Raw genomic sequence first — 71017 nt, 5'->3', positions numbered from 1 at the left:
ATTCCTGGCAGGCAAACACAGATCTCACAAATGGGCAGGAAGTAGGTTCTGTGGTTGTTAATCTGCCACTGCCCTGTGAGAATGTGAACTGGCCACCCCAAAGGTCATGATGGCCAGGCTCTCTCCTGTCTACTGTTCAGAGCAGCTCATGTTACTCCTTTGATTGCACTGAGCCCATGATGGACCATCCCCAGCCCTGGATCCACATATGTCAGAGCCTAGAGGAGCAGTTCCTCAGTATCACTCTTAAAATGCCATTCTAAAATAAGGTCATGAGCTGGGAATGTGGCTTAATGGTAGAGTACTTGCCTAGCATGCGTGAAGCCCTGGGTTCGATTCCTCAGTACTACATACATACACACACACACACACAGAGAAAGCATAAAAAGTCCCTGTTATCACACATCCCAAGGGAGGGGGTCTTCCAGGCTTGGATCTTTGGCTAGAGGTAATGATGTACCCCAGGTAGCTCTTGCCATTGTTCTCCATTGAAAGCACAGGTTGCAGTCATTACCAGCTTTATCCAAGGACACCTCACTTTCCTGTGCCTCTGCCACGCCTTATTCCCATCAGAGAAATGAGGGACTAAGGTCATCCTAGAGATTATGATTCTCTGCCAAAATGGGAAATTTCAGCTGGGTACAGGTGGCTTGCACTTATATTCCTAGCTACCCAGAAGGCTGAGATCTGAGGATCATGGTTCAAAGTCAGCCTGGGCAGGAAAGTCTATGATACTCATTTCCAATGAACTACCAAGTAGTAGAGTACCAGTCTTGAAGAAAAAAAAGAAAGAAAAAAAAAAAAAAAGAAAGGAAAGAAAAACCAAGAGCTAGTTCAAAAAATAAAAGAAAATCCTCAAGCTCCCCAGACAGTAAGTGGCAGAGTCTGGTCTTAAACATGTGTTTTCCTAAAAGACCATCTTCTCACCATACCTCTCTGTCTCTCCAGACTATCTCCTGGAAATCTGTGTGCCATATTAGTTCTATATTTTTCCAAAAAGCCATAAATCACCCTCTCAGCCTTCATTTTCTCCTCTCTTTCCAGAGAGCTGGCCTACTCTGTGGCCTTTTGAGTATTCTCTTAGCCTGTGGGCACCAAGGCAGGGTCTGGAACTCCTCTGCTAGGAATAAAATTTGAAGACTAGATCCCTAAAAGAATGCTCACTGCTGTGGCTGGGCAGGAAATACCACTGGCCCCTAGTCAGCACCCAGAAACATCTATTTCAGCTGGAGTGTGCCTGTGTGTGAAAACTACCTCATTTCCTTTCCTTTGAGAATGTTTACAGGAGTTAGAGCACCAGGGGAAGGAGGAACCTGCTAGTTCAGTTACCTCCATTTCACTTTTCATCTGATGTATTCTCTTTCCCGTCTGTCGCCCTAACTGAAATGAGAATGTTAAGGCCTATACATCAAGCCCAGTCACTTGCCCCAACACACAAAATGAAGAAGTGGATATGGCAGGGGGTAAGAGATATGTGTAGTTAAAACAGTTTCAGTAAGCCAGGTATCAGTAGCTCCTGCCTGTAATCCTAGCTACTCCAGTGGCTTAGATCTGACAGATCTGACGATTGTGGTTCAAAACTAACTAGGAAAAGTCCAAGAGACTTTTCTCTCTAATTAACCACCAGAAATTTGAAAGAGTAGCTGCAGAAGCTTTGCCTACTAAAGTGCTAGTTTGGAGGAGGAGGAGGAGGAGGAGGAGGAGGAGGAGGAGGAGGAGGAGGAGGAGGAGGAGGAGGAGGAGGAGGAGGAGGAAGAAGAAGAAGAAGAAGAAGAAGAAGAAGAAGAAGAAGAAGAAGAAGAAGAAGAAGAAGAGGAAGAGGAAGAAGAGGAAGAAGAAGAAGAAGAAGAAGAAGAAGAAGAAGAAGAAGAAGAAGAAGAAGAAGAAGAAGAAGAAGAAGCAGCAGCAGCAGCAGCAGCAGCAGCAGCAGCAGCAGCAGCAGCAGCAGCAGCTCAGGCTGGAAACGCAGCTTATTGGTAGAATGCTTGCTTAGCATGCATGAAGCCCTGGGTTCAATTCCTCAGTACCACATAAACAGAAAAGGCCAGAAGTGCGTTGTGGAACAAGTGGTAGAGCACTACCTTCAAGCACAGAGTCTCAGGGACAGTGCCCATGTCCTGAGTTCAAGCTCCAGGTCTGGCAAAGTAAAGAAAAAAAGGGGGGAGGGAGGGAAAGAGAAAGGGGGGGGGCAGACAGAGAGAGACAGACAGAGAGACAGAGAAAGAGAGACAGAGAGATTGAGAGACTTTCCCTTGGTGGCTGGGTCCCTACTATGTGGCACTCAGTGTGAGCTTTTCCTGTGATCACTCAGTGGACAGTGGTGGACAGTCTTGATGTTCTCCCATTTTTTAAAAAAAAATTTTTTTTATATCAGTTAGCTCAGCAAGAGTTGAAACCAGAGAGGCAATTAATCACCCTGGTCTCATTTAAAATAGATAGTGAGGTTGAGTTTGGTGTTAGCCATAGTGTCAGCCTTTTGCTCAGACCAGCACAGCTGCATGAAGTGATAGCCCTTGTAAATAAATCACTTGCTGGCAGCCTTGCATGGGGATATTTATAAGGAACCAGATTGGGAGAAAAAGGTGATTGTAAGAGCAACCTGCTCTGTTAAGTGTCCAGAGTCTGATTCTTGCTCTTTAGCAGGAAGACAGGAAGAAAGGACATAAAATCTTATTGGGAAGGAAAATGTATGTAAAAAAGTCATATTTAGCTGGGTATGGTGGCTCACGCCTATAGTCCTAGCTACTCAGGAGACTGAGATCTGAGGATCGAGGTTCAAAGCCAGCCCAGGCACTAAAGTCCATGAGACTCTTATCTCCAACTAACCACCAGAAAACCAAAAGTGGTGCTGTGGCTCAAGGGGTAGGGCGGTAGCCTTGAGCTGAAGAGCTCAGGGACAACACCTAGGCCCAAAGTTCAAGCCCCACGACTGACAAAAAAAAATTACATTTTTCCCAAGCTATTTCAGCTGTTGAGACCTGAGGATCATGGTTCAAAGCCACACTAGGAAAAAAATACACCTTTGCAACTCTTCTCCTGCTAGCCAACAACAAAAATAGGCATGATTCAAATGGTAGAGTATCTTGAGCAAAACAAAAACAAAACAAAAAACAAGCTAGCCACTGGTGGTTTATTTCTATTAGCTACTCAGGAAGATGAGATCTGAGGATCACAGTTCAAAGCCAGCCCAGGCAGGAAAGTCTGTGGGATTCTTATCTCCAATTAACCAACTAGAAAACTGGAAGTAGGACTGTAGCTCAAAGTGGTAAAGTGCTAGCACTAAGCAAAAAAAGCTCAGGGACAGCTCCCAAGCCCCATGACTGATATATTTTTTTTAAAAAGCAAGAGCACTAAGCCCTGAGTTCAAGCCCTAGTACTTGCACCAAAAAAGAAAATCCTATTTCATTTTGAACAGAGGTCTGTCCTGTCTATTCAGGAGGTCTAGTCTGCATAGAACTAAGAGGAGTAACTGACTCTCTTCCTTCCTAACCTCCAAGCTTTGACAGCACAGGCCAATCAATGCCTTTGGCTGTATGGGGCTGGGGAATCACTGAGTGTGTTCCTAAATTCTGCAGAAGCTCTGACTGCTCCCTAGGCTGAAGAGATGCCCCTCCCCCCCTCTCCTTTGGTTACCAGGCTGAGGAGTACTTTCCCTGAAAGGAGATCTGCTGCCTAGAAGGGACCCAGCTGGGCCTGGGGAAGTATCAATGTACCTTTATCTCTCTGCTGAGACAGCCAGGCTCTGCAAATGGAGCCCAAGTTCAATGAGTCCCTGTGACCTTAAGGCAAGGTGCTTCCTCCCTGAGCAGCCCCTTCCCCCCACCCCATGGCTCCCACCACCCATATCTCACCTATTAAATTCTTCTAGGGATCATGGGGGCCCACACAAGGAGAGTCTGAGGAACTGCAGGGATACCAAGCTGCACGGCCCCAGATCTTGATCTAGACCCTAAGTCTTTGTGGACCACAAGCCATTCAGTTAGCACTTGTATCTTTTTGTCCTGTGTGTATTGATGCTGTCAGGAAAATGGGTGCCAAAGGTAAGGTTTGCTCCATCCCAGAAATCAGGGCTGCCGTATAGCAGTCTACTGATAAGAGTCAGGATGTAACATCTGTACTGAGTGCCGAAGGCCAGGGAGAGGTGAAAGCAGACCAAAGATACACCCAGGCCTTTCCACGTAGGAAACAGAGGTAGGGAATCACAGTATATCAATAGAGGGAGGACATTTTGGAGTGAATGATGACTCCAGAAATGAGTCTGAATCTCAGGGACAGGGCGACCTCAAAACACAGAGGATCCAGGATCTCACTGTCACGATTGGAGCTACAGATGTTTGTCCACGATGTTACCCAGAGACTGTGATTCTACTATTCACAGTGGCTCCTGGTTCCCTGGGCTAAAAGTCCTGTTTCCAATGAACAACCCATCCCATCCAACATGGCCTGGATTCTAGACCTTTCTTCTCACCCCTTTAATGTCTACTAAATGTTTCCCTTGCATACTTTTCTTCAAACAATCCAAGTATCTGCCAGACACTGATGGCTCACCCCTGTAATCCTAGCTACTAGGCATGAGCCACCTAGTGTTTGACTAAAAATAGATTTTATAATCCACCAATAGATCAAAGCTTTCAGTTCAAAAACAAACAAAAACCCCTTTGGTAAACAGTTGTGGAATTCGAATATTATAAAACTACTGCATCATTATAGACTTTAACATTATTAAAATGGTAAGTCCATTTATCTGAATTTTATCTCAATGAGAAAACTTTTAATGACCTGCAGGGGTGGGGAACCCTTTTTCTGCCAAGAGCCATTGGGTGTGGGTGACCTTAGCTGGCACTGATGTTTACATTGCTGTGGAAAAGCTCCTATATTTATTGAATTTCAAGTTTTGCCCATGGTTAACCTTTGCAGGGCCAAACCACATGATTTGTGGGCCTTAGATGGTCCTCAGGCCGAACATTCCTCATCCGCTCTTGGAATGATTAATTTGAAAGGGCCGATGTGGAAATCAGAACACCAATTTAAATGATTATAGTAATCTAGGAGAGAGTAGTCAAACAAGAGGACAATTCCAGAACTAACCAGAGGCTGACATTGGATGGTGTGTCATTCAGGAAGAGTCAGGGTAGTTCTAGACTTTGGCCTTGGTACTAGGGGGTGGCATGGAGGGGAAGGAAATGGTGGTGCCTCTTTGGAGCAATAAACACTGCCAAGGCATAAAGTAGGGTACAGTCTTTATCTGAAGAGATTGTGTGTGTGCGCACTAAACACTGGGCAGTGCTCCAAAGAGTTCAGTGGTCACATAGAGGCATTGGCCAGCCAGAAAAGCATGGGAGAGGATGCTGGAAAGAGAGAGAGGCAGAGGATGGAAGAAGGTACCACCAGTGCCACAGGGGTGAAAGATGGAAGATGGAGAGGAGGAAAGATGCAAAGAAAAGAGGAATTTCTGGTGCCAGGAATGCAGAGACTGTGTGTGTGTGTGTGTGTGTGTGTGTATTGGTCCTGTGTATGTACTCAGGGTCTGGGCATTGACCTTTAGCATTTTTACTCAAGGCTAGTGCTCTACCATTGGAGCCAGAGCTCTACTTCTGCCTCTTTGGAAGTTAATTGGAGATAAGAGTATTACAGACTTCATGCCCTAGCTGGCTTTGAATTTTGGTCTTCAGATCTCAGCCTCCTGAGTAGCGAGGATGTGAAGCATCTAGTAAAAACAAGGACTTTGTTTTTTGTAATTTGTGTATTGTTGTTTTAAAGATGATATATATGGGCTGGGAGTTTGGCCTAGTGGTAGCGTGCTTGCCTAGTATGCACAAAGACTCAGGTTCGAATCCTCAATACCACATACATAGAAAAAGCTGGAAGTGGTGCTGCAGCTCAAGTAGTAGGATTCTGGCTTTGAGAAAACCCAAGGACAGTGCTCAGGCCCTGAGCTCAAGCCCAGGACTGGCAAAAAAGAAAAAAAAAAAAAAAGATGATGTACAAAGGAGTTACAATTATGTAAGTCAGGTAATGAGTACATGTTTTTGGACATTGTTACCCCTTCTCTCATGTTCTCCCAGTTTTCCCCTCATCACCTGTAAGTTATATAGTTTGTTTTCCACATAGTGTCTAGTGAGTTCTATTGCTGCATTTGTTCACTGTCCATTTCTGTGTCCCTCCCCCACCCTCCCAAAGATAGTTAAGACAAAAAAGAAAAGAAAATCAGCATCAAACAAAACATTCCTCTTGAAAACAGGGACTTTTAAGATATAACATGGGGGTCAGGATTGTGGCCTAGTGGTAGCATGCTTGCCTAGCATACACAAAGCCCTGGGTTCGATTCCTCAATACCACCTACACAGAAAAAGCCAGAAGTTGTGCTGTGGCTTAAGTGGTAGACCTCTAACCTTGAGAAAGCCCAAGGACAGTGCTCAGGCCCTGAGTTCAAGCACCAGGACTGGCAAAAAAAAAAAAAAAAAAAAAAAAAGATGTAACATGAATCTGGACACGTGAATTTGGTGGATGGCTCCTGTAATCCTAGCCACACAGGCGGCTGAAATCTAAGGATCGCAGTTCCATTTGAAGCCAGCCCAGGTAAATGGTCTCCAATTAGTCAATGAAAAGCCAGAAATGGAGGTGTGGGTCAAGTAAATCTCCTGTTATGATCCAAAAAAACGGCTGTCACTGAGCACGAAGCCCTGAGTTCAAGTCCTAGTGCCAGCGTACCACCCCCCCCCCCACATACACACACACCACATCTCTCTGCATGAGGGAAGAGTGTTAGCTTCTTTAATCCAATCTCTGAAGAATGCCACCCGCAGGTCAACATCCTTGGGCCACCATTCAGCTGCAGTCTGACTTCCTGCTGTCTCTGAAGCTGTGGTTTGGTCACATGAGTTAGCAGTCAGCTGCACAAAGAGGTGATCAAATGTCACCTCATGCATAAAGTATGCTCAGAAGAGGTCTGTGGGAGCTTCGTTACCCACCTGTGCCCCCTCCCCATCCCCTCCCTTCATCTTAGATCTCCTAGAGTGACATCTTAATTGACAACAGAGTGGTCCACTATGGGAGGGGCATCCTCAGGCAGGAGGGAAGGGCTTGTGGTGTATCTGACTTGCCAGTTTCTGCTGGGGCATGGTGGTTATAACCCACAAAACCCTCATTTTTAGATCCCTTAAACCCATTCCAAACCCTCCAGAAGGGGCTTTGGCAAAAGAGTCTGAACTCAGCAGTTTTGATCTCCCCGCCCTGCCCCCCAGCCCCACTCCTGAAGATTCCCCTCTCCTGGGCTCTTCCCAAGGCTGTCATTAAACAGCCACAGAATGAAGCAGTTCTGGAACTGATCCAGCTGGGAAAGGAAAAGAAGCCACATATATTAAAGCCTCCTCTTCCAAATGTCAGCAGACAGCCAAGGTGACAAGCTACAACATCAAGGCCTTTACAGGGCAAAGGAAGCTGTTTGCAATTTTTCATTTTGATCCATTCCAGTACACAGAGCAGTAGCTGCATGTGGCAGTGGTAGCTGTTCTGATGATAGCTGGGTGCCAGTGGCTCACGCCTGTCATCCTAGCTACTCAGGAGGCTGAGATCTGAGGATCACAGTTCAAACTCAGCCCAGGCAGCAAAGTCCATGAAATTCTTACTTCAAATTAACCACCAGAATTTTAGCCTCAAATACAAAAGCTCCAGCACAACACCCAGGCTCCGAGTTCAAGCCCCACAATTAGAAAAAAAAAAAAAAAGACACATGTTGATGTCACTCTAGGAGATGTTGGCATCTCTTGAGTCCTCTAACCCTGCCTGTATTTCAGGAGCCTCTCTGTGCCTATCATGAAGACAGACATCTAAGCTGCTCAACATACAGGCTTAAGGATGGCTAAATGTGAGCTCAGGATTCCTGAGCTTGTGCATTAAGAGATCACAAGGAGGTTCCTTGTGGCACAAAAACTCTAAAGCAACCTAAATGTCCATGAACAAGAAAATAAATAACAAATCATGATCCATTCGTGCAACTATTACTATCTACTATTACACAGAAGATAAAATGAACTAGAGCTGGGCTCTGATGGCTCACACCTATACTATAATCCTAACTACTTGGGAGGCTGAGATTTGAGGATCATGATTCGAAGCCAGCCTCATCCAGGAAATCCATGAGACTCTTATCTCCAGTTAACAATCAAAAATTCAGAATTAGAGCTGTGTCTTAAATGGTCAAGCACTACTAACTTTGAGCAAAAAAGCTCAGGGGCAGTACCCAGGCTCTGGGTTCAAATCCCAGGACCAGCATACACACAAAAACTAACTGTGCCACATAACATTCAATATATGCTCCCTTCCCACTCTCAGGGTAGAAAGGATCCAGGAATGTCACTGGCAGACTTCACCACAGATGCCTAAAATTCATTGGAGGCTAACCACCTCATTTCATAGCAGAGATGTTTATCTTTGAAAGCTTTGTGAAGGTTTTTTTTTTTTTAATTTTGTTTTGTTTGCAAACTGGCAATGTAAGCACAGGCCTGTTCTTATCTCTGATCGTAGGTGAACTTCCTTGTAGGTTTTTTTTATTTACTCTGAGCTCATTACAATCGCATGTGTAGATATTGACTCCAGCTTAGAATGTCAGAGGCTCACGCCTGAAATCCTATAGACAAACTAGGCTGAGATCTGAGGATCATAGTTGGAAGCCAGCCTAAGCAGAAAAGTTCATGAGACTCCTTATCTCCAGTTAACCAGTAGAAAAGCTAAGGGTCAGTACTCAGGTTCTGAATTCAAGCCCTGGTTCTGGTGAATGAGTGCTCTGATTTATCGAACAATTATTTATTACATGCCTGTTATTACCATTTACACTGAGATGAATTACTGTTCCTCATTTATTACCTAATGTCAGGGCATTAGTATGAAAGGCAATTTGTAGCCAAGAGAAATTAAAGACTGGTATATTTTGTAAGTTTAAATCTATTTTTTAAAATTCTTTGATAATTACTCATACACACAGCAAATGCCCAGCAACTGGAGCAGGCTCTCTAACACACACTGGTTTAGTGACCTGAATCCAAATTCAGATCCTGGTCGCTGTTAGTTCACAAAGACCACCCAGCTGGCCTGTCTGTGCCCCATGAGCTGTGTTCATTTCCATGGCTTCTTTCTTGCTTCTTACTGACTAATTAAGCAATTGAGCTAATTGGGATTAATAACTTGCCCAAAATCCCTGGGGTTTGGATTATCAGTCAGAGCAGTTAAAATGCCCTTGTGAAAACTGGTGGTGAGGTGGTCAGGACAAGCCTCACTCCCCTTCCAGGCTTTTCTTCTGGTCTCAGGGGTGACTTTGGTCTGTAGGAAGATGGGGCTGAGAAGGGGAGATAAGTTTCCAGGTTAGCTTGGTGTGTACAGCAGTTCTGTGGGTTCAAAAGCAAGACACAAACTAGGCATGGGTGGTTGAAATCTGAAGATCATATAGTTCAAAGCCAGCCCAGGCAGGACAATCTCATCTCCAGTTAATCACCAGAAAACTTGAAGTGGTACTGTGGCTTAAAGTGGTAGAATCCTAGCCTTGAGTGAAAAAGCTCAGCGCTTAGGCCCTGAGTTCAAGCCTCATGACCAACAAATAAAAATAAAATAAAGTAAAAATGAAAAGTGTGTGTGTGTGTGTGTGTGTGTGTGTGTGTGTGTGTGTGTGTGTGTAAAATTCAGTGATTCAGTGCTAGGCTTCCCTGCAAGTTCACTTGGCTGCTAGCTGTAACCTCTCGTGACCTCTGCCACAGGCCTTAATGGACCCTGTGTAAGGGCAACTCTGTTGGCTTGGCTCAGCACTGGAGAAAGGAAGTAATGCCTATAATTTGGCCTGGAGAAGAGAGTGGAGGCCCAGATGTGGGCAATTTTTGACTTTGATGTGAGCAGAATTATAAAGAATTGTAAGAAGAGCCTATGATTTGGGCTGAACCCCCACCAAAGCAGTTCAGGCTCAGCCTTGGGTCTCTCTAAAAATGAAAAACTTGAGACATCAAATCCTTGCCACTTGTTGGCCACAGGGCTGTGAGTCTGACTCCTGCTGACAACTAGGCCTCATCTACCAGGCACTTAATCAATCCACGGCCCACCCCATTCCCCAGCCTACCTGACCCAACCCCATAGAGATTTTCCCATAGTTCTCACTCTGCCAGCGACTCACCACTTCCTGTGATCAGGATCTGACAGGCCAGCATTCACAAAGCCACCCTCCTTAACACATAGAGCACACTTATTAAAGGAATGGAAAAGAAAAGAAAGACCTGCTAAGTGTGTGTGTGTGTGTGTGTGTGTGTGTGTGTGTGTGTGTGTGTGTGTGTGTGTGTGCCCTGAGGCTTGAATTCAGGGCCTGAGTGTGGTCTCTTGTTCTGTTTAGTTTTGTTTTTTTCCACTCAAGGCTACTAATCTACCACTTGAACCACACCTCCACTTCTGGGTTTTTGCTGGTTAATTAGAGATAAGTTTCCTGGGACTATAGATGTGTGCCACCAATGCCTGGTCTCAAATGCTTTTTAATGTTTTAAACATCTATACCTCAGAATGACAAGAAACATGTGAGGAAATGCTCAACATCCCTGGCCATAAGGGAAATCCAGATCAAAACAAGCCTGAGATTCCATCTCACTCTAGTTAGATTAGCCAACATTGTCAACTCAAGCAACAACAAATGTTGGCAGGAATATGGGGGGAAAAGGAACCCAACTGCACTGTTGGTAGAAATGTAAAAGAGTACAACCATTCTGGAAAGCAGTCTAGAGGTTCCTCAAAACATTAAACATAGAGCCAGGAGTGTAACTTAGTGGTAGAGTGCTTACCTAGCGTGCATGAAGCCCTGGGTTTGATTGCTTGGTACCATATACATAGAAAAGCTGGAAGTGGCACTATGGCTCAAGTGACAGAGCACTAGCATTGAGCAAAAGGTGTCCAAGGGCCGGGAGTTTGGCCTAGTGGTAGAGTGCTTGCCTAGCATGCACGAAGACCGGGGTTCGATTCCTCGGTACCACATACATAGAAAAAAAAAAATCTGGAAATGGTGCTGAGGCTCAAGTGGTAGAGCTCTAGCCTTGAGAAAGTCCAAGGATAGTGCTCAGGCCCTGAGCTCAAGCCCAGGACTGGCAAAAAAAAAAAGTGTCCAAGGACAGTGCTCAGGCTCTGGGTTCAACCCCAGGGCTGGAAAAACAAAACTGAACTAAATATAGACCTTCCCTATGACCCAGCCATACCACTACTGGACATCTGCCTTAAGCATCATGAGCCAGGATATGAAAAGGACACCTGCTCAGCCATGTTCATCACTAAACTATTCACAATAGCCAAGCCATGGAAACAACCAGATGCCCCACAATAGTTGAGTAGATCCAGCACAAGTGGTTTCTAAACACAATGGAATTTTATACAACCATTAAAAAGGATAAAAAAAAAAAACCTCATTTGCAGGGCAATGGTTGGAACTAGAATAAATCATCTTAAATGAGGTAAGCCAAGATCAGAGAGACAAACAGTGCATGTTCTCTCTGGTATGCGGAAGTTAGATCTGAAATGCACTGGGATATGACAAATTATACAGGACTCTAGATATTCATGGCCAACTATTAGACGACTACATGTAGTCGGCCTAGTGGTAGAGTTTGGCCTAGTGGTAGGGTGCTTGCCGTGCATGCACCAAACCCGGGTTCAATTCCTTAGAACCACATACATAGAAAAAAGCCATAAGTGGTGCTGAGGCTCAAGTGGTAGAGCTCTAGCCTTAAGAAAGTCCAAGGTCAGTGCTCAGGCCCTGAGCTCAAGCTCAGCACTGGCCAAAAAAAAAAAAAAAAAAAAAAAACCTTATTAGAAACCAGATATGACACTTTCCACTACTTACTACAGCCTTCCATCTCAGCAAATAGCACCTTATCTACTTAGTTTCCCCAGCTAGGAACAGGTACATACCTCATCCTTGACCCCCACGGGTCCCCCACCATTCATACCTATCAGCCACCTGGAATCTGTGGATTCTGTCTCCACTGTAAGTCCATCTAGAGTCTATCCATATGTGTTTTCCACTGTTTCCTTCTGTTGGTTATTCAACACTATTGCAGTCACCTACCTATACCAGCTTCCTTCCACAATTCAATTAGCCACCCTTCTATCCCAGCATGTTTACATTTATGTGAACAAGTTTTCTGCAACAGACACTAGTGATTCACACCTGTAATCACAGCTACTCAGCAGGCTATGTGATCTAAAGATGGTGATTCAGAGCCATTCCAGGCTGGAAAGTCCAGGAAACACTTTTGTTTCCAAAAGTAATCAAAAGATGGAAGTAGTGATATGGCTGAAGTGGTAGAGCAATCATTTTTAACTCTAAGAGACAGTGCCGAGGCCCCAAGTTCAAGCCCAGAACCAATACACACACACACACACACACACACACACACACACACAGTTTATTATGTACATTTTTGTTAATTCAGCCAATGTGATTACCTATATGCTGGCAGCCACTCCAGAGTCTCAAAAATACCCCCAAATTACTACATAACTATTGAGTAATTATTTGTCGAATGAATGAATGAATAACAAAAGATTCAGAGAAGGAAAGAATATATTCTCACTCCACAAGAGTAGCCATGTGTGAGAAATCAAGTGCCTTTCTTTGCCTTGTGTGGGAGAACCTTCCACAGGAAGAGAGATTGTGGGAGTTGTTTTTGCTTGGTTCCAAAATCCTGAAATGCGAATTAATTGAACATGATTTTGAGTGTCACTGTTCCAGGCCCCTGAGTTTTGTGATGTTTGACTGAGTTTGAGCTCTGTCAAGAGACCCAGAATCGAAGAGAAGGCCCATGTTACTTATAAAGGAAAAGAGATTTTTGTAAATCAAATTTCCCCTAGTGTAGGCCCAGCTCCAGGCTTTGCAAAAAATGAGAATCTGTTCATCTCAGAACCAAACCTAAAAAAGATTTATTCTTACACTGTCACCAATGCTTGTCGAGAGATCTTTATCACTAGTCACATTCTATTTTTACAGTTAGTTACAGTTGTTTTGTGCCAGTTCTGGAACTTGAACTCAGTACCTCATACTCTTGCTTAGCTTTTCCCCTCCCTCCTAAAAGTTAGTGCTTTACCACTTGAGACACTCCTCCTCTCCTGGCTTTTTGCTAGTTAATTAAAGATAAGAGTTTCCCAGACGTGTTTATCTGGCCTGGCTTTGATCTGTGATCCTCTTATTTCAGCCTCCTGGTTATATAGGATTACAGGTATGAGCTTATTTTGAAAACATAATAGTAATTTTTTGTTCTGCTAGTTAGTGGAGAGGGACCAAGACAATTTGCAAGGGTTGATCATTTGGTTTTCTCGTTACATCCATTGAGTTCATGGCATTAACTTTGAGTTTGTGAGGGGACAGCTTCTGTCACCAGGAATAATTAATCCTCTTCTTTACCACAGGAACTAACAGAGAGGAACAAGAATTCTCCAGTGTTCCTCTGACCCGTTTCTTCCTTCTCACCTCCCCATTCCTCACTCCTAATACTCACACTTCCTTTCTTCACTAATATAGAATGTTCAAGAGAAGAGAGATAATGGTTAGGGAGCTCATTCTTCTTTTTTTTTTTTGTAATTAGTAAAAGGGTTACATGATATTTGCCAGATAGAAGGTGCATTAATTCACATACATTGATACCCTTTCACATGTCTTGGTACCCATTTCCCTCCCCCCCACACACCCCCAGGGAGCTCATTCTTAAAAAAAAAAAAAAATGTTGGGTGCTGGTGGCTCGTGCCTGTAATCCTAAGTACTCAGGAAACTGAGATCTGAGGATCAACGTTCAAAGACAGCCCTAGCAGGAAAGTCTATGAGACTCTTATCTCCAATGAACCCCAGAAAACCAGAAATGGAGCTGTGTCTCAAGTGGTAAAGCACTAGCCTTGAGCAAAAAAAAACTCAGGGACAGCACCCAGCCCTGAGTTCAAGACCTATGACTGATAAAAATAAATAAATAAAATTTGATTATATATAGATATATATTCTAAGTAGTTATACAAAGGAGTTAACATTCAAGTAGTCAGTCCATAAGCATAATGCATTTTGTGTGTGTATGTGTGTGTGTATGTGTGGGTCATGGGGCTTGAACTCCGCCTGGATGCTGTCCCTGAGCTTTTCAGCTCAAGGCCCTACCCTTGAGCCAAACCCCACTTCCCATTTTCCAGGGGTTAACTGGAGATAAGAGTCTCAGGTCCTTTTGTGCCCTGGCTGGCTTTGAACCTTGAGCCTCAGATCTCAGCCTCCTGAGTAGCTAGGATTACAGGTGTGAGCCACTGCGCCTGATTCACAATGCATTTTGATTAGTGCATCAGCAATGTGGAGAAATTGACTTTTTGTGTATGCCAGTACTGAGGCTTGAACTCTGGGCTTGGATATTATCTCTGAACTTTTGCCATTTGAGTCACAAGTCCACTTCTGAATTTTTCTGGTTAATTGGAGATAGAGTATCATGGACTTTCCTGTCAGACTGGCTTTAAACTGGGATGCTCAGATCTCATCCTCCCGAGTTAGCCAGGAGGCATGAGTAGTTTACAGGCATGAACCACCAGTGCCAGGACAGCGAAATTGATTCACGTATCCACAAAATGACAAATGTGGAAGGGGCTTTAGGGGTCACTTGGTTCAAGAATTTCCCATCTGGGTCTATGGAGCTCTGAAATATGGTGATAGAACTCAAGAATTCAAATAGAAAAAGAGCACATGTTTATTTTCACTAACTGCTAACTAAAATTTAGCCTTTCTTTCCTCTGTGAATTCAAGCAACAGATTCCAGGAGTGCTGGCAGAATTTGTGACTTTTTTTTAACAAAATAAAAATTATAGCTCTTTTTATATCTCATTAAAGCTATTATAAATCCACAAAGGATCATTTATTTTCAACACTACTTACAGTAAAATTATTTTTTTAATTACCTGCTGCCAGGTCTTAGTATTTGAAGCATTAATTTTTGTTCCAGTCCTAGGTCTTGAACTCAGGGCCTGGGCACTGTCCTTGGGCTTTCTCAAGGCTAGAGCTCTAACACTTGAGCCACAGCACCATTTCTGCCTTTTTTCTATGTATATGGTACTGAGGAATCAAACCCAGGTCTTTGTGAATACTAGGCAAGCACTCCTCCCACAAGGCTAAACACTCAGCTCCTGAAGCATTAATTTTAAAAAGCATGTCTATCCAAACAATGGTGATGCATGCTTGTAATCCTAGCCACTTAGGAGTCTGAGATCTGGAGGACTGGGATTGAAAACCAACCTGGGCAGAAAAATTTAAGTCTCCATTTTCAATTATCCAGTGAAAAGGCAGAAGTAGAGCTGTGGTTCAAAGCAGAGTGCCATCCTTGAGCAAAAAAAGCTAAGAGTTACTAGTCCCTGAGTTCAAGCTCCAATACCAAGCACATACATATGAGAGATAGACATACAGGCAGACAAAACAGACTGACAGACAAAGAGACAGACAGAGACAGAGAGGGAGGATGGGGAGGATGAAGAGGAAGGGAAGAAAGGAATAAGGAGAAGGAGGAGGTGGGAGAGGAGGACAAGGTGGGAGAGGAGGAGGAAGAAATGTGCATAGAGGTTCTGAGTGAAATGCACAGATTGATTCTCAGCAGTCTGTAAACAGTTAAGAGCAAGACACTTCTAGAAATGACTCAGTGCCCCAAGCAGGGTCCCTATTTTGACTCAGTGACAGGACACCACCTGCAGTATGCAGCCCACTCAGATTGCCTGAAGGGTTTCTGAGGAAGAAGAATTTGTGATGAGAGGACCTGGCTGAGGAAGAGACTGTTTGTGATGAGGTCATGGGAAGAGAATGCCTCCCTCAGCAGAAGTGGGAGCCTGGGATGGCTGCCAGAAATGGGGTGGGGGTGGGGCTAGCACAGCCTTGCACAAACCTGTATACTCACCTGGGATTTGAAATCTTTAGGGGTCTCAGCAAGTGGCTTTGAAGTTCCACTCTCTCCCAGGCTCAGGCTCTGAAAGTGGAATGGCAGACAGTGAAACAATGGGCTCTTTGCTTGCCCAGGAGAGGACCCAACCTAGCATTAACTTTTGACAGTCTGACCACAGCCAGGCTTGCCACAACTCAAAACATTCATATACAGCAACCCTGCCTAACACATTGATGATAAAGGCTTCTACAGTTTCAGCAGTATTTTAAACAATTTTCTTGTAGACATCTTACTACAAACAAGTAGCCCCTGCTACACACAAGTTAGATACTTGGGGAATCCAGGGAAATGTTTTTGGTTTTGTGTTTTGATTGAACCCTGTGCTTCACACATGCTAGGTAAAGCCTAGTACTGCAACACTGAGCTACATCTGTAGCCCAATTTAGGGTTTATTTAATTAACTAATTTAGTTAGTTAGTTCATTAGTTTTGGTGCCAGTACTGGGGCTTAAAGTCAGGACACCATCACTTAGCACTCTACCACTTGAGCCACAGAACCACTTCCTATTTTCTGGTGGTTAATTGGAGATAGGAGTCTCATGGAGGACTTTTTTCTGCTCACCTAGCTTTGAATTGTGATCCTCAGATCTCACCTTCCTGAGTAGATAGGATTATAGGCATGTGTCACCAGTGCCCCACTTTCTACTCAAGGCTGGCACTCTACCACTAAAAACAACTCCACTTTTGGCTTTTTTTTTTTTTTTTTGCCAGTCTTGGGGCTTAATCTCAGGGCCTGAGCACTGTCCTTGGGCTTTCTCAAGGCTAGAGCTCTACCACTTGAGCCACAGCTCCACTTCCAGCTTTTTCTATGTATGTAGTACCAAGGAATTGAATGTAAGTCTTCGTGCATGCTAGGCAAGCACTGTACCACTAGGCCAAACTCCCAGCCCAGCATGGGCTTTGTTTTAAGGTTTTCTCCGCTGTCCAGTTTCACCCTCTTTTTTCTTTTTTCTTTTTTTGCCAGTCCTGGACCTAAGCTCAGGGTCTGAGCACTGTCCTTGGATTTTCTCAAGGCTAGAGCTCTACCACTTGAGCCTCAGCACCACTTCTGGCTTTTTTCTATGTATGTGGTACCAAGGAATCGAACCCGGGTCTTCATGCATGCTAGGCAAGCACTCTACCACTAGGCCAAACTCCCGGCCCGTCAGTTTCACCCTCTTAGGATGTCCCTGGGCCATGGCTTTTTGTTTGTTTGTTCTTGTGGGCCAGTAGTCATCTCTATGTCTTCACTTTTTTTTTATATAATACTTTGTCCTCCAGATATAGTTTATAATTCCCATAATTAAGCTGGGTGCCAGTGGCTCATGGTTGAGATCTGAGGATCACAATTTGAAGTCAGCCTGGGTAGGAAAGTCCGTGAGACTCGTAACACCAATTATCCACCAAAAAGTTGGAAGTAGAGGTGTGGCTCAGGTGGTAGCGCATTCGCTTTGAACAAAAAAAGCTCAGCTCAGGAACAGCGTCTCGGTCCTCAGTTCAAGCCCTAAGACTGGCACATGCACACATACACACACACACACACACACTTCTATTTTACTATATCAGAGACAGCCAGAAAGCCACAGGATTCCCCCCGGCCTTGAAACCACAACTAAAATTCAAGATCACTTCCTAAGATACCATTTTAAACACAGCACATTCAGGACTTCCTGGGCTGTGTTTGAAAGACTGGAAAATGGATTTCATTTTTAATCTGCTCCCTCTGAAAGTCTGGAAATGTGTACATTTTGGCCTTATTCCCACCTGGAAATTGAGGCCTACTCTCTTTTACAAAATGGCGTAAGATTTCACTCAAGGCGAGGAAAAAAGTCTCATTGGAGGCAATCTTTTTTCTTCCTGGGAAACCCTTGGCCTATGTTGACTGAATCATAAGTGTAAATTGTTTTGTGGGGATAAGAATGGCAACTGATGTTGCCCCCTCTTTTAGAACCATTGGAAAACAATTGCATTATCATCACCATCACCATTTCTGCCTGGCAATTAGGCAAATACCATGAATGTAGCATCTTCAGTGGATTGTGCTTGTGTGAAGGAATGTGTGTATCTTTATTAGCATCATCATTTCTATCCTGTTGCAAGGGTTAATAACAACCACAAGTATGTGCTCCTGGCTAATGAAGAAGAAAAGCCAAGAAGAAAGCCTAGTCATACTTTTTCTTTTTTCTATATATCAAAGTAATCAACATGACTGTTTAATAAGATATGGCCTGCTGGGTGCCAGTGGCTCATGCCTGTAATCACCCTAGCTACTCAGGAAGCTAAGATGTAAGGATCACAATTTGAAGTGAGCCTGAGCAGGAGAGTCTGTGAGTCTTTTTACTCCCAATTAGCCAGCAAAAAGTCAGAAGTAGAGCTGTGACTCAAGTGGCAGAGAACTAGCTTTGAGTGAAAAAGCTAAGGAACCTGGCTGGGAGTTTAGCCTAGTGGTAGAGTGCTTGCTTAGCATGCATGAAGACCTGAGTTCAATTCCTCAGTACCACATACATAGAAAAAGCCAGAAGTGGCACTGTGGCTCAAATGGTAGAGTGCTAACCTTGAGAAAGCCTAAGGACAGTGCTCAGGCCCTGAGCTCAAGCCCCAAGACTGGCAAACAAAAAGCTAAGGGACAATGGATGAGCCATGAGTTCAAGCTCTCTAGTACACACACACACACATTGGCCTGTAGCTTGGTCCATTTATGGCTCAGAGCTCATGATTCTGGCTCTTTCCAGGGTTGAGCATTGGTGCCAATCCAAAGAGGGTAAGATGAATTTGACTTAAGCAACACTTGTGATTTGTATCTTCTGGGAAATCATGGCTAGATTAATTACTGATGACCCATTGTTTGAACAGAATGATAGATAATGTTGGTCCATGGAAAGCCAGAGAGAATTTTCCAGTGAGTGGGTATTGGAATCAGCTACCAGTGTGACTACCAGCTGTGTGGCCTTGCTCAAGTGAGACAACCTCTCTGAATCTGCTTCTTCATTCACAAACCAGAGGCTAGAAGCCCTTCCTCTAAGGTGACTGAGTAATACAAGGGGTGAAAGTCATGCAACAAATCATTGTATGCACATGCACTGTTGACTGTCAGAAAGAAGTAGTTCCATTGCTCTTAGGATGATTCTGTCATGTCACCTCAAGGCTCCTGCAGCTCAATGCCCTCCTGGGGATGAGCTTTCCAGAGCTTCCAGGGCCTCTATGAGCAAAGCACTGGTCCTAAACACATCCAGGGGGAGGCACCCCATCCCTAGAATCTATTCCCTCTGCCCCTGGCTCTAAACAGTAACTTGAGATGTCAGGCTGGGCATCTCAGAGGACTGTGTGTCTTTCAGCCCTTTCCAGGCAGCTGCTAGTCGGCTGGGCTGAAATCTGCAGAGACTGTGTTGGGTCTCTTTCCTGTCAATCTCTGTGCTTCTTAACAGCAACTCACTCCTTACAGGCCCAAACACAACATCTCTAGAGATGTGGGTTCTGGCTAAGTAAACTGGAGACACCATTGTCATTGTCATGTCCCAGCCAGGAAAGTGGGCACAGAGACCTGTAATAACCTTGTCCATCATTCCACTCTTACCTTTAAGATTACTCTGTGTGTGTGTGTGTGTGTGTGTGTGTGTGTGTGTGTGTGTGTGTGTGTGTGTGTGTGTGTGCCAGTCCTGGGGTTTGAACTCAGGGTGTAGGCACTATTCCAGAGCATTTTTGCTCAAGGCTTAGCACTCTATCACTTAAGCCACAGCTCCACTTCTGGGTATTTGGTGGTTCATTGGAGATAAGAGTCTCATGGATTTTCCTGCCTGGGCTGGCTTTGAGCCAACATTCAGCCCCCTGGCTAACTAGGATTACAGGCATAAGACACTGGTACCCAATAAGGTTACTTTTTAAAACTTGGAAAGAATAAAAAGAACCAAGCATTATATCTCAGACCTGTAATAGCCAACTCGAGGCAGAGCAGGCAAGATCCCAAATGCTATCCTGAAAAAAATGACAGGCCAGGCCGGGAGTTTGGCCTAGTGGTTAAAGTGCTTGCCTAGCATGCATGAAGACCCGGGTTCGATTCCTCGGTACCACATACATAGAAAAAAGCCAGAAGTGGTGCTGAGGCTCAGGTGGTAGACCTCTAGTCTTGAGAAAGTCCAAGGACAGTGTTCAGGCCCTGAGCTCAAGCCCAGGACTGGCAAAAAAAAAAAAAAAAAAAAATGACAGGCCAGAGAGAAGACCAGGGCAGTGAGAACAGAGCTGGGACAGTCCAGGGAAAGATTTATCAGCCTGAGATAAAGAAAGGCAGCTCTGAATTGCAGTGTTTGCCAATTTGCATGGTGCAAACACCCAATATAATGTCCCCCTCTGCACACAGAGCTGATTCACAATGCACAGCAACACACATATAGCATTCAACCATTCCTGTGCATTATTAGTGCATTGTTCCATGTTACAATTTCCAATTTCCATTGCATTTAATTACAAGTGAACTTGCAATGTATAATGTGATAACATGTGATTTCACCACAGCAATGATTTATAATTGGTGTACCAAATTCCTGAACATTTTTTATCAGTTACCTCTGATAAGTAAGCATGGGCCCATCTCCAGAACAGCACTGCATACTGGCTTTCTCTCATTTGGACTAAACATTAATTATTGTTTGGGGGAGAAGAGCATATTTTTATGTGCATCATTTTTTAAAAGATTTTATTAACAATTACTTTATTACATCATATTTCAAATGTCAAGTTTAACAGATAGGTTATTCAAGAATGGGATCTCTATATTTATTATATGCATCTTTGTGTGTGTGTGTGTGTGTGTGTGTGTGTGTGTGTGTGTGTGTGTGTGATGGGGATTGAGCTAGGCCTGGGCGCTGTCCCTGAGCTCTTCAGCTCAATGCTACCACTCTACTCTTGAGCCAAGTCCTACTTCCCATTTTCTAGAGGTTAACTGGGGATAAGAGTCTCAGGTCCTTTTGTGCCCTGGCTGGGTTTGAACCTTGATCCTCAGATCTCAGCCTCCTGAGTAGCTGGGATTACAGGCATGAGCCACTGCACCTGGCTCATATGTACATCATTTTTTTTTTTTTTGCCAGTCCTTTGACTTGAACTCAGGGCCTGGGCACTGTCCTTGGATACTTTTTGCTCAAGGCTTGAGCCACAGCACCATTTCCAGCTTTTTCTGTGTATGTGGTGCCAGGGAATCGAACCCAGGGCTTCTTGCATGCTAGGCAAGCACCCTACCACTAGGCCACACTCCCGGCCATGTACATCATTTTTAAGAACACTGTTAGATCATGGAGCCCTGCATGCCTGTAGCTGAAATGAATTGAGAATAATCCATGTCTACCATTGACAACGGACTATATAGACTTGAATTTCTCCCTCTGTTGTCCCTGACAGTTGCTAGAATTTTAGCAGCTCTGAGAAGGTTGTAAAGAAGATGACTGAGCAAATGCAGAAGGGTGATAAAAGCTCCACAATGAACACCCCATATTTGGGCATTAAAAGGAGGAGGTTCAAGGGGTTGATCCAGAAAAGAAGCTTCTGGTGGGGAGAGAATGTCTCCCCAAAGGAGGTAGGAAGAAATGTGAAGAACTAGACCCAGCCAGATGCCAATGGTTCATACCTATAATCCTAGCTACTCAGGAGGATGAGATTGGAGGATCGCAGGCCAAAGAGACCCCAGACAGGAAAGTCCTTGAGACTGTTATCTCCAGGTAACCACCAAAAATCTAGAAGTGGACCTGTGACACAAGTGGCATAGCATTAGCCTTGAGTGATAAAGCTCAGGGATAGCAGCTAGCTCCTAGGTTCAAGTCTGAGGACTGATGTATGCACACATGCATGCATGTGCACACGCACACACAAGTGGATATGTTTCTAACTTAGATTCCTCATATATGTTAGGGGAGCCCATTTATTTGTGTCACCATTTTATTCATGTCTATCTCCTGCTTCATGCTTAAGTTCCAATAGGGCAGAAAATTTGTTGAAGGCCAGGACCGGGTTCCTTCTTCTCTGTCTTCCCATTATTACAACCTAGTTCATGAAAAGACAAAATAACATTTATATATCAAGTGCATTTTGTTGGATGACACATTAGACCCCCAGATCTCTCACTCACTTAAGCCCTGCTTGACTCATTTGGGGACAATGCCAGGCCTAGAACAGACATGTGGTAGTTTTAAATCTTACAGCACTGCCTCCCTCAGTCTCCCATAAGCAGTGTAGATCTCGTATCTCATTTAAAATCCAAGTACCTTCACTAAGAAATAAAATAACAACAACAATATAAAATAAAACAGGGCTTTGGAAATCCCTGGAGCTGAGGCCTTTTCTGTTCTTTACTCTGGCCTTGGCCTGCTCTCTAGCCAAAGGCCTGTGTGTGAATAGGTCCAGCCATTGTTGGTTATACCACTTTGGGGGACATCAGTCTGCAAGTTCAGGCCCTGATCACCAAATGAAGCCTTTGCTACTGCCTGGAGCTGGAAATAAGCATTGGGCAGATTCCAGGCTCAGCCTGGTTCATCCTGACCAGCCCAGGAGTCTTCACCTCCCTACCCTAGACTGACAGATAATGCTTCCACTCTGCTACAGTGCATTACACCCCAATACTGCCTGCTCCCTTCAGCTATTTGGATTTTTCCAGACTTAGATTTAGAGCAGCCAAGTCAGTTGAAAAGAAATATCTAAACTCCTTCCACACACAGGGTCCTCACACTGGGGCTGGAAAAATGCCAACAAAAATAGTGTGATGTTATCCCCGGCTGATCCTGCTAATTCCTTTCCTGCCCAATAAGGAGTCTTGGTTTTGATTTAAAGGCTATTTTTTATCATCCAAGACTGGTTAAAAAGTCTCTGAGAGTGGTGCTGGGAAACCTGGTGATGCCTTTGATGTGTGGAGTGATGTGGGAGCCCCCAGCCCCCCGATCCCCTAAGAAGGGAAGAAAATGAGATTTGCAGAAGGCTGGGAAGCTGGAGAAATTCTGTGTCAGACAGTGTGCATTACACACATCATCTCATGTCCTGGTCAGAGAGCTTCGTGTGTGTGTGTGTGTGTGTGTGTGTGTGTGTGTGTGTGTGTGTGTGTGTGTGTGTGCGCACGTGCATGCTGCTCCTGAGGCTTGAACTCAGGGCCCAGGCCCTGTCCCTGAGCTTTTGTGATCAATGTCAGCATTCTAGGTAGTTTACTGGAGACAAGAGTCTCACAGGTCACATGCCAGTGGCTCACACATGTAATCCTAGCTATGCAGGAGGCTTGAGATCTGAGGGTCGCAGTTCAAAGCCAACCTGGGCTGAAAAGTGTCTGAGATTCTTCTCTCCAATTAACAACTCAAAAAACCAGAAGACAGGCCCGGCATGGTGGCTCACGCTTGTAAGGGAGGCTGAGATCTGAGGATCACTGTTCAAAGCCAGCCCTGGCACTGAAAAGTCCTTGAGACTATTATCTCCAATTAATCACCAGAAAACCAGAAGTAGCACTGTGGCTCAAGGGGTAGAGTGGTAGCCTGGAGCTGAAGAGCTCAGGGACAATGCCCAGGCCCAAAGTTTAAGTCCCACAACCAACAAAAAAGTAAATAAATAAAACAAAAAGTCAACCAGTGGCTCATGCCTGTCCTAGCTACTTCAGGAGACTAAAATCTGAGAGTCATGGGTTCAAGGTTTGTTAAGAACCTGGGCCTGTGTCAGGGATATTACTGGGAAAATATCCACCCCTTGAAGGTCCTTTTCAACAAGGACATGACTGTGAGCAGGAAAAGAAGGCTCAGTCCTCTCATCCCTCCACCTTTCTCCCACTGGCCTGACCCTTAGCACATCAGCTGTTGGCCCTGCCTGAGAGAAAGCTACTTGTAAATAAAGGGCCTTCATACACTTTTCCTGTTACTTGTCCCTTCCAGGCCAAAGACCTAGAAATGAATTAGAGTTTATAAATTGCTTATTGAGTGGCAGCAGTCCCTGTTTACCAGCACCCAAAATGGCAAATATGGGTTCAGTGGCAGGAAGCTGGCATGCCTCTTGGTACCACAGTGGGTGATAAAGTTGATAGTGAACCAGCCACCTGTGGTTCATTCCTGTCATCCTAGCAATTCTGGAGGCTCAGATCTGAGGAGCTAGGTTCGAAGGTAACCTGAATAGGAAAGTACACGAGATGCTTAGCCCCAATTAACAACCAAAAAGCCAGAAGTGTAGCTGTGGCTCAAGTGGTAGAGTACCAGCCTTGAGTGGAAAAAACTAAGGAGCAATATTCAGGCCTTGAATTCAAGCCCCCAGTATCAGTGTGCACACACACACACATATACATGCGTGCGGGTGCACACACACACCCCAAGTTAAAAACTGGGAGCAAGTAGACTGAGGACAAAGGCACCCAGACACAGAAAACAGAGCCCTCCTCTTGTCTGCAGCTCTGAAAGCTAGAGCATCCTGGCTGCGATTTCAAGGCCTGCTGAAGCCAGGTCTCAGGTTACACCCAGCTGTGCTCCTCAGCTTTTGCTAGGAGCTGCTTCGGGACAGGGCAGTCATCAGCACTCCATTAGTACAGGAAATATTTGCCAGACAGCGTCATTCTCCAGGAGAAGGACAACTGAAGAGCTGCATTTCAGTTGTTCCAGACTTCTAAGCTTAGCTGTCTTCCTTAACCTTCCCCTCCTTTGCAGGCAGCTGAAACACCAACGAACCTGCCCCACAACCACCCCACATGTCCCCTTTAAGTTTAGCAATTGACCTAACAATAGTAACTCCTTGCAATGTCCTTGCAAGTGAGCTGTACCCAGGCCTGGGTTATCTGTCTGTCAACACTGGGAAGTGGGATAGGAGAAGGCTCCCCCTTTGATATCTACTAAAGAGTAGTACTAGTTTACATTGTGCTTAACATTTTACACAGGAGCCATAGGAGGGGTCGGGTGACGGGGAGAGATATGGCTAGATTTTCAAATGAGTAAACTGAGGCTGCAAAGTGTTAGAAAACTTCCAAAGTCATGCAACTCGAAATCAATAAGACCAGGATTTGGTGTTTTATTTTGCTTTGTTTTATTTTGGCACTACTAGTTCAGGCCTTTGAATTGCTAGGCAAGCACTATCACTTGAGCCATATCTCCATATCTCCTGAACTTTTTGTTTTAGGGTTTTTTCCCCCCATGTTTTTCAAGTTTTTTCAAGTTTCAATATTTGTTTTGTTTTCTGACCTGGCATCTCAGTGGCTCAGGTTCAGAGATCTCAAAAAGCTGAGATTTGAGGACTGAGGTTGGAAGCCAGCTCTGATAGGAAAGTCTATGAGACTCTTAGCTCTAATTAACTCTCCCAAAGCTGGAAGAGGCTCAGTTGAAGCACCAATCTTGAACAAAAAAGCTAGGGGACAGTGCCTGGGCCCTGAATTCAAGCACTTCTACCAGCACTATGTACATACATACATACACACACATATACATAGAAAAAAATATTTTCTAGCTAGACTGAAATATCTAGAGCCTAGGGGGAGTGTCTTAGTCATTCTTATTTCCCAGCATGCCAAGTGGTTGATATGTCATAGATATTTAGGAAGAAGTAGATGATACCATTAAGAGTCTATACTTTGGAGTCATATTCCTAGGTTTAAATTCTGGTGTTGATTGAGAACAGTGACTCATATCTGTCATCCCAGCTGAGCAAGACAGGTACAAGGGTTGAGTCCTCACTTGATCTGAGAAAAAAATCATGAGACCTTTAACTGGAGATACAGTCTCTGCCCTAGCTGGCTTTGAACATAAATCCTCAGATCTCAGCATCCTAAGTAGCTAGAAATTACAGGCATAAACCACCAGAGCCCATCTCAAACAATAACACATTTCTCAATGTGTAATATTTGTATAATAAAAATATATAGGAGCAGACAAAGAAGGATGACTAATTCGATCAACAGGGGAGGAAGGAAGATGAAGCCATCACAGAAGAATGCTTAAAAATGGAACTTTATCAGTGATTCAACTTCTTTTCTGTTTTGAGTATGTCACCTACAGCATCTACTAAATGAGTCACCCATCCATCACCTAGAAGGACACAGAGCACCAGGGACCTTTACTCTCACTCCTGGTTTCCATAGGTGTAACATTCCACAAATACAAACCCAATTCTATTCAAGAACAGGCGGGCTCTTCTGTCACTCTGGATCCAGGCTCAGCATTGGCACAGAAGAATGTTGTGAACCCTAACATCGAGTCAGATCCCCAGAAAACACTTCTACACATCTCTGTGTGGGAAGGAAAGGATAATGATGTCCAAATGCCACAAAGATTGGTGTTGCTGCCAATAGTAGAGAGGGGTCTTCCTTCAGAAGCTACCAGGGTTTGAACAGAGAGCGGGAGGGAGAGAACCTTATCATGAATGGCCCAGATTCCAGCAAAGTGGGACATCATTCCTAATACTGTCTCTCTCAGATATCCAATGGCCCAAAACAGTACAGTCCACTAATAAGAATGTCTCTGAAAATCATGCCTGAGTCTGGTGCTGGTGGCTCATGCCCATAATCCTAGCTACCCAGGAGGCTGAGATCTGAGGATCGCTGCTCAAAGTCAGCTTGGGCAGGAAATTCTGTGAGATTCTTTTCTCCAATTAGACACTGAAAAAACAGCTGTGGGGTTGTGGCTCTAGTGGTAGAGTGCTAGCCTTGGGCAAAAATGACCAGAGACAGTGCCCAGATCCTGAGTTCAAGCCTCAGTACTGGCATACACACACACACACACACACACACACACACACACACACACACACACACACACACACACATACACACCACACACACACACATAAGATGGGGGCTGGGAATGTGAAAGCGGTAGAATGCTTGCCTAGCATGCATGAAGCCCTGGATTTGTCAGTACTATATCAACAGAGAAAGGCAGAAGTGGCGCTGTGGCTCAAGTGGTAGAGTGATAACCTTAAGTAAAAGAAGCTCAGGGACAGTGCCCAGGCCCTGAGTTCAAGCCCCAGGACTGGAGAGAGACAGACAGACAGACAGACAGACAGAGAGAAAGAGAGAAAGAGAGAGAGAGAGAGAAGGGAAAGAGGGCATGAGAAAGGAAGGGAAGAGAGGTGTCATTCAATGGTAAAGTATATGCACAATACACAGAGATTAGTTTCTTCCTCATTCTTTCTGTAAACTACTATCTACCTCAATCCTAGCCTTGTATGTGTCATTAAACCTAGAAAGGGGATGATTCTTTTTGTTTGTTTTGGTACTGGGTTTGAACCCAGGGCCTAGGCACCATCCTTTAGCTTTTTTTTTTTTTTTTTTTTGCCAGTCCTGGGCTTGAGCTCAGGGCCTGAGCACTGTCCTTGGACTTTCTCAAGGCTAGGGCTCTACCACTTGAGCCTCAGCACCACTTCCGGCTTTTTTCTACATGTGGTACCGAGGAATTGAACCGGGGTCTTTGTGCATGCTAGGCAAGCACTTTAACCACTAGGCCAAACTCCCGGCCCCTTTTAGCTTTTTTGTTGTTGTTGTTATTTAAAACTAGTGCTTTGCTACTTAAACCATACCTCCACTTCCAGCTTTTTAGTCTCATAGACTTCATGTCTCAGTCTCCTGAGTGGCTAGAATTACAGAGACAAGCCACCCATGCCCCGATGACCAGAGAAACTGAGGCCCAAAGAGAAGAAACGATCAGACGAGCAAGAAAACAGAGCCAATCTCCAGTTCCAATCCCAGTCTCCGTTGACTGCTTCCACTCCACTTATTGGCATTAACGGTGTGACATGTCAGCAGCACCCCACTCAACACATCTTTCAAAGGACAGCTCTTCAGGGTTGTGGAGTAGCTGGAGGATGCTGTGTGTGCAAAGGAAAAGCATCAGAACCTATTTCCTAAGTAACTCAGTCCGAAGTTTGCATTTCAGCATTTCTATGGCCTGGAGAATCTGCATGCCTTTCTGAAGACTAAACATTTTCACACTTCCTTTGGCCCATGGGTTATTTTCTTGTTAGGAAAAAAACAAATGGAAAAATTCCCTCATCCAGATGGTAAGAAAAGAAAATAACTTCAGTTAGACTAATCCAGAAACAAAAGAAGTTACAAACATTTACTTTAATTAAACAAAGAGAACTCCTTCTGGGTTCTATTTTATTTGCTCATGCCTGAGAACCCCTATCTAGCTTCCTTCAAGAGAATGGGGAGCATGTGGGGTGCAGCAAGCACTAGGCTGTCAGCCTGCAGGGGCAACTATGGTTCATTGGGTCCCCCTTACCCTGGACCTCCCAGGCTGCTGGCTGAGGGAGGGGGGCGCATATTATCTTTAGATAAAAGCTTTTCTCACCCAAAACTTTTCCCTAGAGAAATCAGCATTCCAAGACACTATTACTTAACTTCAAAATGTACCTTTTTCTTAATGAATGACTGCTTTTGGTAGTGATTTATTCTTATTAGGATTCCTTCTCTTCCTTCTCCTTCCTCTTCTTCCTCTCCTCCTCCTTCTCCTTTGCTTCTTCTTTGTGCCATGGCCTGGGTGCTGTCCTTATAGCTTTTTATTTCTTCTAAAGGCTGGCCCTCTACCTTTTGAGTCTCAGTGCCACTTCTGCATCTTTGTTAGTTCATTGGAGGTAAGGTTTTCCTGCCCAAGTGGGCTTCAAACTGAGATTCTCATGTCTCAGCTCCCAAGTAGCTAAGTTTAACAGTATGAACCACCAGCACCCAACTTGTAATTGTTGCTTGAGGTCAAAATGGTTTACATTGATTTTGTCAAAATTGAATATTTATTTATTTACTGATATTGGAATTTGAACTTGGGGCCTCACACTTGCTAGGTAAGTACTCTACCACTTTGACTCACACCCTTGTTCTAACCTACTAATTTTTTTTTGCCAGTCCTGGGCTTGAACTCAGAGCCTGAGCACTGTCCTTGGACTTTCTCAAGGTTAGAGCTCTACCACTTGAGCCTCAGTACCACTTCCAACTTTTTTTCTATATATGTGGTACTAAGGAATCGAACCCAGATCCTCGTGCATGCTAGGCAAGCACTCTTCCACTAGGCCAAACTTCTGGCCCCTTACTAATTTTTTAATCCAAATTGTTTTATCAGTTGCTGAGCTTACCTTAAGATAATTCAAAGGCCAGGAAAGAGCAGGAAGGGATGACATTGTCCAAAAAGAAATACTCTTAGCCACACACTGATAGCTTACACCTATAATCCAAGCTATTCAGGAGGCTGAGATCTGAAGATCACAGTTCAAAGCCAGCCCAGGCAGGAATGTCAGGGAGTTTCTTATCTCCAATTAATCACCAGAAGACTAGAAGTAGAGCTGTAGCTCAAAGTGGTAGAATACTTAGCCTTGCATAAAAAGAGCTCAGGGACAACACCCAGGCCCTGAGTTCAAGTCCTACAAATGAGAGAGAGAGAGAGAGAGAGAGAGAGAGAGAGAGAGAGAGAGAGAGAGAGAGAGAGTATACAGTCATATTGGCATGAATGACTATGAATGCTACTAATCCCTGGGTAACTATCTTCTAGAACTTGATTCAGTCTGTTGAATGAAGTCACATAGAATGGTTTTTACCTAGAAGAAGAGAGTTTGGCATTGGGTGGTGTATGGTAGCAGGTGCCTGTAATCCAGGCATCCTGATTACTCCTGTAATCAGGAGTTTGAGACAGGCAAATCTGAGTTTTGATGCCCAACATAATCCTATATATCTCACACAGGTATGAATCAAATTGCATAAAATCACGATACTTCATTAACAATAAAGCACTTCTTGAAAGTGATGGATGTTATTCATCCCACTTATCTATCCACTAAATATCTGTTAGGCTTCTGTGTAGGAGGCTCTATTCCACTATTGAACTAAGGACTTAACACTGGCGCTCTGGGGCTAATCAGGTAGGCATCAAATTCAGAGTAACTAAGATAAGACCCTCAATTCTTATAAATACTTTTGCTTTCTCCAAAAGCCAGACAGTGGATCAGAAAGTACTCTGCCATATGAAAAGACACCATGAGAAATCCACACTCCCTAATAACAGGAAAGAACCTAATTGTGGGTTTGTATCTCCTCCTACTTTAAAAAAATGCATCAAAGAAGCTAGGAATGTGGCTTAGTGAAGCCATGGGTTCAATTCCTCAGTACCACAGAAACAGAAAAAGCTGGAAGGGACACTGTTGCTCAAGTAGTAGAGTGTTAGCTTTGAGCAAAAGAAGCTCAGGGACAGTGTCCAGACCCTGAGTTCAAACCCCAGGACTGGCAAAAAAAAAAAAAAAATGCAGCAAAGAGTTGAATGCCAATGCCTGATACTTGTAATCTCTACTCTCAGGAGGCTGAGATCTGAGAATCAAAGTTTGAGTCCATGAGACTCTTACCTGCAATGAACCAGTAAAAAGCTAGAAGTAGAGTTGTGACTTAAGTGACAGAGCACTAGCCTTAAGTGAAAAAGTTAAAGGATAGTGCCTAGAACCTGAGTTCAAGACCCAGAACTAGCACTTATGTTCATACACACACACACACACACACACACTTTCACTTATTTTCTACATGAGAATGTATGCACTTAAGAGTTTTAACAATTGTATAAAATAAACATGGAAGGAATGCCACAGGAGTCATTGGCACAACTCCTTGGATTCTTGCAGCCATCCTGTCTGGTAGGTATTTATAGCTTCTTGTTATGTAGATGAGGAAACTGAGACATTTTAAAAAAAATTAAAAAGATGCTATTGTCCTATATGTTTTCCTCTAGAAGTGGAAAACACACCTGCAGTCCCAGGAGTCCATGGCCCCTGGCAGGCTTGTGCTCTCCCCTGCCTGCTCTGTAATCACATGCCTGTGTTTGAAAGCATGTGGGCCACCCCTCCCAGAGGCAAGCTGACTCTGCCTTAAAGGAGCATCTGACTCTAATGATCCATAAACATTTTATTGCTCCTTCTTTTAGAAGGTTGCTCCATCTCCCTAGCCCTTATAAACAAAGTGGCTCTTCAATCCTCCATCCACCACTCTGTCCCAACCAAATGTGCTCAATAAGGCTGGGGAACCCGGGGGATTGTTCTGAGGTTGCCAATGTCCTCCAGTGGCCATCTATCCCATCTGTCATTGTCAAAGGCCATGGAGATATCCACTGGTTTTCCAGTCCCCTGTCCAGTCTGCCCATCAAATTCATGCAATATATCAAATGACTCCGAGTACTTTCCCAAACCCCTGCTCCCAGTCAGGTCAACTTTCCTCCATGGACTATGCTTTCCTCAAAGTATGCATGTCCAGTGACCACCCAGATGATAACCAAAGCTGCCTGGCGCCGGCGGCTCCCACCTGTAATCCTAACTACTCAAGAGGCTGAAATCTGAGAGTCAAGGTTCAAAGCCAGTCTGCGCAGAAATGTCTAGGAGACTCTTTCTAATTAACCACCAAAAAAGCCAACTCAAGTGCAACTCAAGTGGTAGAGTGCCAGCCTTGAGTGAAAAAGACAAATGAGAACCTGGAACCCTGAGTTCAGCCTCTGTACTGGAGAGGAGCCGGGGGGGGGGGGGGGGAGAGAAAGAGAGAGACGGGGAGGGGGGGATTGATTTTTACTTATGCTAAACTGAGTCTCTTTCTGCTTTGGATTGCTCATCCATAAAACAAAAATGCCGGGTACCAATGGCTCATACCTATAATCCTAGCTACACAGGGCTGAAATCTAAAGATCATAATTCAAAGCCACCTCAGGCAGGAAAGCCTGTGAGATTCTTTTCTGCCATTGCTCACCAAAAAGCCAGAAGTTGAACTGTGGCTTAAATGGTAACAGTGCCTAACTTTAGTAGAAAAAGCTAAAGGAAAATTTACTCAGGCCCTGAGTTCAAGCCTCATTACTAGTACCAGTACCAGTATACATACAGAGAGAGAGAGAGAGAGAGAGAGAGAGAGAGAGAGAGAGAGAGAGAGAGAGAGAGAGAGAAAACTATGAGTCTCTTGCATTTGCAGCCAGGATTGACCAAGATCACACCTACAAGGCGAGCTGAGCATAATTCCATTACTAGGCTCCCCTGTGCCACAGCAGACCCCACGCTGTGTTCTCCTCTCTGACCCATGACATTGCACAGAACTCAGGACCAGGACACCACTGCAAACCCTCCTTACAGGGGTGCCTTTTGGATTTCTAGCAGGAATTCTAGTAATCTGCAATAATAATCATTGCCATAAACAGTTGGTGGTCTCTGCATTCAGGAAATTAGTTCTCAGGGGCAAAGTCTGTCTTGTGAGGAAACATGCCTGTCCCTTCAGGGACAGACTGAGAGCATGTGTGTCTATAAAACCACAGCTAGGCCAGACACTGGTGGCTCATGCCTGGAATCCTAGCCAGCCCAGGTGAGAAAGTCCATAAGATTCTTACTCCAATTAATCACCAGAAATCCAGAAGTGGAGCAGTGGCCCAAGTGGTAGAGCACTAGCCTTGATCAAAAAAAGCTCAGGAACTGTCTCTGAGTTTAAGCCCCAAGATTGGTATGGAAGGAAGGAAGGGAGGGAGGGATGGAGAGAGGAAGGGAGGAAGGAAGGAAAGAAACATCGCACTGAAAAGAAAACCCACATTGTGCTTCCTAATAGGACCTGAAATAGGAGATGGGCCCCTGCCACTCCTGGCTTGGAGAGACTGGGCTGATGACTGAGAAGTTGCAAGGCACATTCACCACCCTGGAATGAAGACATGAGCAATGGCTGCCCGCCTGACCGCACACCTGGAGCAAAGACATTATTCCCAGATCCAGAGCATCATCTTCATGCAAGTTCAAGAGAGAGAGAGCAGAGGTAGTTGAAATCAGGCTGAGTTGACCTTTGTTTTGCCCGCCCTCCCTCCCTCCCTCCCTTCCTTCCTTCATTCCTTCCTTCCTTCCTTCTTTTTGTGCTGGTCCTAAGGTTTAAACTCAGGGCCTGGGTACTGTCTCTGAACTTTTTTTTTAGTGGGTCATGGGGCTTGAACTCGGCCTGGACACTGTCCCTGAGCTCTTCAGCTCAAGGTACCACCCTACCCCTGAGGCAGGGTGGTGTCCCTGAGCTCTTCAACTCAAGGCTACCACCCTACCCTTGAGCCAAGTTCCATTTTCTTGGAGATAAGAGTCTCAGGTCCTTTTGTGCCCTGGCTGGCTATGAACCTTGATCCTCAGATCTCAGCCTGCTGAGAGCTAGGATTACAAGTGTAAGCCATGGCACTGCATGGCTCTCTGAACTTTTTCTGCCCAAGACTGACCCTCTACCACTTGAGCTACAGCTCCACTTCCAGCTTTTTTGTTTTGTTTTGTGTTTTGGTCGTTAACTGGAGATAAGAATCATACAAACTTTCCTATCTGGACTGGCTGTGAACTGTGATCCTCGGATCTCAACCTCTTAAGTAGATAGGATTACATGCATGAGCCAGCCACTGGTGCCAGCTTCTTGTCAGCTATACATAACCACATTGATAATTTTGCCTGTGTATTGATATTTTTGTCTGAACTGATCATTTTATAGGACCTGAGAAAGATGTTTATAAACATCCAAATGGCTCCTTGCAAGAAAAAAAAAATTCCCCAATCTTGTATCTTCATCCCTCACCTGGTGAGACAAATCTTTATCCTTTGAAGCTAGGCCTTAAAAAAAAAAAAAAAAAAAAGCAAGACCCTGAGGCCCTATGTGCTTTGAACATCACACAAACAAAATAAGAGATAAAAATAAAATAAGCTCTTCATACCAGGAGCATGTAACAGTACAGCATTTGGGGAAATTGTTTAGCCACCAGAGAAATCAGTAGATATCCATATAGTACTACCACACAGAGTTAAGCCTGGAATGTGCCAGCCCAGCGTTGTGGTAACAGGGACACTGAAGAATACTATGGGTGGTATGTGCTGATGTCAAAGTCCAGTATTAGAGAATCCTAAGACATCACCATTATCCTTCATGACCCATGATGCATCTGTCCTGTAGGAACATCTCAGCCCTTTTGAGAACACATTTCTATTTCTGGCATGGACTATCTGCAGGAATTAATAAGCTCCATGAACTGTGTTTGTCATGAGAACAAGGTTTCCATGCCCCTATACCATTACCTGCTCTAAATTATTACCTGGGCTTCATTGTTCATTTTAATGAATTTCTGGGATGTCAAGAAAGGATTTGGAGCTAGGACCAGGGGCCCATGTCTATAATTCTTGCTACTCAGGAGGCTGAGATCTGGGGATCATGGTTCAAAGCCAGGGAGATCAGGAAAGTTCTAGAGACTCTATATTCAATTAACTACCAACAGGTGGGAAATAGTGCTGTGGCTTAAGTGGTAAAGCTCTAGCCTTGAGTGAAAAAGCTAAGGGACAGTATCCTGGACTCTGTGTTCAATTCCCAATATCAGTACAAAATTTTAAAAATACCTAAATAAAAGTTGGCTTTGTGGAAGTATGTATAGGCCATCTCATATTGTCCCTACCTGGATTGTATTAAAAAAGATGAGCCAGAAGCGGGAACTTCACAGCTCTATCTGGAGCACTTTATCACAGAGCTCAGTGAGGACTGGTGAGGAAGAAGAAAAGAGAAAGACATGAACATGACATGGATCCCATGAGCAAAGCCTCCCCTGGGTGGTATTTTGGGACATTAGCTCAGGCTGTCTTGTCCTCAGTCATCTCACTGGCATTTAAGTAGCCCCTTGGGTTACAGATCATGGCAGGTGCTGGGAAGTGAAGAAGGCCATGCTAAAAATACTGGCCTCTTCTGGAACTCGGCCAGCAGCCCCAAAGAAACTCCCTCCTCCAGGGTCAGGATCCAAGAAAAGCAACGATATCCTCTGCTTGGAGCCCTCGGGAAGATCCACTTCCCTAGTCCACTGAAGTGACTGAAGGGGGAAAATGGATCGTGGGAGAAAACCTTAGAAGAAGCATTCCTGAGAAATAGCAACCTTGACTAAAGTAAGGAAACGGGCTTTCACTGGGCATGAGTGGCACACGCCTGTAATCCTAGCTACTCAGGAGGTGGAGATCTGAGGCAAGAATGTTTGTGAAACTCTTATCTTCAGTTAACCACCAGAAAACTGGAAGTGAAGCTGGGGCTAAAAGTAGTAGAGCACTAGCCTTGAGCAAAAAGAACTCAGGAAGGGGCCAGAAATTTGGCCTAGTGGCAGAGTGCTTGCCTGGCATGCAAGAAGACCCAGGTTCAATTCCTCGGTCTCACCAAATAGAAAAAAGCCGGAAGTGATGAGTGGTGCTGAGGCTCAAGTGGTAGAGCTCTAGCCTTGAGAAAGTCCAAGGACAGTGCTCAGACCGTGAGCTCAAGCTCAGGACTGGAAAAAAAAAAAAAAAAAAAAACCTCAGGGATAGTGCCCAGATCTCATGATTGACAAAAACAAAACAACAAACACAAAGAAAAGAAAAAGGTGCCAGTGGCTTGCTCACACCTATAATCCTAGCTACTCAGGAGGCTGAGATCTGAGGCTTATGATTCAAAGCCAGCCCAGGCAGGAAAATCCCCCCAATTAACCACTCCAAAAGCAGAAGTGACGCTGTGGTTTAAAGTGGTAAGAGCACTAGCCTTGAGCAAAAGTGTTTAGGGACAGTCGATAGGCCTGGAGTTCAAGCCCCACAACTGACAAACAAAACAAAACAGGCTTTCTTAAGATTCCAAAGACATAGAAAGATTTTACAGATCAGTGGAGATAAGATCTTAGAAACAAAAACCAAACTTACTGTGAACTTTTTTTTTTAAGATGCTGGTACCAGGACATGAACTCCGGTCCTCATGCTATCCCTCAACTTCAGTACTCTACTATTTGAGTCACAGCTCCATTCTTGGCTGTGTACCCGGGCTGGCTTTGAACCATGATTCTCAGATCTCAACCTCTTGAGTAGCTAGGGTTACAGGCCTGAGACACCAGTGCCAGGCTCTTACTATGTACTTTCCTTAACTTTATCCCACACTCAGGCTTTCCAACCAAACCACCCCACTGAAAATTAAGTGTCAGAAGTTTGGGTACAATATGTTAGCAATCTAATTTTTAATCTGTCTAACATGGTAGCCTTCAGAAAGTCTGAAGATTATACTGCAAGGGGACACATGCAGTCCTTCTCTGTAGCCTTTGGGTTTGGTGGGGTACACTGTAGGAGCTGGGCTTTGCTTTGCTGGGCACATGGGATACTTCATGTGTCACCTCCACATGTGTTCCTGGAGAAACATCAGAAACAAGTGTAAAGCCATGAAAATGAACAGGTGGCTTTCTATAGGAAAAGAATGTGGGGTTTTCTGGGAAGTAAGGATTAAAACCATTGCAAAGTCCAGATGTGGCCGGAAGCTCGCTCAAGTCTCCAGATCTGCAAGGCCTGGAGACATTTTTATTTCAAATATGAAGTTTAAAACAGACTTAGGAATGAATAAATACGTTTTTAAAAAATGCCAGGCGCTGGTGGCTCACACCTGTAATCCTAGCTACTCAGGAGGCCGAGATCTGAGGATCAAGGTTCAAAGCCAGCCTGGGCACAAAAGGACCTGAAACTCTTATCTCCAATTAACCTCTAGAAAATGGGACTTGGCTCAAGGGTAGGGTTGTAGCCTTGAGCTGAACAGCTCAGGGACAATGCCCAGGCCGAGTTCAAGCCCCATGACCCACATAATAAATAGATAGATAGATAGATAGATAGATAGATAGATAGATAGATAGATAGATAGATAGATAGATAGTATTATTGCCAGGCTCAGTGGCTCAGGCCTGTAATCCTAGCTACTCTGGAGACTGAGTTTAGGAGGATCAAGGTTCAAGGTCAACTAACCAGAAATAGTTCATGAGACCCTAACCAGAAACAAACAAATGAGCAGGGCTGAGGATATGGGTCATATAGTAGAATGCTCAGCCTAGCAAGCATGAGGCCTAAAATTCAAAGTTCAATGTGAGTGGAGGAAGAGGAGGAGGAGGATGAAGAGGGGGAGAAGGAGGAGGAAGAGGGGGAGGGGGAGGAGGAAAGAAGGGAATAGAAATTAATTTATAGAAAAGAAAGTACAGCAGTACTCATCATAAAGTTATAAGAGATTATACCAAAAAAAACTAATGAACTTGAGAGTGTGTTTTCAACTTTACATACACAAATGAAAATATTGCTCTTGAGAAAACAAAATTTTATCCTGCTGGGAGCCAGAAGCTTATGCCTATAATCCTGCTGAGGAGGCTGATATCTAAGAATTGTGATTCAAAACCAGCCTGCTTAGGAAAGTCCACGAAACTCTTGTCTTCCATTAACCACCAATACAACCAGAAATGGAGCTGTAGCTCAAGTGGTAGAACACTAGCCTTGAGCAAAAATGCTAAGGGACAACATCCAGGCTCTGAGTTCAAGCCTAAGGACTGGTACACACACACACACACACACACACACACACGCGCACACACACACACACACACACACACACACAAATTCCATCCTAAATTAAGCTTACTTAAACCTATCATAGATGCTGCTGTTGAGAAAATATAAAACATAAGACAGGAAAGCTATGAGGAATGTTGTTGTTTGGGTTTGGGGTTTTTTGTTTTTGTTTTTGTTTTTTGTCCAGGTAAACTCTCTAGGTAGCAAGCATATTCCACAGATCTCCATCAGGCCAGCTGTGGGCCATTGAACAATGAAGGCACACATCTGCCAGGGTCTGAAGACCTTTTGTCAGATTAACAAAACATCCCAGGAGGCAGAGGCTATTTTCATGGGTCCATACCAAATCCTTGGGAAACAAAACTCCCTAGTGTATGAGACAAGCCTGTTCTATCTTGTTCTGTACCACAATGAGCCGGGAGCATAACTCACTGCATTCCAGAGCCTAGTGAGAAAGAAGTGCTTGGGTCCCCATTTAATTATAGATTCTTCACTTTCCCTTAATTGCTTGAGTCAGCAAGGGTGACTCTGGAGGAGTCACTATGCCCAGGTAAGAGCTTTTGCTGTTAAACAAGGTGTAACTGTCAGCTAATGAAGATTTTGTTTTGCTTTGTTTTAAACAAACAGCTCTTGATATAAATATTCAAACAAGCATTCCTGTGTTGGATTAGGATACTCTATCCTTTGGATAGAGTTTGAAATTAAATATTGGAAAATATCATAGGTCAAGGACAGAAACTTTTTAGGGCAGGAAAGGAACAGGATGGTTAATAGGAGGCTCTCCTAGAAAAACTGAGGAAGTCCTGCATTGCAGCACACATCTTAAATCCTAATGTTCAGGAGTCTGAGACAGGAGGGTGAGGCGTTCAAAAGCAGCCTGGGGGACATAGTGAGTTCAAGTTTGACCTGGGTAATATTGCAAGATACTGATGAAGGAAGGAAGGAAAGAAGACAGGGAGGGGGAGAAGAGAGAGGAGAGGAAAGAAGAGGAGAGGAGAGGAAGAAAAGATAAGCTGAGCTATGTGATCTTTACAATTTAGAGGTCCAGGAAGCCTGCTGGGACAATGATAATATGATTAGTTAGAAATGCATACACCCCTGAAGAGAGTGGATCCCAACCTTAGACATAGCTCTTTTTTCCTAAAAGAAAAAAATTATATGTCCTCCATTTTTTGGATCATAAATATCTTGAAGGCTTTCTGTTTAGCTTGTAGTGCTTTCAGGGCTGTGGCCTAGTGAAAGGAAGTTAGATCATTGGGGATGTGCTCTGAAAGGGAATTTCAGGACTTAGGTCCCTTCCTGTCACTGCCTTTATTTCCTGGCTGCCATGAGGTGAATTGTCCTCCTCTATCTCACATTCCCACCATGATATGCTACCTCATCACAGGTCCAGAAGTAGCTATCCAAACAAACACAGACTGAAACTTCCACAATTGTGAGCCAAAAATAAACCTCTATTAATGGTCAGGGTCACAGGAAACTGGAGTTCAAGGGACAGTTCTGACAGGTCCAATAAACTATCATCCAAGTCCCTGACCATGCCTCTAAAGATTCAGGCACACCCATCACCTGGGAGATGGGACTTCACCTTCCTCCATCATGAAGATGGCACCAGTTAAACCCAATTCCCTCTCCACCACATGGCCAAAATGGTACCAGCTAGACCTAGCATCCCCATTTCATTGTGAGAGGAGAAAAGTCAAGCACACACAATCCCTCAAGGAGCTTCTTTGTGTCTAGGCTTTTTGTTTTGCTTTGCAAGTACCAGCGCCTCAAATTAGCTCTACTTACTTGTTCATGGCTAGTGCTCTTCCACTTAAAGGCATACCTCCAGCCTGACATTTTGCTGGAAATGGACTCTCTTAAGCTGCCCTTTGAAGTAGGACCCTGCAGATCCCAGCCTCCTGAGTAGCGTGAGCCCCTGGTCCCTGGCTTCAGTTGCCTCATCTTACAGATGAGAAAACTGAGACTTAGAGAGGTTTGATCTAGCCACAGTGCCATTGCAAGGAAGAGGCCAAACCAGATTTAGGTGTTGGCGTCCTAACTAAACCCTGAGCTGAGAGTTAGCTCACTCTGTGGTTCACAGTTCTGTATGTTCCCCCAGGGGCCTGGAAATGCATGGTTATTCCTACGGGTGAGTTGACATGTGCCATTCACAGGGAACTAAATAGTCTGACCACGAGATCAGTGTATTTTTTTCCCCTCTTGGGCAGCCAGGTTAGTGGAAGAAACTTGATAAAATCCTACTAGGGGAACTTGATCATTCTCTGAAGAACTTACAAGTTGTTTGGCTGGCCTAATCTGCTCAGATACCATCCTGGGAATATTGGGTATCGGTGTACTACAGGCTGTGAATTATCCTTTTGGGACTTTTAACAAGACCCTCTCTCCTCCCTATCTTGTCTTAGCTGATCTCTGGCAAGACCTTGGGGACAGCTCCCTCTCCTCCTACTCTCACTGGTGCTCTAAAAAGAGCAAGCTTTTCCCCCTGAGGTGCTGGAGGGGAAGAGGATTTAAGAGACACAGGGAAGGAGATAGGAACTCCTTCCTTCATTGCCAGCCCTGCTCACAAGGCAGGGCTAGCTCTCTTATCCCCGAGTTCTGGCTGTGGTTACTATGCCTTAGTTGCAATGCTTCTCCAATGATTTGGGGTGCCTGAGCACCTAACACAAGAGAATCTGACTTCCTAAAACTCAGTGCAAGGGAAATGATGAAAGATTAGATCTCAGTGGACTTCCAGCATCATCTGCCTGTTGGACTTTATAACAAGAAGGAGGCTGCTACTAGGCAAGGTGACACAGCTGGTGGTCACAGAGACCAAACCTCAAGTTGTCTGAATCTAAACCCAACATTCTTTCCCCTTGGAGCTGGTTGACTCACACCTGTAATCCTAACTACTCAGGAGGTTGAGATCTGAGGATCTCAGTCTGAAGGGGCAGTAAAGTCCCTGAAACTCCAATTAACCAGCAAGAAGCCGGAAGTCGAGGTGTGACTCAAATGGTAGAGCACCAGTCTTAAGCAGAAAAAGCCAAGGCAGAGTACTAAGACCCTAAGTTCAATCTCTAATACTGGCATTTATCCTCCCTCCCCCAATTCTAGTCCTACACATCTGTACAAGACATACACACCCAGAAATGCTGGGAGAGCAACACACACACACACACACACACACACACACACACACACACACACACTACACTAGCTAGATCCTATGTCCTTAGGGCATTGGGTAGGGGAAGGGAGGGCTCAAAACACATTTCCACTTGCTGTCGTTGCAGACAGTACAAAGTCTCAAGAACGACCCCAGTCCTCTCCCCCCGTTCCCTGGACCCCCATCTTCCTTCCTCGGCTCTTAGTTTCCAGACCAAGCGCCCTGAGTGACAGACAATTGGAGGGCTAAAAGCTGCCAGTGCTGGTGCGGCTAGAGGAGGGGCTCTGTTGAGGTGGAAGTATGTTCGCATTTGACTGTTCAGTGGGTCCCAGCACCCCATCATCTTCCCTGCTCCCTACGATCTGAGTGGGGGGAGGAGTACAGACCGGAGGTGGCTCAAGGGGAGGAACAGGCTCCACTAGGGACCCTCAGGGCTCAGCTTTGCGCCCCTGGAAGAAGTAGGGGGTGGGGGGAGCACAAAGGGCAGAGTCTACCATCCAGCCCCGGGCTGGGTTCCAAAGCGAGGCCAGGCCTGGGGTTGGCTTACAGGTTTGGAAACAGGACGGGGCCTCACCCAGGGCCGCCGCCTGGGCGGTTCGGGTCCCCATATATAGTCACATCCACCGGCCAGCGGCAGCGAATGGGCGCGAGGCCCCCCGCGGGAGGAGCGGGGTGGGGGCACGGGGCGGAGGCAAGAGAGGGGAGGGGTGGGGAGCAGGAGGGGAAGGGAAAAAAAAAAGCTTTTCCAAAAAAGTATTGGCTGTCTTGAGGAATGCGCTCTCGCCCCCTCGGGAAAGTACATATCTGGTAGCAGCGGCGGGGCGCTCGCACTCCGGCTCGGCTGCCCCAGCGCGCACCTCGTCGCCCGTCTCCGCTCCCGCCGCAGCCCTCCGGGCCCCCTCGCCACCGCCACCATGGACGCCATCAAGAAGAAAATGCAGATGCTGAAGCTCGACAAGGAGAACGCCTTGGATCGAGCTGAGCAGGCTGAGGCCGACAAGAAGGCGGCGGAAGACCGCAGCAAACAGGTCTGCGCCTCTCCCCAGCCCTGTGTCCGCCTCGTCTCCGGAGCCCCGATGGGCTAGTCCGGGGTGTCCCCCCCGACACACACACACCAGGATCCAAGCCGGGTACTCCTTCCTTCCCTCCACCCCACCCCGGAAAACCTCAAGAGTTACCGCCAAACCCAGGGTGGCCAGGGGAACGCGCGTGGGGGAAAGAAAAAAAGAAGGAAGGGAAACGCTGGCTCACTGTAACTTTTTAAAGTTTGGTTTGGGAACTTGTAGCCCACCAAGTCCACTTAAGTACTGGAGCCACCTGGGAGTCAAATTGGGGGGAGAAAGGGGAGGGGAGGGGGAAAAGGACCCCAATTCCTGGGGGCATTTGAAAACAGGGTGGAACCAGAGGTGGGGGGGGTGGATTGAGTCAAGTCCTGAAAGTTGACAACTTTGGACTTCTCCCTGAGGAGGGAGGCGGAGAGAAGAGGCAGAGAGGGGTGGGGGGAAGCGCCTTGGAGTTGTTTCCTAAGAACAAAGATGGGACAGAATGGAGGATACGACTGAAAAGCCAGGCCAATAAGGGAACTTTTCTGTACGTCCCCAACACCCTCTCCCCCTCAAAGCTGTGGGATGTGAACCCTAGCCGGAGACCACAGCAGGAATCCCGCTCAGGAGAAGGGGTGTGTGTGTGTGTGTGTGTGTGTGTGTGTGTGTGTGTGTGTGTGTGTGTGTGTGTGTGTGTTTGTGTGTACACGTGTGCGCGCGCGCACATGCGAGCGCGCGACAGAATTCTGTGGGGATCCCTTGAACCTCTAAACTCTGAAGCACCTCCAACCTGCAGGCCCCAGCCAACCTGGCGCCCGTGTGTTGTGTTGTGTTGTATTATGTGTGTGTGTAACACCCGGTCCGTGCCGGCCCGCCCGCACCCGCTCGCCTGTGTCTCCCTACTCCGCATTCCCGGTCCCCCCCTCTTCGCCACCCCAAGCTGGAGGAGGACATCTCGGCCAAGGAGAAGCTGTTGCGGGCGTCGGAGGACGAGCGGGACCGGGTGCTGGAGGAGCTGCACAAGGCGGAGGACAGCCTCCTGGCCGCCGATGAGGCCGCCGCCAAGGTACCCAGGGCGCGCGGCGAGGCACGGCGCACGAATGGCTAACTCTTGTTCTCCTTCTTTTTCTCTCTCCCTCCCTGTTTCTTCCCCTTTCTCTCTCTCCCTCTCTCCCACTGTTTCTGTCCTTATTATCTGTGCACCCACACCTTCTCCCCGCGCCCGGCGGGATCACGCTGCCTGCTGTGCACACACCCCCCCTCCCGCTCCCCGTACCCCACGGCCAAACTCCCAGCTGGAAGATGAGCTGGTGTCGTTGCAAAAGAAACTCAAGGGCACTGAAGATGAACTGGATAAATACTCCGAGGCTCTCAAAGATGCCCAGGAGAAACTGGAGCTGGCAGAGAAAAAGGCCACTGATGTAAGTGAACCACTGCTCACACTCCCTCCCCCTCCTCACCTTCCCGCCCAGCAGTGGCCATTGCTAGGGGTCACTAAGCAACCCCCCCCCCAAGAGATCAACCCTTGGAGGGTGGCCTCCTCCCCGCTGGACACCTGCAACACAGCCTTGGCCCTGGCCCAGAGCACTGAATATTGTCTCTGCTGTGGCTTATAATCATTTATATTCCATCCATATATTTTTTTCCTCTCTCTTCTTCTCTTCTTGACTTCCCTCTCCTTGGGTTTGGGGGTGGGTGGGTGAGAAGTCTAAAGAAAATAATTGGTGACACATTGGAGGAAATCCCTGAGGTGGCCTGACCCAAGATCTGTGCAACAGGGAATACCTGGTTTTTTTTTCTTTTCCTCTTTCCTTTTGCCACCCACAGGGGGTAGGTAAGTCTGACTTAGGATAATGGATCATGTCATTGTCCGGAGGCCTCTAAACTTAGAGGTACTTTTCCCTACACCTAAACTCAACATAGTTGAAGCCGTAGCTCTTAAGATTTGCCTGGGAAGATGATACTTGCTTGGGTCTGCAGCCTGTGAGCTCTGGGTCCAGAAACTAAGCAGGGAGTTATATATAGCTCAGTGCTTTATATGGTATAGTGAGCTTGCTAGCTGCCCCCCTGCCCCTCCTGCCTGCTCCACCCCCACCTGTCAGCCCTCTTGACAACTACCACATACTTTCTTGGCCTAGAGTTCCATTAGCATTTTTCTTCCTTGTCCTTTGAGATAGGAACTATAGAGCTTGCCTCTGAAAGTCAGGCCAAGGATTAGATTTCCAAAGGACTGACTTCTTTTCACACTGGAATTCCATTCTAGAAACTAATTAAGCCTAAAAGCCCAATTAGGAGAGCCTTCCTTAGGAAATGGATAACAATTCCAAGAATGTATGAGCACTAAAGAAAATTATGTCCAGAAGTTGAACACCCCCCACACATCCCAAGCACAATTGCAGAATTTTTTTTTGTAAGAGTGAAATGCAAATTAAAAAGGATCTTAGGTTTTGAAATTAGTACAGGCTTTTGGTAGTGTGAAATGTAGATAGTGAATAGGCCAGTGTGTTCTGTTCATGAGAGATCCAGATAAAGGTTACTTGGAATCTAAAGAAAAAAAAGAAATTTTGCAGTGAAAATCAAGATTTCCTGGAAAGGGAGCTTGGTGAAGTACTCATATAGCTGAAATATTTGTATTGTAAACTACTTGGCTTTGGAAAAAGAGCCAAACCACTTATAACTGAGTCCACTTTGTATAATGTGAATCAGATGTCCCATACATGGGAGGGTAGCTGCCCTTCTCCCCCAAATTCTCCAGAAGGACATTTATTTAGCTTTTTTAAAAGAACCGCTTGTAGATCATGGGGAGATATTCCTTATAAGGAAAAGAATGCAGAGAATTTGAAAAGAGCAGTAAGAGTGAAGGCCAGAGAAGAAAAAAAAAAAAAAACCACTACTGCTCCTTTTGGGGATGGGGGGGAAATAATTGCAACTATGCAGTGCTATTATATCTTTACTGAAAAGTCTTCACTAAGGGAGGGGCTGTAGAGTTGAGGAGAAAGGTTAGAAGTGGAAAGAGGCTGTTTAAAGTCAGCTGTGGAGGTGGAGCCAGCAAAGGAGGGAAGTTGCCTTTTATCCAGTGGAAAACTGTCTCTATATATGGTGTGTTTGAGTGAGTGAGTGTGTGTGTGTTTCTTCTGGTTAATATGTTCATCTTCCCCTTGAAGACATTTTAAGTTGTTTGGAGATTGTAGAAATGTTGAAGAGGTTTGCAAAGAAATGTTCTGTTTTTACAGTGAGTACAGAATTAGTTTAAAAAAAAAAGTGTCCAGACTTAAGGAAAAATGCACAGATATCACTAGAGAAAAGGAGAAGTAGAGAAGTCAGCTTCCTAGGGTGTTGGGTGAGATATTTACTCTCCACTTTTCTATTATGATTACTACAAATTCCCACCCCCCCAATTTATCAGAAAACTTTATAAACCCTATTCCAGAAGTGTATTTTTTCCTAGCTTAAAAGTTGTCATTTGAGAAGAAGCTTATATGTATAGTGTGTGATTATGTGTGTATGTTTTATATGGAAAATATACATAGACTTACATGAAAGGTTGCTTTATATAAGTTCTATAATATATATCTATATATATATATTACAAATGTTATATGTTTTATAACATATAACTATATGTTATTAGTTGACTCATTAACCTTGGCCCCAGCCCTTTTCCCCAATAATGGTGATGTGTCTGATATTTATGTCAGTCTAGCTTCTGTAGGGCTGTACTTCCCAAGTTAGTGATTCTCAACCTTATCAAAACATAAAAGTAAAGCTTACCCCTGTAATCCTAGAGATCTAACCCTAAAGCTGAGATCTGAGGATTCCAGTTTGAGGCCAGTCCCAGAGACTCTTATCTCCAATTAACTAGCAAAAATCAGGAAGTGGAGATGTGTAAGTGATAAAGTGCTGACCTTGAGTGAAACAGCCAGCCAAACCAGTGCAAGACTCTGAGTTCAAGCCCCAGTACTGGCACAAAATAAACAAAACAATAAGCAACTAGGGAGGTTTAAAAACTTAGATTGCAGCCCAGGCCAGTTAAATTGTAATCTCTGGGGGATAGAACCCAGATGTCAGTATATTTTAAATACCCAGATGATTCCAACCTGCCTGTCAAGCCTGAAAACACCGGTCCTAAACTCTTCTCTAATGACATCAGCTTGAAAATGAACTCACCTGAAACTGCCATCCTCAGGTGTTTGAAAAGCAGGGCATTAAGTCACTCATTGGCTGCTTAGAGCATTTTGCAAGTGGACTGACTGTAGAGGTTACTTCCCCCCTCCCCAATGTTTGTAATCCAGGGGTTGCAGGCTCAGGACCTGGCTCAGACCAGGCAGGACCAGACTAACTGCCTAGAAATAAAGCTATAGGCTCCCCCTACTGGATGTCAGGGTCCTTGCTAGGGTGTCTTAGCAGTGAGGCACTCAATAGAAAGTCTGAAAAGCTAAAACTTGTCTTTGAGGCTTTGGAGAGAGGAGGTTAGGGGGTGTTTGTTTTGTCTTGAATTAGGGGTAGGGGGTAAAAAAAAATTCCTCGAGATGTGGAGAGACATTTTAAAACACAATCCAAAGAGGGAATCGGCCAGAGTAGGGTTCCCACTGATTGTTTGGGAGCTAGATTTTTTTTTTCCCCTTCTAGGTCTCTGTGCCCTTTTTTGGGAACCTTTTAAAGACATCCCAGAACAGTTCAGATTTGTGGGATTCCTGAAGATCTCAGGCTGGTTCTAAACCAAGGAAGGGATGCTTGGGTGGCCCGAGATTGTAAAACTGTTTATAGGTCCCAGCCGAACTCTTAAAGCGGTATCCATGTATTAATTATAGGTATCATTTGGAATCTTGACTGCGCACAAGGCATTGTGAAAAGTGCTTTATATTATTACATGATTCTCATAAAAGCCCTGTGAACAGCCTTCTATTAATTACCATCATATTTACAGACGAAGCCCAGAGAAATCAAGTTAATGTGCCCAAAGTCACGCAGCCATCAGAAACTGTGACTGCATTTAGAATAAGAGCTCTATCTTTTGTATATTAGTGTTTTTCACTGCCTGAAATAATGAGGGGGAAGGATTTTGGGGGCGGGGATGGGAGATGCTGTGCTTAGGATCTTGTGTTCTGGGGTTCACAGCAGTTCCCTTAGGGCATTTTCAGGCTGCAAAAGCACCTCCATTCTCTCTCCTTTCCTGGGCGTGGGAATCGGGTGTTGACGCCAGCTGGAGTCGCCATCCCCCTTAGGTAGTCAGATCCGAGGTCGCCGGGACTGCGGGAGACCGTCCCCCAAACTGGCCAGGTGCTCCCTTCCTTCCCCCGCGCCCCACTGCACTGGCTGAGGGGGCGCACGCGCCCACTCCGCAGCCTGGGGCATGCGCAGTCCGTCGAGAGCGCGCTAGCTTTGGGGTCCGCCAGGCCCCGCCCCTCCCGCCGGCTTGGCCCCGCCCCTCGCGCTCGCGCTCCCGCCCGCGGTTCGTCCGGCGCCATCCCCCGAGGCCGTGACTTCCGGGCTGCTTCAGGGCTGCCGGGGCGCCGCCGTCCTGGGCGGGGCCGGGCCGAGACGGGTTGGGTTAGGGCTGGGGCTGGGGTTGGGACTGGGACTGGGTCTGGGAGCGTACTACTGCTTGGCGGTCGCTCGGGTTGTTGCAGCCGGCTCTGCCTTCCCGCCGCCCTCGCCATGGCGGGGAGCAGCTCTCTGGAGGCGGTGAGGAGGAAGATCCGGAGTCTGCAGGAGCAGGCGGACGCCGCCGAGGAGCGCGCGGGCAGCCTGCAGCGCGAGCTGGACCACGAGCGGAAGCTGAGGGAGACCGTAAGGGACACCTCCCCTCCTTACCTCAGGACCCCGCATCCCTCCCTCCCCCGCGCCCCGCGCCGCACCTGGCGCACCTGGGCCGGCTGGCACCCAGCTCTGCGGAGGAGCCCAGCTCTTTTTCTCCCCCCTCTGCGGCCTTCCCTGTGCTCTAGCCCGCTGATCTGAAGTAAAGCTCTTGAGTGGGTTTTGGAAGGTTCTGGAAAGGGCTCCATTCCTGGTTTCCCCTGATTTCCTTCACTCCCTCAGATCCTTGGAATGTGCCTTTTCGATAGATAATAGGTCCCTTCCTTTGGGGAGGAGGTGCAAACTGGACTGTGAGGCATTGCCACACTTTGAGGGCTTGGGGATGCTGGACCCCCTACTCCACCATCCGTGGAGACTTAAAGACAGGGCTGGGGGATCCGATGGGAGAACCAGCTTACACAGCGTGCAGCCCTTTTACCTGTACCTTTCTTAACCCACCGTTCTCTACAAATAGCCATTCCTTTGTTACCGAGTCTTGATGGGGGGGGGGAATTGGCCAAATGTCAGGAGCTGTTGGGTGTATTCTCCCACCGCCGCGCTTCCATCCTCCTCCTTGAATGTAATACCTGGCTTCCTCTCTTGTCCTCAGGCAAAGATAGATATCCAGCGAGCAGGAGCAGGATTTCAGAGGGAGTTTAGATATTGTGGATGTGCTGATTTTTTTTTTTTGAGTGCTTTCTAAATCGATACTCAAAAACACTTTGGGAATTTAGACAGGCAAGATAATTGGGTGTCCAGCCGTGCTTAATGTACACTGGGCTGTTCTGAAGTGACTGGAGCCTGATTAAGTGTTTGTATTGGCTTATATGACTTTCCGCAGAAATTTAAGACATATTTTGTATAAAATAGAAGCAAACAAGACATTTTGGATAAAATAGAGCAATAAGGAAATTACAGTTAGACACACGGTAGTTTTCTACAGAACAAACCACAGAAAGCTCCCGACATAGCCCAAATGTCTCCAAACTTGGCTTAGTTCATTCCTATTTCCTCTGGGATTGGCTGGCAGTTTTCCGTGAACCATTAGAGCTGATAGAACGTGACTAAGAAGATGGAGAACTCTGAACCCAGACTGGAAGGATTTGAACCATGACTCCACTCCTCATAAGCTGGAAACTGTGGCTAACCTATTGGCTCCCTAACTGTAAAATATGAACCACAGTGGCTCCTACCTGCTGGCTAAGGAGGTTAGCTTTGGGGCTGGGTGCTGCAGAGGTAACGGAAGGTCCATAGACCTGTTATTAAAGCTGCCCCACACTGCCACACCCAGCATTCCTTCTCTTCAGTTCTTCATCCAGCAAAGGCTCTTCAAAATGGCCAGCTCACTTCACTTCTTGAATACTTTGCTTTGAATGCTTGCTTTCTTTCTTTCTTTCTTTCTTTCTTTCTTTCTTTCTTTCTTTCTTTCTGTTTTTTAAATGCCAGTACTCCAGGGCTAGCATGCTTTTTCACCCAGGGCTAACATTCTACCATTTGAGCCACAGCTCTACTTCTGGTTTTTTGTTTGTTTGTTTTGTTTTGTTTTGTTTTGTTTTTGCTGGTTAATTGGAGATAAGTCTTGTGTGCTTTTTTTTTTTGGCCTGGACTAGCTTTGAACTCCCAATACTCAGATCTCAGCCTTCTGAGTAGCTAGGAATTATAGGTGTGAGCCACTGGTATCTGGCTGCTTTTAACAATTTGTTTTTTTCTTGGGACTTGAATGGAGAGGGGAAGTGGGCAGACTGAACATATGGAATGCTCTGTGGTTTCAGATATTTGTGATGGGGGTTGAGAGCTCCCTTCAGAGAACAGGAATGTATGATCCTGTAAAGGGTAGCCTAACCCTGGTGAGTGATGTTAGACACAAAAGAGCACATTCTATGAAAGCTTCTTTCTTCTTGTGCTCACCTTCTACTTTGTGTGTCATTTTTGAAGCTGTAACTCCTGGACCAGTTGGCTAAGCACAAGGTTTTCATTCTTTGCAAGGCTTTATGTCCAAAGTGGTTTAACCAATTTCAAATGTTTCTTCAAGTCTTGTTATTGAAACCTGTCTCTGTGGGAAGAGCTTGAATACTGCATAAGCCCATTAAAAGGTGAATTTCAAGTTGAAACTTTTGAAGTGGGAATTCTGTGTAGCTACTTTTAGTGTTCTTAGCTATGAGTTAAGCTAGCCCTAACCATGAAGATCAATGTTGAGTAAGAAAGCCATGAAACCCTGAAAGAAAAAAAAAAATTGACTGGAGAGTTGGCCTGAGTTCAGCTACTCAGCCATTCCTACAGGGCTGTCATTAATTGGCCCTGTTAAGCGAGCACTTACCTTGGAAAAAGCAGCCAGCCTTTATTTCCTCCTAGTTTGTTTTTCCAAGGTGTGTGGGCCCTACATAGTCCTGGAATAAGACTACTTTGCTTGATATAATGGCTAACTGTAGATCTTAGGCCCATAAGGTGTTTTTGGTGTGTGTGTGTGTGTGTGTGTGTGTGTGTGATTTTTTTTTCCCTCCTTATGGCAAGAAAGAGCTAATCTTTTCCCCTCCTTTCTGGGTAGACTCAGCAAGTGAGGAGCCTTTACAATTGGCAGCCACTTGGTCCTTAATTAGTAACTTTATGAAATCATGGAAATAACCAGTTTTCAAGATTTTTCCCAGCCCTTCCTTTTCCCTCTTTTGGGCCTAGTAAATCTATCTGGAACCAGGAAACTGGAACTAGGCATGTGCTCCTGCATTGGCACAAGCATCCAGAGCGGCTGTAACTGGAGTGTCTACTGTACTGTGAATTTCCGCTTTCCCTGGTAGGCATGGCAAGGCACTGGCCACAATACCCTGTTCATGTCTGCCCTCCCTCGTTATGCAAATATGCCTCATCTATTACAGGCTCTGGCACAGATCATAGGTGGAGGAGGTTGTGTTTATCTGCTCTCTCTGGGAGTGCCCCTCCAGTGTCACCAGTGTTTGGCTTTTTTTCCCCTTTTCCTGACCATATAAGGGAAGGAGTTTAGCTTGGCCGTAGTCACCTCGTCTTACGCAGAATATTGGGTGAAACCTTCTCCTACAACTCCAGTTTACATGAACTAAAAGGCTCTGAACTTTGATCATCTCATGTTCCATTCTGCTTTGGGCAGGACTTTGAAAACCCTATTCCAGAGGATTCATCTTAAGGATAGATAATGATATTATTCTGTGTTCCATACTTGTCTAAAACATCTGGAGTTGAAGAAAATTGGCAGGCCTTGTAAAGTTTCTTTCAGATCTGACTTGGCATAACATTTTACTATATAGAGATGGGCACACTGATTTCTGTATAATACCTTATTGGAAGGAATGGTGTTGAAAGTACCTTTTCGGAGTAGGTAGCCAGTTCCTTATTTGGGGTGAGGAGAGAGGTGAGTGCAGAGAGCTTGCCCTTGACCTCTTTGTGTAGGTACCTGTGGAAGGGTAGACAGGGTGTGCTTAACCAGTCTGTCTTCAAGAAGACATTGCCTATGGCAGCAGGCTCTTTCTGAGCAGCTCATTCTGTGCTGTGACACAATGGTACTTTTGAAATAAAGAAAGGAAACTAGCATCCCAATGGGAAAGACTTTGCTGGCTGTATGGACACATGGGTCACTTTGAAAAGAAAGCTAACTCAGTTCACAAGGACGATTTACATGCCTAGAAGTAACTTGTGCCTGGGGATCTTGACCCTCCCCCAATATCCTGCAGTTTTATATTTAGCTTTTAAATGATAGGTGATGTGTGACTGTGGACTGGTTCTGACAGGGGCAGCAGCAGTTACTTAATACCCAGCTGAGTGTTATGATAACCAGAACCTGAGGACTAAGTACCTGGAGATGCCTCAAAACTGAGAGAACACCAGATACCAGAGCCTATGAATGGGAGGGTTGTAGGTCTTCAAAGCACAGACTGCAATAAAGGGAGTGAGGGGGTAAAAACAAGAGAATGGACCCTAGTTGTAAAATTTAACTTACCTTCAAAGTAAGAGATGTGAAAATTTCTACAGTGTAAGAGAGCCTGTGGCCAGAACCCAGGACCTCCCCAGAAGGAGTTTGTAGGAAAACCCTAAGCAACTTTCCACTCCCTGGCCTGTTCCAAAACCTTCTGGATCAGAAAACAGATGTTTTATGTCCTTAAATTTACTACCTACTACCCATTATATTATAGATTAGATGCCCTTTCCCTTTCAGGTTAGCTTTTACACTTTCATTAAGCAAGGGCTGAGATGCTTCTTCTAAAAGCTGATTTGAAGCTTGAAGTAACTGTTCTTGTCTTGATTAATGTTTGTCCCTATGCATCCCTCTTGAGGAACTGCTGTGGCAGAGAGGGGTGTGGAGAACTTCCCAACTCTAGATTTGGGAACCAATCCCAAGGCATCCATGAGGCCAATGGCAGAGAGGGACAGGCAGAGCAGTATACCAGGAGCTGCAGGACTTGGATTTCTTGATGAATAGCCTGAGCAGGTTTAGTACTCTGGGTCAAGAGTCCCCCTCCCTCTTTCAGTAGCACACTCCCTGAGCTGTTTCCTAGGATAGGATGTGACAGCTTGGGAGAGGAGAAGAGCGGAGGAGAGGGTTTGCCTATTTATAATGGAGATTCCTGCCCTCCCTCCTCCTGACTTCTTGAATCAGAATCTCTATGGGGTGGTCTAGGAGTCTCTGTGTGTGTGTGTGTAGTTAATTGGAGAAAAGAATCTCACAGACTTTTCTGTCCAGGCTGACTTCGAACCACAGTCCTTAGCTCTCTCAGCCTCCTGAATAGCGAGGAATTTAGGTATGAGCCACCAGTGCCCAGCTTAGAAGTCTATGTTTAATACACATCTCCTAGTTGAGCCTGACACCCAGAAGTTGGACCTGGGTGATACTCAAAGACTCAGTGAGACCCCATTTTGTAGACATAACAATGATAAGTTCCATAGGTCTTCTGTGACTACACCAGTCCAGACTTTGTCCCAAACCAATTCCTATCCCCCGGTCTCCATTCCCATTGTTGAATGGTAGCCTGGGAGGACAGAAACTTTCATGTTAAATGTTCTGGGGTTCTGCCAAGTGTTCCCAGGGGAATCCAAGTAAGAAGGAGCATAAAGTGATTGAGGAGGGACTTTCAAGTATGCAGGGGCAGGAAGGAACACTGTGTGCTATTGCCTTCTTCCCTGGGGCTTCAGGTATGGAGGAGTTGAGGAATGAAACCTAGCTGTCACCTGTTTGGAAAGTTATTTCCCCAGAGCCTAAACAGCTGTCCCTCTGTGCGTACAAAGTCCTTGAAGTTTGGGCCCAGATCTAAAGCAAAGCATGGAACGCTGGTGGCTACGGAAGTATTGTGAAACTGGTTGCAGATCTGTGATAAGCTGCAGCATCTGTAACAAGGAAGGTATTTCCTTTTTTGAAGGAAGGAAGGGAAGGAGGGGGAGAGAGAGAGAAGGAAGAGAGGGAGGTAGAAGACTTTGAGCACATGTTTTGGACTCCTAACAGACTTTTTGGTAGTCATTTTTGTTTCACCTTTCAAGGTCATTGGACCATTTCTATTCTTCATCCCCCAACTGCCCCCTCCATCCCTTCTCCATAAAAGGAATAGATTTCCACACACAAGTGAAGAAATCTAGCCAGATGCCAAACACACCTCTAATGTATACATCCTTCCAATGTTTTTTAGCTCTATGAAGAATGATTTTTAAAACCTGTCATCTCTGCTCCCCACACCCTTCAGAGAAAACAAACTGACACCATCTGTCACCTGCCAGTTGCCCCTCACCAGATGCAATTGCTCCCTGTATGTGTGTGCTGGCTGGGTGGATGCCTCTCCCCAGTGCACATTGGCACTGCTCCCCTCTACCCTCAGCCATTATTCCCCATGGTCATTTTTTTTTTTTGCTAGTCCTCGGCTTAAGCTCAGGGCCTGTGCACTATCTTTGAGCTTCTTTTGCTCAAGGCTAGAACTCTACCACTTGAGCCTCAGCACCACTTCTGGCTTTTTCTAAGTATGTGGTACCAAGGAATCGAACCCAGGTCTTCATGCATGCTAGGCAAGCACTCTACCACTAGGCCAAACTCCCAGCCCCCCGTGGTCATTTTTGTTGAGATGAAAATGTACTTGAATGTTTCCAGTCTTTCATGGTGGTTGCAGATGCCTATTTACCTCTTCACCAGGTGAAGCTCTGCATTTTTACCAATCTTGCCAAGTAGTCAGGAATTCCTTTAACTGAAGGCCATGACACAAATGTGTACATTTGACTTGATCTATGGTGGCAGGCTCATAAGCTGAGGAAGCTGAAGATGTATTTCACTTACTGAACCCGTGTGCTACAGAGAACTGCGTTCCTAGTTGTAAGAGCTGACTGAGTAAAGACAGGTGGTGTATGTAAATAATGCAGCACAGGGTCCTGGGAGCCCAGAAACCTAGACAAACCACCTTCAGATTGAATGGAGGGCCAGGCACCAGTGCCTCATGCCTATAATCTTAGCTACTCAGGAGGCTGAGATCTAAGGATTGCAGTTTGAAACCAGCCTGGGCAGGAAAGTCTGAGAGACTCTTTAGCTCCAGTTAACCACCAAAAAGCCAGAAGTGATGTTGTGGCTCAAGTAGCAAACACAATTCAGGGATATTTTCCAGATCCAGGACACACTCTTTCTCTCTCTCTCTCTCTCTCTCTCTCTCTCTCTCTCTCTCTCTCTCTCTCTCTCTCTCTCTCTCTCTCTCTCTCTCTCTCTCTCTCTCTCTCTCTCTCTCTCTCTCTCTCTCTCTCTCTCATACACACACACGAAGCAAATAATACCTAATTAGTTCCTGATCTTCTTCATGTAATTGGTAGTGGTGGTAGCAGCAGCAACATTTGATGGTGTATGTTTTGTGGTATTAGGATTTGTGTTAGGGTTTAAGCTTAGAGTTTTGCAGTTGCTGGTCAGGGACCAGGGACTCTGCTGCTGATTCATGACTCCAGCCCTTTTTGTTTTGATTACTCTCTCCCCCTTTTCTTTATTTTAAATTTTTATTTGTAATGGTGATGATAGTGTAGAAGCTACGATTTCATAAATCATTACCTGAGTATATTTTTTGGAATAATGTCACCACGTTACCCCTTTCTTCACTTCCAGTTTTTTCCCCTCACATCCTTGCCCACAAGTTATATAGTTCATTTTCAGCATAATGACTAGTGAGTACCACAGCTGCATTCATTTACCCTTCCTCCCTCCATTTCTATGCCCCCACCCCGTACCTCTCTGAAAGACATAAATGAACAAACAGGAAAAAATGTTCTGAGTACTTTAGAGATACAGTAGCTTTGCCTTTGTTGTGCCCATACCCCTCCCTCCCAAAAAAAAAACCCTGATCTATGATCTTCTAGTTACACTTTCCTTGCCAGTATTTGTGATGACTAGTATAAGATACCATACCTAGCTTTTTCTGTTGAGATGGGGGCGGGGAAGTGTTTCATGAACATTATTTGCCCAGACTGGGCTGAAACCTGGCGTATCCCATCCATTTAGGATTGAGGATTGCAGGTATGAGGCACTAGCTCCAGGTTTCCTGTAGTCTTTTAGTGGCCATTATCAGGGTGCTGTAAGTGCTTTCAGTAACAAGGGCTTAGGATAGTTGTAATAATTGTATTCTCCCAAGAAATAAACATTGTATCTCTAAGAAAGAAACATTTCATTTCAAAGATAGCATCCAACTGGGGAAAAAAAAACATTGTATCCATGTTATTTTTTTCCCTTAGGACCTACTCTTGTAGCAACTTTGACTTGTTAGAAATTCCAATAGGATAATGTCCAAAACCCCTGGAAACTCTGTCTTAACCCTTTTTGAAGGTGACTGGGTATTCTAAAGGGTTATGGAAAAGACGAGGCCAGGCTGGACAGGTCCTAGACTGCTGAACTCCATATGGTAAGTATTTTTTAAACAACAGCCTGCTAAGGCTTCTTCTAGAAAATGGCTCAGGGTTAGAAGCATGTCTCAGTTGGTAGAGGCTTAGCCAATGAGCAAAAATATCATGTACCAAGTTAAAGTCCCAGTATCTGAACAAAATACAAAACAGAAAAAGAAAAGAGAAAGCAGCTCAGAGAAAATGTCAGGTAAAACTCCTGATTCTTGATACTAGTGCTAATGTGCCTGAGCCAGGGAAGTTCTGTTGTCTTTGGACACCTCTGCCCCCACCCCCAAATAATTGTGGGAACAGTGATAAAACTGTCCCCCAGCACACAAAGAAAGCTAGGAGGTTGAAATCTGGGGGGGAAATCCTTAGGAGTGTTTATTAGTGGTCCATTTGTCTGATGAAAATTGTGTATCTACATTTGTGCTTATTCAAATATGATGCTCACTTTGTAAAACATCTTATACACATATCTCAGAACTCCAGAGTTTGCCAGGGCTTGTAATGCACTTAAAGATAGCTCACTCACCACCAGGCCCAGACTTCCTGTCTTAAACAGGCACTTCAGTCTCTGCCACTTCCTGAAGATACCTCCCTCAAAAGTTTCTCTCCAGCTCTGACATGCCTTTCACTATCTGCCTAGGCTGAGGCCGATGTGGCTTCTCTGAACAGACGCATCCAGCTGGTTGAGGAGGAGCTGGATCGTGCTCAAGAGCGTCTAGCAACAGCTCTGCAGAAGCTAGAGGAGGCCGAGAAGGCAGCAGATGAGAGCGAGAGGTGAGAAGGCTTCATTCAGCCCCTTTAGCACAACCTTTCCTTCTCCAGGGATGAACTCTTAGGGCTTCTTTGCATATTGAGGTTTAACTTTTTTGAGGTCCTTGGATGGTGGTGGGTATAGCCCAGTGGCAGCATGCTTTGCTTAGCATGCACAAGGCCATGGGTCCCAGGGACCTTACAGTCCCTAGTTAAAATCTTGTTGCCATCCTCACATACCACCAATGGGGGAGACAGACGTGGAATTTTGAAATACAAAGAATTCTAGGGGTACAGAAACACCACCTCCCCCTCCCCTAACCACTCAGATTTTGTAATTAAAAGTACATCAAGAGCCAGGTCACAGTGGCTCATGCCTGTAATCCCAGCTACTCAGTATGAAGCCAGCCTAGGCAGGAAAGTCCATCAGACTCTTATCTCTAGTTATTCACCAAAACGCTGGAAGTAGAATTGTGGCTTAAGTGTAGAGTTGTCAACCTTGAGCAAAAAAAAAAATAAGGCCCAGGCCTAACACCCGTGTGTGTGTTCATATACACATGTGTCAAGGAAGCTTCAACATAAATGATAAACTTGGGGCTACCACTTGTCAAATAGGTGGAAGACAAAGGATCTGTAACACAAAACATAGACTCATACTCAGTGCATATATGACACATGTGTACATGCAGATGCAGTTCACCTGCCTCTACCTGGCTCACTGCAGTAAAGGAAAGCTGGTTCCCTTCTAGCTCAACATATTCTTGAAGGCTGACTTCTTCAAGCTGATGTGTTTACCACAGTGTGTAGACACACCCCAACCAAGACTCCCATGAGCATTCTGCCAGCTGAGGATAAGGCTAAAACACAGCAGGTAAACCTGCCTCTACTGTTCCTGGGGCTGGTGTTGAGCTCCATATTCCCTGCTTCTTAGTGTTGCTTCAGTAACCTGAAGTGTACACATATGGTAGTGTTATAGCTGATGTCTTCCTGAAACAAATCCACCAGTGAACCTTGCAGCCAGTCTAGTTGTTGGGCACTGCCGTGAAAAGACCTTAGAGATTCTTTCACTTGACTCCCTATTTGTTTGTTTGTTTTTCACAATCTATATATGTACTTTTTATTGAATTTGTTAATGGTACAGAGTTCTTGTACTGCCAAACCATGCCTGAGAATCCAAAGGAAAGAAATGGTACACGGACAGTTCCTCTACACTGTCCCACGGGGGACTCAAACTCCATTTGTGTGCATTTTCATCATTTCCAAATCTTCTAGAAGACAGATCCAGAGTTGGAATTTAAATCTGCTGCAGGTCTTCGGGTCTCCAGTACAATGGGCCATGAACAAACCTTAGCCTGTGGCACCCTGATGACTCCCTGGTTTTATAGAGAAGAAAAGCTAGGGTTCAGAGTCTAACATCTCCTTTCCAAAGACTTGCTGCATACTTATTGTTGAGGCAAGACTAGAACCGGGGTCTCCTTGCACTTTATAAAAAAACAAAAACAAAAAAAAGTCAAGAAGTGTGGCCTACTGGTAGAGTGCTCGCCTAGCATGCGCAAAGACCTGGGTTTGATTACTCAATGCCACATACATAGAAAAAACCAAAAGTGATGCTATGGCTTAAGTGGTAGAGCTCTAGCCTCAAGAAAACCCAGTGTTCAGGCCCTAGGTTCAAGCCAGGACTATCAAAAAAAAAATATTATTATTGCCTCCTTAAATTCTGACCAGTCAGTCCCATTACATTATTCTACAAATCTGTAAAATACCAGATCAGTTTAACACTATCATATGTAAGTAAGATTGTGCCAAGGTCCCAAGTTTACACATGAGCAATGAACAGTGTCAGCCCTGTTTTCCCACACTCCTACTGAAAGAAATTTCCATTACAGATAGAACTTATAGTTTCTTTCCTTTTTCTTTTTTTTCTTTTTTGTGCTACTCCTGGGGTTTGAACTCAAGCCCAGGCACTGTTTTTTAGCATTTGTGCTCAAGGCTTGTGCTCTACTAGTTGAGCCACAACTGTACTTGTAGTTGTTAGTTGTGTGTGTGTGTGTGTGTGTGTGTGTGTGTGTGTGTGTGTGTGTGTGTGTGTTTAATCAGAGCTAAGAGTCTCATGGACTTTCCTGTGCTGGATGGCTTCAATCCTCAGTTCTCAGCTTCCTGAGTAGATAGGATTATAGGATCCACCACTGGTGCCCAGCTTAGAACTTGGTTTCTTATCTGTGGATGTGGAAGAGGTTTACAAAGATAATTTTGCCTGTTAGTGTCTTAGTATAGTTACGTTTTCAGAAAAGGGGAACAGTTCCTTTATATTTAATAAACCTTGATGGTTTTTCTTGTTCCCTTGCTTCCCTGACTCAAATAGGATTCTAGCATTGTTCCTTTGATTTTTTTTTTTGGGGTGGGGGCAGTCCTGGAGCTTGAACTCAGGGCCTGGGCGTCGTCCTTGGACACTTTTTGCTCAAGGCTGCACTCTGTCACTTGAACTACAGTACCACTTTTTTTTTTTCCCTGTGTATGTGGTACTGAGGAAACCCAGGGCTTTATGCATGTTAGGTGAGCACTCTACCACTAGGCTATACACCTGGCCCTGTTCCTTTGATTTGACATTAGTGTTTTTTTGGCCAGTCCTGGGCTTGGACTCAGGGCCTGAGTACCATCCTTGGTCTTTTTATCAAGGTTAGAGCTCTACCACTTGAGCCTCAGCACCATTTCTGGCTTTTTTTCTATGTATGTGGTACCAAGGAATCGAATCCAGGTCTTCGTGCATACCACTAGGCCAAACTCCTGGCCCTGACATTAGGCTTTTGCCAGTACCCAGAAGTGTGTGATTGCATTCTCAGTGACCTGAGAAGGGTCCTGCTCATGATTCAGAACATTGAAGTAGCCCTGTTCTGGTTTGCCATTCTCACTAAGCCTTGAGGAGGTCAGCTCTACGTCTTGGTTTTCCTGTTTGTCTTTCCTTCCAGAGGCATGAAGGTCATTGAAAGTCGAGCCCAAAAGGATGAAGAAAAAATGGAAATTCAGGAGATCCAGCTCAAAGAGGCAAAGCACATTGCTGAAGATGCCGACCGCAAATACGAAGAGGTCAGATCTTGGGGTCCGTAGTCTGTGGAGTTCCAGTAGTGGCCTGAAGGGAGCAGTATTGCAGCCTTGAAGTACTAGGTGAAGTACTCTGCTTCCCTGGCACAGTGGGTGTTTTTTAAGGAAGAACTGGACCCTAGGAAAAGGAGATTATGGAACTGTCATGGTACAAGTTGTTTCTGCAATGGGGTTCACCTAGCAGTTCGTCCAGTTCAGGCTGCTTGATGACCATGGGCCATGCAACTGCTTGATAGATTCCTGGAATCTCCTCTTCAGCGTGGGAGAAACCCATTGTCAACTCTTTGTTGATTGCTGGACATGTCTCCATAAAATTGACCTGTCTTGACAGAGCCACCATGAATGTCAGTTCTAGTTTTTTCCCCAGCATTGCAAAGAAACACAAATAAGAGACTTGATTTTTTTTCCCTGTGTCATATCATGGCTGACCTGGCTGTCCACATTCTCTATCCAGGTTGTTATTCTCCACCCACTATTTGAACTGCTTCAGCGGAGCTTTTCTTCTCTTAGGTTCATTCTGCCTCGAAGCAGATTTGCATCAATGCCCACTCCTGTCATGGTAGCTCCTCTGTGTTCCTTTCTAACCGCCTCCACAGGAGGAGGCTGGTGGGCAGAACTAATGTTGGGGCAGCACCTAGGGTTATTTTCAGGATTTTCTTAGCAGTCTCCACCTCTTCAGTAGAAAATGTGTCATGGCTCATTGCACTGCTGTTTTTGAGATGGTGGATTTCATAGTTCTCATTCCTCGCTTAGGTCTCCCTATGGCATAATTATACAAACATCAGTGAGAGACCATGATTGTAGCTGGCCATTCTGGGTCTTGATGGGCATTGCTCTGTGGGCACTCCCAAGGGCATGGCCACTGGAACGCAGAGCATCTGTCTAGACAAGAATTGTGGCTTTCTCCCCCCAAACACGTCAGCACCACAGTGTGTATGTGTGCTGTGCTTTCCTCCTGCAGGTGGCCCGTAAGCTGGTCATCATTGAGAGTGACCTGGAACGTGCAGAGGAGCGGGCTGAGCTCTCAGAAGGGTAAGGGGGCCGCTGCCCAGAGGCCGCGTGTGGGGTGCTGCGGAGCAGTGACTAAACAGCATGATCTTGTGGCCGCTGCACATTGACCTATTTCCGCTCTGCCTCCTGTGCACATGTGATGTGGATAAGCCATGAGCGTGGAACACGGAGGAGCCAGCGGGGTGTCTGTGTGAATGCGTGTGGCACTGCATGCCTTACCTGCACACTGATTTTGTGAATGGCCTTGTGCATTTCCTATGTCCACTAACAGCCAAGTTCGACAGCTGGAAGAACAATTAAGAATAATGGATCAGACCTTGAAAGCATTAATGGCTGCAGAGGATAAGGTACTGATGGCTCATGTGTGGTTCCTAGGTTTAACTGCAACCCAGCTTCAATGCCTCCTGGTTGGTTTGGTGTAACGACTGCACCTTCACTACACCTCTGCTGTTTATATCTTGCTTTGAGTGCTTTCTCTTGGTCCTTTATGCTCCTTTGTTTTTCCCCTTTGTAAGTACTCAGTCACTCTTCATGGCTGCCAAATAAGAAGCCAAATTATCACCCTGGATTTGTTACCCTGCTTTTCCTCTGCCATGAGGCTGGAGGGCAGTGTCTGTATGAAACTGAGCCTTTTCACTCCTGATGGTTTGGCTACTTTAAGGCAGCCTCTCGTCTCTAGGACTTGGTTTTCATTTTTTTCCCATCCCTCTCCTTTTTCTCTCTTCTTTCCTCTGGCTTGTCTCCCATCCTTTCTGCCTCTGGTCGAAAACATTAGCAAATGTGCCGAGCTTGAAGAAGAATTGAAAACTGTGACGAACAACTTGAAGTCACTGGAGGCTCAGGCTGAGAAGGTAGGCCAGGAGCATGGAGTGGGGAAGACTTCATCTTTTCAGCATGGCTACCACTGGTGACAGTAGCTCAGGTGGCATTCTTATAAATGAAAACGTTTTGAGGTGATTTCCTGATGGAAATTGCAGAGGATGGGATTTAAGGTACTTTTAATAGAGAATGTATTTTATGTTGATGAGTCATCAATTTAATTTAAGCACGGTGTCAAGTGGATAGTTATCTTGTTCTTGCCCCATGTAAAACAATAGGCAGGAAAGCAGAGAATGCATTGTAGCAAGCCATTTGATATTGGAGGTTCTGTTACCTGTGATGAGATCCTTAACATCTGTTGGCTGGGTTAGCACAGTCTTGGTGTTAGAAGGTGTGAGGACCAACTGGGAGCCACAGCCTGACATCTGGAATGTTCTTTTCTAATTACAGTACTCACAGAAGGAAGATAAATATGAGGAAGAAATCAAGGTCCTTTCTGACAAACTGAAGGAGGTAATGCTAGGAGAATTTTATGTAAAGCTAACTGGATTTTTTTATGTTTATTTATTGGTCCTAGGTTTTTTTTGTTGTTGTTTTAGAGGATTTTTTTTTATTGTATTTTATTTGTCAGGTAATAGGTATATTATTGAATATTGACACCCCTTCTCATGTTTTTCTCCCAGTTTGGTCCTAGGGTTTGAACTCTGGGCCTGGATGCTGTCCTTGACCTTTTTTGTCCAAGGCTAATGCTCTACTACTTGAGCCACAGCTTCATTTCCATGGTTTTTTTGTTTTGTTTCGTTTTTAATAGTTAACTGGAGATAAGAGTCTTACTAGCTTCACTGCCCTGAGCCAGCTTTGAACCACAATCCTCAGATCTCAGCCTCCTGATTAGCTAGGATTATAGATGTAAGGCACCAGCACCTGGTTCCAACTGAATATTTTTTTGTTGTTAGTTGTGAGGCTTGAACTCATGGCCTGAGTACTGTCCTTGGGCTTTTCTCAAGGCTAGCACTCTGCCACTTGAGCCACACCATCACTTCCAGCTTTTTCTATGTATGTGGTACCAAGAAATCAAACCCAGGTCTTTGTGCATGGTAGACCAGCACTCTACCACTAGGCCAAACTCCCGGCCCTCCAACTGGATTTTTAATGAAGTTTATTGGCACTAGAGCTAGTCAGGGTTTTGTTTCATTTTTTCGTTTTCAGACTGATGATCCAGGCCAGGGATGTACAGAGCTAGTCTTGAAATTAATGTGCTCTGTTACCTTCCACTGTTCAGTAGTGACTAAAACAGACAGTTTCATGAATTTTTTTGGGGGGGGTCATGGGGGTTAAACTTTGGGCCTGGGCGCTGTCCCTGAGTTCTTCAACTCAAGGCTACTGCCCTACCCCATGAGCCACAGTGCCACTTCCTGTTTTCTAGAAATTAGGTGGAGATAAGAGTCTTATGGTCTTTTGTGCTCAGGCTGGCTTTGAACTGTGATCCTCAGATCTCAGCCTCCTGAGTAGCTAGGATTACAGGCATGAGCCATCGTGCCCAGCTGTAACTTCCCAACTGTGACTCAATTTAAATCCTTATAGGCTGAGACTCGGGCTGAATTTGCGGAGAGGTCAGTAACTAAGTTGGAGAAAAGCATTGATGACTTAGAAGGTAAGATCTTAAGCTTTTTTTTTTTTTTTAATTTAATCCTTATGATAAACTTTGCTCTTGTACCTTCTGTCTATTCTATGACTCTTAAATTCTTTGATCAGAGTCCTTAGTTGTTGAAGTGACTGTTTAGCCATCAGATAGTGCATGTTCCTGGTTATTATGGCAGATGCCATTCAGCCTTGCCTCATGCTCCTCAGAAGTGTGTCAGTATTTGCCCAAGATGCTTACACATAAGAGTAAAGAGTATTTTGTGTCTTTAGTGATTACTCCAAATTGTCAGAAGGTTGTGACTTTTAGATAGGGATAACCTATCTTTTTCCTCCAAGTTTGAGTTCAGTGGAAGGTCTTGCAATTTTTTTGTTATGAATATAAGAAAAATGCTGCATTATCATGAAAGGGTATATGGTGTGGGAGTCAAAGCTGGAAGTGGTGCTGTGGCTCAAGTGGCAGAGCTTTTGGCCTTGAGAAAGCTGAAGGATAGTGCTTAAGCCCTGAGTTCAAGCCCCAGGACTGGCAAAAAACAAAAACAAAACCTGTTTCAAGGGCAGGTTGTCTGAGGAAGTGTCTGAGGAAGGGAAAAGAGTTGGTAATAATCAAGATATGGTTGCTGAGCAACCAAAGCAGGAAACATCATCATTAAAGCAGTACTACCCTAAAAAATGTGGCTGTCCTGTTTGTCTGGCCTCCTGGGCCAGAGGTTCAAGTGGGAAAGCCACCGTAGTTTAGGTGATAATAGGAAATAAACATCCCTGAGGGTCTAGTTTGGTCCGGAAGTTAGTGGCTTGAAGGTGGAGCCAGTTGAGTTTTGTCACAAATGCTGTCTTTGGAATATTTTTCCCATTGTTTATAGCTACAGGTAGCTGACTACCCTGGGGTGATTAAAATACAGCTTTGTTTAGGGGGAAAAAAAGTTCCATTACTCACCAGAGGAGACAGCTGGCCTTCTGAGGCTTTCTTTCAGGTTTAACAGAAGTCACTTATTCCTGCCATATTTGTTACCCTTTTTCATATTGAGCCTCTCTCGTTTTATTTCCTAATGGGTTTTGTTCTCTTTTTTTTTTTTTCCTTACTTTATTTAAAACCAAACCCATGCGCCTCCTGCTGCTGCATCCCCTCCCCTTCATGCATTGCCTTTTCCTGCTGCCGCGTTGGGATGACTCGTGCCATCCTCCTTCACCTTCCATCTCTCGGTCACTCTCCATGTCCTTGCATCTCTGCCTTCCACTTCCTGCTCGTAGATGAGCTGTACGCTCAGAAACTGAAGTACAAGGCCATCAGCGAGGAGCTGGACCACGCTCTCAACGATATGACTTCCATGTAAATGTCCATGCACCATGCCTGCTCCAGCAGCACCCTCATGCTTCTGTGATGAGCTCACCCTGGCTCCTCCCTCCCACTCCATGGCCTCCATCTGCCGTGCCCTGCTCTCTTGCTTTCTCGCACAACCTGGGTGGCCCTTATTCTTTTTACATTGTACCAATCTAAACGCCAAGTAGATGAGTGCTAACCATTGCCCTTTGAGAATCCTTTTTCTTTAGAAACACTGGGCCAGCATGTTCCCACAAAGAAACGAATACTGAATTCCTGTACTAGGAATGGCCTTGAGTACTACTCTTTTAAGAAATCCATTAAAGCTGGGTGCCAGTGGCCACATCTGTAATCCTACGTACTCAGGAGGCTGTGATCTGAGGATCTCAGTTCAACCCCAACTTGAGGAAACAAAGTCTGTGAGACACTTATCTCCAGTTAGCCAGCAAAATATCAGGAGTGAAGCTGTGGCCCAAGCGGTAGAGTACTAGCCTAACTGACAGCACCCAGACCCTGAGTTTCAAGTCCCAATACTGGGACAAGAAAAACAAAAAGCCAAGTAAAATTAGAAGGCCATTCTGTCATGTAGGAACTTTAGAAAAAATACCAAAATTGGTTTCCTGAGATTCCATTACATACAATTTAATCATTTTTATAAAAGCAGTGTAAACATAAGGAAACCTTAATGAATAAAATTACCAAAGGTCTGGGGAAAGGGAATTTGGCATGACCCAGTAGTACAACCTAAAGAGCTTTCTGGAAGCATATCTCTCCCTCACAAAATGAAGCACACTGCTGGTAACTGAGCCTATAGTTTTCTCTGTTGACAGTAAAAGGAATTAAAGTCACCACCATAAATATTGGCCACAGCCCATGGCAAAAATGTGGGAAATAAAACAGCTTGTTCAGCTTGACTTTGGCATTTCCTCCCATGAGGCAATAATGTTGGAGTGCATAACCTATTCTCAAACAAACTTTGAACATTCACCACTAACTCAACATATTACTAACCAAATTTAGTCAGTAAACTTAACCTGCCTGTCTAAGTTCTAACCTGGAGTGTTTTTACACTGGGCTCCACTAATGCTTGCAGTGTGGCTTTCCGGGCTCACTTGTTAGTTCTTTACCCATGCAGAGAATCAGAAAGTTTGGTAGCATGTGCTTTTGGCCTTAGGAGCTGTAAAATCCCAGCCCTTAGAAGCCTAGCAGTCACCGTGGAAATATTGCCTCTTCTCCCTCACTTGGAAAGAGAGGGGTCAGCTCATCTGCCTGAGGTCCTCACCAGCACTAAAGTGCCATCTAGGGGAAAAACTTGGCATCAAGTATGAGATAACCCAAAGAAAGGGTTTGAGGATTAGAGATGTAGCTCTGGTGGTAGAAGCACCAGCCAATGAACAAAAGCCAAGTTCTCATGAAGTATAAAAAGTCCATGAAACATGGGTCCCAATCTCATACAAAAGAGGAAGAAAAGGGGAAGTTTTGCCTAAAAGTGGCTTTTAAATCCTGTCCCTGGGTCTTCCCTAAAGTTGACTGGTGGTAAATAGCTGGGTAGGCAAGAATGGACTGATCCCCAGAGAGGTTAGCACCCTGCCAGCAGTAGGTTTTGCATGTCTGATTCTCGCCTGTGTTTCAAGTGCTGCCCTCATCTGTTCATTTGCTTTTCCTTTTATTATTTTTTCCCATTGTGCCACTTTGTTCTTTCTCTCCCATATTTTGTCTTTATGCAGATAAGTTTCTTTGCTTCACCTCTCTCAAGACTCCTTCACTGAGCTGGATGTCCCGTCTCTCTGAGTTCTGCATTTGTCTGTTCTCCAGCTGACCCTGGTTTTTCTTTAAGCATTCGCCTTAGGGCCAGGCACATTGCTTTCTATTGTTAAGGAGCTCTTCATCCAGTGTAAAATAAACACTGTAGTAAGCTGTTTCTCTTTGCTATCCTTTTTACTTCTTATTTATTGACATTTCATCTCAATACCGAATAAAAGTACAATTCTGCTTCATGTACCTAAGGGTTAATTTCTGACTGCTGCTTTTTCTTTTCCATTCTGAACATTGTACATTAATAGCAAGAGTTTTGTTGTTTTTGTTTGGACAGACTCTTCACTATGTAGCCCAGGCTGGCCTCAAATTCATAATCATCTTTCCTCACCCCTCCAACTGCTGGGATTACAGGTGTACACCACCACATCCAACTGAATTATCAAGTGTCTCTAAAGCTGTAATTCCTTGTGGGGACTTGTAAAAATAATTCCCATAGCTACATCCCTGTCAGAGCCCTGAGCATCTATGGTTTTAGATATGCATTTTGGGCCAAGAATCTGCACCAGGAGACAAGTGTTTGTTGGGACTCAGTAAATCTTACATGAACAATGTCTTCCTCTGCCAGAAGTCTAGTTTGGGGCATGCTGACCCTCTGAATTGATAAGGAGATAGCCCTGTTTTGAGAGGGACTTGACTAATTAAGAAATGACTGCATAACCATCCCATGACTTGTTGTGCAAAGGAAAAGGTGAAGAGCAGAGATTCAGACAGTGGGTGCTGTGGTTGTCTTTCCCCTTGTTCTAGCTCAAGGAGATCAACATTCAGGTGCCTTCATTTTACTCAGGAAAATTACATCCTAGGTTTTCTAAATATGATGGTTATATTTGAATCATAGTTTTCATGAAGAGAGCAAGAGAGAGATGGTTGCTGTGAGACTAGAGCTTTGGGCCTGGGCACTGTCTCTGAGCTTTTTTCCTCAAGGCTCCTGTTTTACCACTTTGAGCCACAGCACCACTTCCAGTTTCTAGGAGTTAATTGTTGTTCCACAGACTTTCCTGCCTGGGCTGGCTTTGAACCACCATTCTCAGATCTTAGCCTCCTTAGTAGCTAGGATTACAGATGTGGGCCACTAGTGCCAGGCATGTCATACATTGTTTAGGGAGGATTATACAGGTATCATCTTAGGTTTAGAAGCTAGACTTGCCTCCTTCCTTCCACACCCATTTGTGAACATTCAAAAAATATATATAGCCATTATACTTGATGCTAATCCCACCGAAAATAAAATCGGCAGTAAAAGACATTGTTCAAGGTACAGATTGTATTTTCTTTGGTCTTTGCTATTTCATGCCACAAACAGAATTTGAGATCTTTTGGCTTTTAAGTTTTTTTTTTTTAATTGCAAAATTAGAATCTTAAAATGAGCTTTAGCTTCTTAGTTCCAAACATTTCTCCTTCCTCAGCAGGAAGAGTCTGTTGCTTTTGTTTAAAACTCACATGTGTTTTGTGCATGGTTCATCATTAGCCCAGGAGAGCAGAGGACCACTATCCCTAGATAAATTTGACCAGCCCTGGAGACAGTGTCAAGTCACTGTGAAGTCTTCAGTGCAGATAAAATCTATGCAAGCTATATATTAAAGTACTTCAGTAATGGTGAGACGGGCTCCTAAATTCATAATCTGAACATTGTCTCTCTCAAGAGTACAAAGTCCTCCCCAGTTTCCTCTTTCTCCTTTTTCAGAGATTCCTCGGCTCACTTTTCACCTTGGTTCCTGCCTTGTTCTTTTTCCAAGTTCAGAAGAACAGACATGCCCCTTCTCTGGGTCATCTTGCCCTAGAGAATTTTCTAGAAGCAGTTTTCAAGTTCTACTGTGCAAGTATGACTGGTGTCCACATAGGATATGGGAAAGTAGTGAGTGGGAGATAGATGTAGGCTGATGTACTCCAGAACAAGTACACAGATAGGGGATGAAGAGCAAGTTGGGTTTGTGAAGAACTTCTAAAAAATCTTCTGTTCCAGCTAGCCAAATATTTAGGCTCAGCACACAATCCTGCTCATGCCAGTAGCTGCCCAGTCTTCTGTATAACCAGCTTACTAATAAGGTTTTCATTTGCAACCTCCAAGCGTATACCATGTACAAGGCCTGGGATGTGAGAAGAGATGTACTAAGTATGAGTTAGCAGAACTCCATTTCCCAACAGGCATAGGGGCTGGCTACATTCTTCCCAGATCCTGGATTGGTAGCTTTCCAATATCATTAAGTAGACTTTCCAAGTCCTTTTAGCCAGCATCAGTGAAAGCAATCACACCTACATCCCCCAGCTTTTCCTGCTGAGTACCAGTTTTCCTGTCAGTGAATGTCCCCAAGACCATCAGACTAAGCTGTACTTGGCAAATTGCAAACCTTGTCACTGGTCTTCATGCAGGTGTTTGAGGGTTTGTCCACATCTATTGGCCCCAAGTATGATTGCCAAGTTATCCTTTTGGGGTAAACAGATGAATTATGAGTCATTGTCAAGTCAAGATGATGTTCTTTTGCCATCTGAATAGGGTTACACACCATGAAAGTTGGATGACCATTCAATAAACGTCCCCTGTACCCTGGTAACTGCGGGAAGGACAAGGAGATTAGTTATGTCTCGCCCATTTGTTACTGCCTGAGCAGAAAAACCAAGCTGTGAATGCAGATGTGGGGGTTCAGGAATGGGTAGGTCAGGATCTCTCCAGAAAGCTTCACTACACTTGGGAAAGGACAGCTGATGTGGGCTGGCCTCCAGCTGGGCCTCAGTTCCCAAATCTGCTGAACAAAACTGCACATGGCTGGGTTCACAAAATGGTTTAGAGACACTTTCCTTCCCCTGCCCCCTCCTCTTCCTTCTCCTGTCCTGTACCTTCCCTTTTCTCCCCATTAAGGAAGAGGGACTGGACAGAATGACCCATGACACAGGTAGACTGTTGAGCAAGAGTCCAGCTGCTCTCCTGCCTGAGGTATCTGTGTTCTCTATTAAGTGCCTCTCACCAAGTCTGCCTAACTTTACCTCTTCTTTCTGTCTCCTCTTTTCTGCTAACCTGTACAGATCAACTCTACCAGCAACTTGAGCAAAACCGCCGCCTAACTAATGAACTAAAGCTGGCCCTGAATGAGGATTAAAAACTTAAGTGTGGGGAACTGAATTGGGCTGAATTATAGGAATGGAGCCCATGTGTGGGAAATTGTATACGAAACTGAGACTGTCCAGCTTACTGCTGACAGCTGCCCAAAGGGAAAGGAGTTGACTTAAAGGCTTACCTGGCCTTAGTTTCCCTCCATAACTGAAGCAGTGACATTCTTTTAAATCCCTAGACAGCTTTTAGGATAAAACATGCCTACACGCTGATAAATATTTATCACTCAGCTCCCTTTTCAGCAGGTCCTCTTTGAACTCATACTTACTGAGGGCCAAATACTTTTTTCTATTTCTTCTAGACAAATACACACACACATACACATGTACATAATCCATATTTGTATTTCTAACTTCATTCTGGCATAGTATTTGAAATACGACTAAATGTACCTATGCTCAGGCAAAGTAGCCTTTTCTAACAGGAGCTCATGCTAGAAGTCCCCGGTTGTCTGAAAGGTATGCATCGTTCAGTTTAATGGTGGTGTTGGCATCTGTTGAGAACGTCATGCTAATAATAAATAGAATACTATAAAAGATATTAAGAGAATGTCCTAATGAAGTGCATGAAACATGTTGATAACTGTTGATGACCCACAGAAATAAACCATTTGAAAAGTTAATCCAAAACCTATTTCTGTCACCTCTGTTTTCTGTGAGGCTGTGTTACAACATGACTCCCAGACCTTTAACTGCCTGTAAGTCAAGTGTCTGCCAGTGCTCATTTCCCCCCCGTTGGTGTGATCATCGTGCTACATCTGTATTTTGGATTGTACCCCTCCCTGTTCCCACACTTGCCCTGCTGTTGCAGGTGCTGTGGTTATTTCAATCCCACTGCCCCACCCTCTGCCCCCTCCCCTCCTCGGGTCTTTGTTTGGTAATGAGTGATGTCTCAAAGCATGCTGAGTTCTAATCATTGCCTCCTGTGTTTGTGACTGATGTGCCTGCCTCATGTACAGACCACCCCTGGGTCCATAGAGCAGTTATTCATTACTGGCTTTTCTAATCTTACCACAGAGAAAGTGGCTCATGCCAAAGAAGAGAACCTTAGTATGCATCAGATGCTGGATCAGACTTTACTGGAGCTAAACAACATGTGAGAACCTCCTTAGCCTCGGCCACATTGCTCTATTTTGTTCTTGTGTTGTGTTGTTGGGTTTTGTTTTGTTTTGTTTTTAAACACCTGCTTATTGCGAAAGCCCCTGAATGCATCTTAATTTACCGCTGCCACACCCATGTCCTCAAAGAGCCTGCAAGGGTGGGTGGGGAACCACAGGCAGGAGCCACGGCAGGTGATGAGGGCTCCACGTGCCATTGCCCAGGTCCGCTTTGCCACACTTTGTAGACTACAGACACACAGGGTGCTTAAGTCAGTACCGGAGTCCTCACTAATGCACAAAGACTTTACTTGAAGTGCCAACCATCCGGTCAGCTGGAGGGTGGAGACAATCGGGTGTGGATTGGTGCTACTTTCAAAGAAGGTCCCCTGTGGGCCTTCTGTTGAATATTGTACAATTTCGAGTTGTGTCCAACACTAATTTATTGTAAGTTTTACTCCAAGATGAGAACACGGATCCCATATGCCCGTGGCACTGAGGCCATGGGTTTGAAAAGCACACCCGCTCCCTGCTCTTCTGTATTTAAGGACTCCGTTCCTTTCTGACTGGCCCACACTCGGCCCTGTACCACTCTAGGATAGCACTGAGGTGGATTCCCATGCTTCCAGTTCTCCCTGCTAAAGTGAAAAGTCTTAGGCACTACACGCAATGGATCAAGCAAAACCATGTTTTCAAAGAGTTGTAACTGTATGTAAACATTGTATAATGGAATGGAATAAAATGCACATTGTAGGACATTTTCTAAATTTGTTTGTCCTGTCATGTGTTTTTACTTAATGAGCTATAGGCTCAAAAAAGCAAAAACAAAAAACCTGACCTCCTTGCCATCATACAATCCTTCCTTCCTTCCTTCCTTCCTTCCTTCCTTCCTTCCTTCTTCCTTCCTTCCTTTTTCTTCCTGTGCTGGTCCTGGGGCTTGAACTCAGAGCCTGAGTACTGTCCCTTAGGGGTGTGTGTGTGTGTGTGTGTGTGTGTGTGTGGCTGGAGGGGGGGAGAGTTGGGTTTTGTTGTTTTTTGCTCAGAGCTAGTGCTCTACCACTTGAATCACAGCTCCTATTACAGCTTTTCAGTAATTAACTGAAGATAAGAGTCTCACGGACTTACCTGTCCCAGCTGGCTTTGAACCTTGATCCTCAGATCTAAGCCTTCTGAGTAGTTAGGATTGTAAGTGTGAGCCACAGGTAGTGCCTGACCACACAAGACTTCTTAAAGTGATACTTCCAGGCAACCAGTGTCACATGTTCTCTCCCCAAGCAC

The 71017-nt window shown here is 45.0% G+C and overlaps 1 protein-coding gene and 1 long non-coding RNA gene across 23 annotated transcripts in view; both read left to right on the top strand.

Moving 5' to 3' along the window:
• The window catches only part of LOC150046382 (uncharacterized), an 18994-nt gene extending 15092 nt beyond the window's left edge, over positions 1-3902 (top strand). The window contains exon 3 of the long non-coding RNA XR_016539607.1: positions 3869-3902. This is a non-coding gene — a long non-coding RNA (uncharacterized LOC150046382). The remainder of the gene's footprint in view (positions 1-3868) is intronic.
• A 37250-nt stretch (positions 3903-41152) lies between these two features.
• Positions 41153-70224, top strand: Tpm1 (tropomyosin 1). 22 transcript variants are annotated; one of them, XM_090358261.1, is made up of 10 exons: positions 41153-41407; positions 42363-42488; positions 42718-42843; positions 55719-55852; positions 58795-58912; positions 59889-59959; positions 60210-60285; positions 61208-61270; positions 62342-62411; positions 63650-63732. In XM_090358261.1, exons 1-10 carry the CDS (start codon positions 41294-41296, stop codon positions 63730-63732), a joined length of 981 nt encoding a protein of 326 aa, XP_090214387.1. In that variant the 5' UTR covers positions 41153-41293. The 22 variants fall into 22 exon arrangements, with proteins under 22 accessions (XP_090214387.1, XP_090214378.1, XP_090214374.1 ...); XM_090358262.1 differs by lacking the exon at positions 60210-60285 and adding an exon at positions 60714-60789 and having other exon boundaries at positions 41165-41407; XM_090358242.1 differs by lacking the exons at positions 42718-42843; positions 60210-60285 and adding exons at positions 60714-60789; positions 65447-65465 and having other exon boundaries at positions 41173-41407; positions 63650-63728.
• Positions 70225-71017: the final 793 nt, after the last annotated feature.

This window comes from Megascapheus bottae, chromosome 25, assembly GCF_031878675.1.
Source record: "Megascapheus bottae isolate mThoBot1 chromosome 25, mThoBot2.hap1, whole genome shotgun sequence".
Lineage (NCBI taxonomy): Eukaryota > Metazoa > Chordata > Mammalia > Rodentia > Geomyidae > Megascapheus > Megascapheus bottae.
Note: the sequence above shows the minus strand (reverse complement) of the source record. Positions and strands in the feature narration are given on the sequence as shown.

Excerpts from the sequence above, each read along its gene's own strand:
- Tpm1 (XM_090358260.1), top strand. The coding sequence starts at position 41,294 with ATGGACGCCATCAAGAAGAAAATGCAGATGCTGAAGCTCGACAAGGAG. Across the intron at positions 42,489-42,717 it reads CCGATGAGGCCGCCGCCAAG|CTGGAAGATGAGCTGGTGTC; the intron begins GTACCCAGGGCG and ends CCAAACTCCCAG. Across the intron at positions 60,790-61,207 it reads TGGAGGCTCAGGCTGAGAAG|TACTCACAGAAGGAAGATAA; the intron begins GTAGGCCAGGAG and ends TTCTAATTACAG.